Source organism: Pseudopipra pipra, chromosome 2 (genome assembly GCF_036250125.1).
Source record: "Pseudopipra pipra isolate bDixPip1 chromosome 2, bDixPip1.hap1, whole genome shotgun sequence".
NCBI classification, from domain to species: domain Eukaryota; kingdom Metazoa; phylum Chordata; class Aves; order Passeriformes; family Pipridae; genus Pseudopipra; species Pseudopipra pipra.
The window spans coordinates 106,954,297-107,026,385 of NC_087550.1; the positions used below are offsets into that span (position 1 = coordinate 106,954,297).

The window sequence follows — 72,089 nt, forward strand, 5'->3', positions numbered from 1 at the left end:
ATGGCTTCAGTATCTTCTTAGACAGTTATACCTTTAATATTGCTGGTTCCTAAGAGGCCATATGTTCTAGTAAGCACCTAGAGAATGAAAAGCTTGCTCAGGGATCTATTTGGGCTTAAAAACAAACTATTGAACACAGTTGTTTGGAAGTACAGTCATTGGGGCTGGGAAATAACCTAACTTCAATACACTTTTGAATAATATATTTGAGGATGCCAGTGCAGAGAGTGAGACTGTCTTCTGAACCCTCTGCACCCTCAACAGTAGTGGGAAACTCAGGCTTTATTGTCCTAAAAGCATGCATGATGCTGATTAACATTTGATTTATGTGTCTTCTGTGTTTATTTGTTTAGAAAAATGCCCTGCCTCTTCCCAGTAATCCAAATCCTATGTTGTAGCAGTTTCTATGGTAACTATGCATTTATTATTGAATAAAGAAAGAATTATGTAAACGAAAGCCATAAACCATACATAAATTATCAATGCATAAATTGTTACTATCCTGGTTTCTCAGTCCAATTCTCTGCAGTTTGTGTATCAGCAAGTCAGAAATGTAAGAAAAATGAGAAGTAGAAGGTTTCACTCAACCTTTTATTCAGGACCATTATTAAACCAGCTATCTGTCTAAAAATTCTGATAATATCTGACTTGAATCATTCAGTAATCATGAGTTATTCCCTTAAAGTCATGAGTCTGGTTTTTATAATCTTGAAATTAAAAAAAAAAACTACAAAAATTAAACCCCCCTACATTTTTATTTGATTTGATGGCAGAATTATGCTATCAATTTTGAAAGGTTTTTTTTTTAAAATTAGTTGAGCTACCAAGAATATATTTTAAGGATGGAAACTTAGATTCTGAAATAATTTTGTATTCTAATAATATGTTCTACCTGCTGATATACATCAGTTCCAACATCAGTTCTCCTAAAAACTGAAAGAAGTACTCTAAGATGGACACCTACTCCTCTTTAATTAGTTATCTCCGTTGATTTCCACTATTTGGCTCTACCAGTGTAAAACAACAGTCAAAATCTCATTTGCAGCTAAATGTATTTGAAATTTGGGAGCTCTAGCCAAGGTTTCAGCCTTTAATTTCTAGATGCCAACTGAAGAGCCAAAATCTTGGAATCTTTCACAGCATTTACAAAAAAAAAAAAAAAAAAAAAAAAAAAAAAAAAGCCCTCCAAATCCTACTGCAATACTTGAATTTTGAGAGTGAAAATGTTGAAATAAAACATTTTGACACTTTCTGGAATTAAATGTTTTGAAACTTCCATTTAAAAATATTTGAAATGTTGCTGCTGTGAATCAGAAGAAAATTGTTCTGTTAGGGAAATTTTTGGCCAAAATTGCAAATCCATTCATAACAGCTGCCAGACTTTCTGAGGCAGACAGGAAGATCTGAGCTCAGGAACTCTCATATCTGCTGAGCATAACTTGTCAATTTGACTTCCCATGTTCTTGCTTATTTAATCTTTGGCTTTGTCTGAGTAACCTCAAACAAAAGTAGATCTTTTCAAATAGTAACAACTTACTAAATGTGCTTAAAACCTATGCTGTTATTTTTGATATGAAACTAAAAGAATGGACATAGGACAACAAGGTTGTCTCCATAAGTTGATTATCTCCTGTGCATGTTGATTATCTACATGTGTAATTTTACTTCATAAAGTCATAAAATTACCTTCACTTATGAAAGCAAAGTAGTATGCAACACAACATTACATATAATTATAGTATTTTCTATGCAAGTCTTTGACTAAGAAACAGAATTTTTGTTTACCACCAGGTTTAATCTTATTTTCTCAGTGGGGTCTTTAACATGTATGTTTTTAAGTACTCTTGAAGCTTCCCAAAGACTGAAGATTGAACAAAAATCCAGACATGAGTCATATTTAAAGTACAAGATGCAATTAGAAATTTTATGGAGGAAAGACTGTATTAGAATCTATGTCATTATTTGTTTTCTCTATTCAGTAATTTACTTTGTCTATTCAAGAAGTTGATACAAACAGAAAATACTAAATCCACCTCCAAGTCTTCTTGGATTTTTGAGGGTTTAAATTATTCTTCAGTGTATTATAAATATACATTTGTTTGGCTTTTTGGTTTATAAAAATATTATGCAAATATTATGCAAGTACATACCTCTTTGGGATGACTTTGCAAGTCTTTACAAGTTGAGATATTAGTGAAATCTGAAGAAGTATTGCAAATATTTTACTCATATTATATTGTTAGAAAATAAGAAACACACCCAGTATTTCCAATAGATAAATAATTTCTATTCTATTTTTCACCCAACAAGCATTCTGAAAATATTTTTATGCCAAAACACTAAAGAAAAAGAAAAGTACTATTCTGTGTAGCTCAGTGAGTATGCTGGTTTGAGAATCCAGATGTAATATGGTATCTCTAAAAATATCCCTTTCTTTTTAATCTTGAAATATCGTGAGATAACAATACAAAATGTTCTAACTCCCTACGAAAGCAAAAGATCTTTTTAAGGAAAATGTGACAAATTATCTACTCAGATTTCAAGGAGTATTATGATACATTGTAGAATTTTTGTACATAAAATAGCCTTTAGAGCCTATTGTGGGCTTTGCTAAAAATGCATACCTTACTCTGCTGATAATATAGAGAATAATTATATTTTATTTAACATTTTTTAATAAACTCATTTTTCCTTTACAGTATGCCATATCCCTATGGACCACACCCACATATTCAATAAAATGCTATCCCTCAAATTCAGAGTATTTCTATTTGCAAACTCAAAAGAATGGTATTCATGTCATAGACAAAATAATCCCTTATCCCTTGTTCCTCATTAGACAGGAACATAAAGGCCTTGCTGCTTTTTCTGTAATTGATTAATGCTGAATGCCTTAAATATCTGTGCAATGCTAGTAATTTATTAATTGAAAAAGCAAGATGGGTAAGAGGTACATAGTGATCTAGGCATTTGACAGAGCATTTGGTCAATCAGAAGGTGAAAACAGAACTAAGAATACAAAAAATGCATCTCTCAGTTAACAATGTACCAAGGTCACAGTCTATTCAATGTCATTGAATAGATGTGATTCCAGTAAAAGAATAAGGGAAGGATTTCTTGCCTCCTTCTTCCAAACAGATTCTTCTCAGAGAGTCAGAAATGTAGTCTTTGACTACTGAAGATCAAGAATGACATTCCTGTTTAGATTCATGCATGCTACCTGTAGATGCATCAGTGTCCCAAAAATGGATCTTCATATCATGTGCCTTCTCTGACTTGCTATCAACAGTGGAAACTGGCAACTCAGAATAGGAACAGCTTCAGAGCTCAACCAAATTCACTACAAACCTTTTCTGCTCCTTCCAGTGTTTTCTCTCCCACTAAATCAAGTCATGTGCTACAGATTGATTACATACTGCTAGAAGAAAATTCAAGCTGCTCTTGCTTAAGCGGGAAGGAGAACGGATAAGGAAATCCATATAAAAGAGAATCATGGAATCATTAATGGTTTGAGTTGGAAGGGACCTTAAATATCACCCAGTTCCAACCCCTCCTGCCATGAGAAGGGACACCTTTCACTAGAACAGATTGCTCAAAGACCCATTCAGCATGGCCTTGAACACTTTCAGGGAGAGAGCTTCCACAGCTGGGCAGCTTGTTCCAGTGTCTCACCATCCTCACAGTAATAGCCAAGAGTATCTGCTGTGTAATTTTGCTTGCCACAGAGGTGAGACTGCCTGGCCCGTGGTTCTCCAGGTCTTCTTTTATTGTCTTTTATAAAATGAGGATTATGTTTCCCCTTGTCCAGTCATTAGGAACTTCACTGGACAGCCTCAGCTTTCCAGATATGATGGATAGCAACTTAGCAGATTCAGCTGCCAGTTCCCTCAGAACCTTGTAATGGGTTTGTAACCCCCCCTGAGAGGGAAAAGGAACTAGATAGATCACCTGATTCATATTGTGCCAATAAGGTATTCCATAGCATGTTACGTCAGCTCAGATATAAAAGAGATGAGAAGGAAGCAAGACCATCTTCTCTTCCGGGTAGCTGCACGGAATAGTCGGGCTGTTTATTTGGAGGAGGAGAGTGTTCTTGTGGGGAAGTAGTCTTTATTGTTAGTTCTTCTCTGTGGGTATATAGTGTTTATAGTTTTTTTCCTCTTTATGTAAATATTAAACCACCTTTCTTAGCAGGTTCGGTTTTGCAGGTTTTTTTTCCTTTCCACTCTTTCCTCCTCCCCTCTCCTCTGGGAGTAGGCTGGGTGCAGGCCCTGTGGATCCCTGGTGTTCAGCCAAGGTAAACAATAACAGATCTGCAGATGCGTCTCATCGGTTCCCATAGACTTGTATGTTTTCAGGTTCCTTAGATAGTCGTGAACCCAATCTTTTCTTACAGTGGGCAGTACTTTATTCTTCCAGTCCCTGCCTTTGGAATCTCTAAATTGGGCAGCATGGCTACAGCACTTGCCAGTGAAGACTGAAGCAAAAAGTTGTTGAGTACTTCAGCCTTCTCCACATCAGTTGTTGCCAGGTATCCTATTTTGCTCATCAGGAGGGGGTACAATTTCTTTCAAATTCCATTGTTGTCCTATGTACTTGAAGAAACACTTATTATTATTTTTTTACATGCCTAGCAAAGCGCTTTGGCTCTCCTGATTCCCTCACAGAACTCCCAGTTTTGTTGCAATTAAACAGTATAAGTCCTCCTCCCACCTGTATAGACCTGTATCTAAACTATCAGGAGTAAGTGTTCCTTTACTCAAGAGAGTGGGTATAATGGGGACACTCCATGAGCCACCCTATGGTTTACCTGGGGGACCATGGAGAGGGCATGAGGACATGGTATGGAAAATTTACCTTGACCCTAAAGGCACAGGTGCGTGAGTCACAAGGAAACATAATCACAAAATGGGGTCCTTCTGGAAAAACTGTTGCTCAACTTCCAGTGTGCAGTTCCCTAGACAAAGGGCTGATTTTAATTCTGATCCTAGTAAAGGGACTTCTGATTCATATTACAAGAAGTGAGTAATGAATAATATGACCAGGACTAGAGGGACCCTGCCTCCAGCCAGGTAGGGGAACAGGACAACTGGATTTATTGGACTGTGTCGATCTGATGGCCTGGCACATCAAACCCACAGGAGTGTAAGGCTGTAGGGGATGTCAGTGCACAGTATATCCTAATGCCATCAAGCTATAATGGGGAAGAACACATTTGTATTTCTAGAGTGACAAGGGGATCCCAACAACTAACTACTGGAGGCCAAAGTGAGCCTAATGGGGGTTGAGTGGAAAATGCACCCCATTGTGACTAGTCCAGAGGCTCTGTGCATCCCTGGCATAGACTAACTCAGGGGAGGGCATTTCAAAAATGAAAAAATGTACCAGTGGACTTTTGGTATAGCTGTCTTGGAGACAGAGGAAATTAAAACATTTGTCTATCTTTCTGAGTTTCTCAGAGCAACCTTCTGCTGTGGGGTTGCTGAGGGTCAAAGATCAGTGGGTACCAATTGCACGATGTCCTGGTTTTGGCTGAGATAGAGTTAATTTTCCTCCTAGTATTTGGTACAGTGCTGTGGTACAGAGTAATGTTGATAACACACTGTTGTTTTGGTTGTTGCAGAGCAATGTTTACAGTAAGTTAAGGGCTTTTCAGCTTCTCAGCACCCCACTAGCAAGGAAGGTAGGGGGCACAAGAATCTGAGAGAGGATACAGTCAGGACAGCTGAACCCAACTGGACAAAGGATATTCCATACTGTATGACACCATCCTGAAAAATAAAACTGGGTGGGTGAAGTCAAAGCTGGTGGGTCGTGGTCCACTGCTTGGGGAGTGGCCAGGCCTTGGTCAGAGGGCTGTAAACAGTTGCATTGTACATCATCTCTTTTTTATATCACTTTATTATTCTTATTGTTTTCCCTTCCTTTTCCATCCTATGAAAATTTCTATATTTCAACCTATGAGTTTTACCTTTTTTTCCAATTCTTCCCTCCATCCTACTGCAGAGGAGTGAGTGAATGGCTGTAGGGTGTTTAGTTGCTTGCCAGGTTACACTACAATATTATCCCTGCCTTCACTGCTGATGCATTTTTGTTGGATGTTTTAGTTTGGCTTTAGTTTTCACTTTGTCATGGTCGTTCCATGCATAAGAAGTGAATCTACACAATTGCTGCCAAAAGTTTTGTTCAAAAGAACCTATTGCCTAGCATTATCCAGTGGGGTTTTTTTCTATGTTTACTTATGTTTTTCACCTTGGAAGGAATGGAGTGCCTGAATACACGAATATCATCTGGGAGTAAAGCATTCAAATAACTCAGTGGTATGAAACAGTCTGTATTTTTTTCTGTGTGTTCACTGATTAGATTAAAGTAAATCATTCTATTCTGTGGATGGTTCCCTAGATGATGGTACTGTAAGTTTCAATTTTATTAACAATGTCTGTTTATCTTGATAACAATTCCATAGCTCAAACCTGGAGGAATAATAGTAACAGACATTTCGACTACTGACTACCCCTATCAGCATTTGTAGTATCAAGTTCTACTTTTTTTTTTCTTTTCATGATGTAAATTAGCCTCAAAATTGTTTGTGCAAACTCTAATCCAGTGACCATTTCCCTAACATGACTTAATAGATTGAGGTGTGCAGAAGATCAGGATGACCTTTATGTGCAGTTTTACAAGTATTTTCTGAATGCTTTCAAAACAACCATTGTTGCTGTGCATTGGTGACACTGGTTTAATTTTCCTTTTATGAAAAGCTGTTTGAAAGAAACAAAAGTACAGTAAAATTTAATAAGGGGCATATTACTATGTCACCATATTTTAAAAAAACACTAACAAAATCATCAGGAGCTAATCTTCTATATTTTCATAATCAGTCCTTACATCTGGTACAGTGGCTGGATGGCCAGGCCTGAAGCGTGGTGGTGACTGGTATTACATCCTGCTGGTGCCAGTCAGCAGGGGTGTTCCCCAGGGCTCAGTGTTGGGGAAAGTCCTGTTTAATATCCTTATCAAAGATTTGGACAAGGGGATCCAGGTCAGTCTCAGTCAGTTTGCAAATGGCCCCAAGTTGGACAGGAGTGCTGATCTGCTGGATGGTAGGAAGGCTCTGCAGATGGATATGTGCAGGCGGGATTGATGGGCTGAAGCAAATTGCATGAGGTTCAACAGTGCAAGTACTGGGTCCTGCCTTTGGGTCACAACAAACCTATGCATTGTACCAGATTTAGAGAAAAGTGGCTGGAAGGCTACCTGGCAGAAAAGAATCTGGAGATGTTGATTGACAGTCAGCCAATGTGCCCAGGTGGCCAAGAAGGGCAGTGGCATCCTGGCTTGTATCAGAAATTGTGTGGCCAGCAGGACCAGAGCAGTGACTGTCCCCTTGTACTGGGCATCAATGAGGCTGCACCTCAAATTCTGTGTTCAGTTTTGGGCCTCTCACTACAAGAAAGACATTGAGGTGTTGGAGCAAGTCCAGAGAAGGACAACAGAGCTGGTGAAGGGTCTAGAGCACAAGTCTTACGAGGAGCGGCTGAGAAAGCTGGGGTTGTTTAGCCTGGAGAGAGGAGAAGGCTCAGTGGAGACCTTATCACTCTCTATAACTACCTGAAAGGAGCTTGTGGGTGAGGTCAGTTTCAGTCTCAGAAAGTAACAAGCGATAGGACAAGTTGCACCAGCGAAGGTTTAGATTGGATATAAAGAAAAAATTCTTCATGTAAAGGGTTGTCAAACGTTGAAATAGATTGCACAGAGAATAGTTGAATAATCCTGGAGATGTTTAACAGACATGCAAATGTGGCACTTAGGGATGTGGTTTAGTGGTGGACTTGGCAGTGATGAGTTAATGGTTGTACTTGATCATCTTTTCCAACCTAAATGATTCTGTGATTCTATTCTATGATTTATTTTATGAAAATTGAAGGTAGGCATCTAAGTTAAGCACTCCATCTAACCAGGGCAGGTGTGTTTTGTTTCCTTCTTTAGGAGTCCGATTACCTTTTCGAACCTGAAACACTAGTGGCATCAGGTATGTTTATGCTTGAAAGGATTGTTTGATTTGTTCTTATGTACTGATGGCAACAGGTTACTCAAATGCTAGAGGTCTATAGCTCCACTTCACAAAAGAATACATAAACTTTTGGCAGAAAGTAATGAAATACACCTCATGCGCTCATGTGAATACCAGAAACAGAAATAGATCTGTATTTGAAGAGTATGGGTGTGTTGGGCAGCAACCAAGACTTTGAGTCCAAGGCTAATCTTATGGCACTCCGCAGTCATGGTGTTGACCCCCATAAGACCTGAGGATAATCTTTGTGTCTTTGTGTGCTGGATAAAAGTTGTCATTTCTTGTATTGTTTATGTAATTTGTCCTGGCCAGAGCTGTGTCTTCTGCAATAGTACAGTGGTTCCAGTTAGGCATGTAAGCAGTGCTGTAATAGAAAAATAAGATGAATATTCATAACAAAATAAATACTCATGTTGAAAATACGCTGAAATGTCTGGAGCATAGTCTTTACTGCAGTTTTTACTTTTACACAAATACATTTTTTTTTAAAAAAGAAAAATACCCTAGGAACATTTGTAAGTTTTCTACCATGTCAGATTTAAATCTATGACTAGATAGATTTGACTTTCAAGACTTAATTCTAACTACTACAATAAGAAGTACAAATCACAAAGCTTTTAATTTTATGTTTTATTTGTGTATAGAATCTGGACCTTGAGCATGCTACCCTAACGTAATTCCTTTGAGTTACTTTAATCAATGTAAAATTAAAGTTAATTATGGTAATTAAATCTTCTCAAAGTAAAAGGTGACTGGAGCAGTACTCAGCTGTAGCAAAAGCCAAAAAAAAATTAAAAAAGGAACTTCCTAACATCTTCTTCATTAGTTTGGTATTAATACAGCACTATCCTAATACCTCTGATGAAACCTGAATTTTAAATGAAAGGCAGAATTTGCTTTCATTGCCTGGTGTGCATTAGAGTTAAATGACAGACATGGTTTTATCCACACTGTCATTGTTGGTCTCTCTTATTCAATTTATGTAACTCTCACTCTATAAAACACTAAATAGCTACATTGTGAGACTTCATGTGTGCGTCCTTTGGTTTAATCTTCAAGTAGTTTCAGCTGAATCAGACATTGAGGGGATGGTCTTGTATCGATGATGTCGTGCTCTGATTTTGTTATTGCAGTAACCAGGATCTCAGCAGTCCTCACTGCAGCCTCTCCTGGTTGTCTGCTCTGTGTTATAAATTTTTAGTTACAAAATACTCCATTTAACTTTTCTCTGAGCAGATCTGTCTCTGCTGCTCTCTACTGCTCCAATACTGAGAGAAACACTAATAAATCTGATCTTCAGCACTCACTAAAACAGAGATCAATTCGGTAAGCACCAACATGGAAACAAATAGGTCCTTTATAGCTATTAATAAAGGAGGATAATTGCAGGCATTAGTCACAGCATTTAATTTCGTCAAAGCAGTAGCTGACTTTCCTCAAGGTGAGGATTTTCTGTGAGATATTTTTAAGCATCATGGCTCATGTTTTATAAACAGGCAAACTCTGCTTTCAAATGATAAATAAATCAATAAATACACATACCTCCCTCCGAAAACATATTGAAAGTACTTCTGGTTAAAAACAAACTGCATACATGTAAATAGAGGATTGGAAGATAACAAAGTCTAACAATTTGAAAGATGCACTGCAATGCTAGTCAATGACTCTGAATAGGTGTGTTTTTCCTCCTCTGAGAAGCATATGGGTTTTGGGTGGTTGTTTTTCTCTTCAAAAATAGTTTTTTAATCTGCTCAGAACATAGTGCTAATTGCAAGGAGCATAAAAATGAAAGCATGAGAATCTAACTAGACAAATGAAAAACAGCTTGATGAGTCAGTAGCCCATATTGTATGTCAAGAAGATAGACGTTTACCTTTATTCTCACTAAAGTTCACTGCTGTCATTGCAAAGATAACTGCTCCAGGCACTACTTCATTTCCTTACCAAAGACATAATCCTTGTTTCCAATTACTTCAACACATGGGAAGACTTGCTTTCTATACTGCCAAACTGTGTTAAATCAAACTGATCATGTGGATTTAGTAAGCTGCAGATATGACCAATACGTAATGGGAAACCATCAAAGAATTTTTGATTACTATACACACAAAGGACTCATAACCAAACTAATGGTGGTTACCATATCACCAAAATAGGAAGAACAGATGTGTTTGGGCCTTTTTTGCTGCTGAAAGTGAATTGATTGATTAGAGTGAAAAAAAAGTAAAAACCAAATATGCTCACAATTAAAGGGGCATGAAGAGATTAAAAATACCACAACTTCTGCCTCTATGGTAAATTTTAGAAATCAGTGGAAGCATGTCATTAGGTCATGCAGAAATAAAATTAGAAAGGAAAAAGCTCAAATAGAAGTTAATCTGGCCAGTTCTGTAAGGGATAATAAAAAGTGTTTTTATAAATACATTAATAACAGAAGGAGGGGCAAGGAAAACCTCCATTCTTTATTGGACATTGAGGGAAATATAGTTACCAAAGATGAGGAAAAGGCTGAGGTACTTAACACCTTCTTTGCCTCAGTTTTCAACAATAAGATAGGTCATCCTCAGGACAATTGGCCTCCTGAGTTAGTAAACAGGGACAGGAAGCAGAGCAGCCCCCCTGTAATAGAGGAGGAAGCAGTTAGTGACCTCCTGAGCCACTTATATACGTCTCAAGTCTATGGGACCGGATGGGATCCATCCTAGGGTGATGTGGAAGCTGGTGGAAGCGTTCTCCAAGCTTGTCTCCATGATTTATCAACAGTCTTAGATCACCATGGAGGTTCCAGATGACTTGAAGTTGGCCAGTGTGACACCCATCCATAAGAAGGGCTTAAAAAAGGATTTGGGAAACTACAGCCCTGTCAGCATGACCTTGGTGCCCAGATCATCTTGGGTGTGATCACACAGCACCTGCAGGATGGCCAGGGGATCAGACCCAGTCAGGAGTCTGGGATTTAGGAGGAGCAGGTCCTGCCTGACCAACCTGATCTCCTTTTATGATCAGGTGACCGACCTGGTGGATGTGGGGAAGGCTGTGAATGTGTCTACCTGGACTTCAACAAAGCCTTTGACACCATTTCCCATAGAAATCCCCGGAAAAGCTGACAGCCCATGGCTTGGACAGGTGTACCCTGTGCTGAGTTAAGAACTGGATGAATTCTTATCAAAGGGACCTTAATCTAATATTAGATTTTGCTTTCATAAAAATATGGTTCTATGTGGGCTTCATTCAAATCTGGTCAGAATCAAGCACTGTTTGCTTAGGTTTTTGAGTCTTCTAGGGAAATAAAAAACAACAAGGTCAAATATGACCAAGTCAAAGCTGATTCAGTCTTTTCAGCTTTTAGAGACACTATCATCAATTTGGGAGATATTGGCAGCTTAGAGTAATAAAGAAAAATTTGGACAGTACAGGTTTTTCTCTTGGCAAGAAGTGCTATGGTTCTACTAGCAAAATGACCATGTGTTTGAATTAATTAAAATGGCCATCACTTCAATAGAAATCTGAGAGAGTATATATTTCTTGGACCACTAAACACAGTCCTAGAGGTTTGATTTAATATATATAAAAGATACAAGGAGTTTCATTGATTGTAACAATACAATGATTTTTGTGCATAAAGTTATTAAAGCAGAAATCCAGATCAATTTGTGTGAAAATAAGCCTGCTCCCCAACAACCAAATGTAGTTAATTGGACTTTTTATAAATTTATGTATTTGTCAGAATTCCTTACCTAAAGTATCAGAGAATTTGTGAGGCAATACAATGTATTTACATTAAAAATCCCCATGCTGTGTCAATTTTATATAGAAGAAGCTCCCTTTGTATTCACAAATACATGATGCTCTATTTATGAATAAAAGATTTCAATTACTGGAAAAATTGAGTCATAAGTTTTCACTATTTGTTTTACTCAAATAATATGTTATTCAAGATGACCTGCAAAATCACAAATACTTTGTGTAAAACCTATCCAATTTATTTAATAGTTAAAAATAAAATTATTGTTCTGAATAATACCCATAAAAGCTGAATCAATTTTTATGTCTATGCCCAGTTTTTGATAGTCACATAATAGATGTTTACCTTATTATTATAACTGGAAAAATTTCATGCCATGAGAAAACCATTATCATTACTTCTGTACATCTGTACAGTATGTAACTGTATTTATATATACATGTATGCATGCATGTATATATATGCATATATATATATATGTATAAAAAGACAGTGCTGGAGTTATAGTTTGCTATGATGTGGCTCTAATACACTCACCTAATAGGAAACAAATAGATAAATCTTTATGCCTCTTTCTTCTACATTAACAGTAGGACTTATCACACGGAATATTGTGCTGTTATAGGGTACAATAATATATTGTTCCAAATATATTAATGAGAGAACTGTCGAATTACTTTCTAAGATCCCTACAGAAGAGTAAACACAGTTCATTTTTATTGTCACTTCTTTTCAGCTCTGATAAGAGTGAACAGTTCTTCCACAACTCCCTAGGATGTTGTAGCACCCCTATAAGAGCTCTAGCAATAAACTCCATAGAAAAACGCACTGATAGTGGATTTTAACTGAAATCCCTGTTTAGGGTGTCTGAGGTAGAAGGTCCTATCCTGGAAATAAGTGAGTCCAGCTGCTGACTTAGCTTAGCATGCAAAACAAGCTAAGCTTTACTTAGTGGGGGAAAGTAGCTATGCTGCTCTAGAGCTAAATTAAAGATTGCTGACTATGTGTAAATTAGGAGTTTATTAAAAAGAAAATATAGTAGGCACTGTGTTGAGTTTGAGGATTTTTTAAATGTAACACTATGCATTAACAGCTTTATATCGTCTACAAAAATGGTGATATAAAAAGGATCTTAAATAATTCTTCTGTCTCAAGCTCTTTTTAGTCAGATACAATGTCTTAAATACAAGACAGTAATTAGAAAACTGGAGCATTACCAAACACTGAAGGAAATTCACATTAGACAAGCTTAAGCTAACGCCAGATGTTTCTAGTGAAGGTGTTGTTTCATGTTGAAACTCAGTTTTTCCCCATATGGCTAGCTTTTGATGTTTGGTACATGATTTGGGGTCTTTTAACACAGTGAATGGCTGGGTGCCATTGTACATGGAGATTTGCTGCACTGCAGTTATGCTTCTTATTAGTACTTTGGAGTAAATTGGAAATGCTGCAAAGTGCGTAACAGCAGCAAGATGAAAGTTCTGAACTCTTGCTCAAGAAATAATAGATTGTCTGCTACAAAGGGTAAGCATGTATGGATCTACCCTTTCTGTTAGGGAAGGTTATATCTATTGAATCTTCACTGCTTTCTATTAGTGGATCCAGTAAAGACACTGTTTGCCAGGTTCTCCAAGGAAAGGCTGAGAGAGTCGGGCCTTTTCAACCTCAATAAGAGACGACTGAGAGAGGACCTCATAAATGTATAAATAATATTTGAAGGAGGGTCTTGAAGCCAGGCTCTTCTCGTTGGTGTCAGCCACTAGGACACAAGGCAATGGGCAGAAATTGATGCACAGAAAATTCCACCTGAATATAAGGAAGAATTTCTTTACCGTGCAGGTGACTCTGCACTGGAACAGATTGCCCAGAGAGGTTTTGGAGTCTCCCTCACCGGGGATGTTCAAAAGCCACCTGGACACAATCCTGCGTACTGTTCCCTAGGGAGGCTGGACTGTGATCCCTTCCAAGCTTACCCATTCTGCGATTCCATTACTTAGTAAAATACCTGGAAGAGATTTAAATAATATAGACCTATAGTCAGATGTCCATTTTTGCTCTCAGACATACTTTTCTTTTCACTCTATTTTATACTTGTACAAAATTGCCTTCCCTGTAACAAATCTGAACATTGCTGGAGCACCCCCAGACCCAGGATCTCAGAAGTACTTGTGATTTTCAGGCTGATCACGGTCACTGCTGTCACAGGATCTGAGTTGCCCCTGTGATGCTTTGCAGTAAGGCAAGCACTAGTGCCCAGCCTGGCCTCCTGCTTCTGCCCTTTGCAATGGAGCCCTATTCTGGGAATGTGGGGTAGGGGCACAGCCCCAGGCTCTAGGGGATGACAGGCTATGTCCTTTCTCTTTGAAATATCTAGCCCAAGTCTGGGAATAGCTGTATCTTGATAGAAAATATAACCAACAATTTTCTTAGAGCTCATGTATTTCTGATGATACTTTGTGATGCACCTTGCACAGCCTGCTGTAATATTTTACTATTGAAACAGTATTAAAAAAGTAAGTATATACTTTTTACACATGGAAGAAAACCCAATACCTACACCTGCACCAAGAGAGAAGCAGTCATAATTCAAGCTACAATAACTAACATTTTCTCTTATTATCATAAATGCACAGAAAATGGAAACTGCATAACAATAAATGTGCATGTCTATAGTTTTTGAGACTTCACTGATAAAGTAGGAAATGTCAATGTATAATGACTTCAGCGTATAATAACTTAATCCAAAACATAATTGAATGTTCACTGTCTTGGATATTTTCACCACATGCCTCTTATCTAACAGATAAACAAGTAATATCCTCAGTCAGTGAAGATGGCTGTTTATAGCATTCATGTAAATGATGAATTCAAATAGCAAGTTATGAGCTACAGAAGGAGAAATTCAATTGCTGTGACTAGGCAGTTATATAACTTGACCTGCAGGTGGAGGAACATTTGAATGTATTGAGACAAATTAGAAAGTCTGTTCTGTAATCCAATATAAAGCATTCACAGTTATTTTTAAAGCAAGAGGACTGAAAGAAAATCTGAAGTAGATTTAAAAGAAATGTTTTAAAGTAGTATTAACAATTTAAATGAAGGAAATAGTTTGAAGAAAGTCATAAATGGTGGAAGTAAATAAAACATTTAGCACATCTATTTTAATAGACATAGATATGAAAATAAAATATTTAGATACATATTTTTTCCTCTATTTAGTCTTTACAGTTGATTACCACAACTGAATTCTTATAATACATCAGCATTGGATGTAATTGGAAACAGTTTAGTGGTAGAAAAGCATTCTTCAGTAGTGCTTCCTTTTGGTTTATTATTTTTTCTGTTTTCTGCTTCAATTATCAATATACACAATATACACACTAACCTAAAATATTAAATATTTAAATACTTCAAAAGTTCCTAATATAAAACTTTCATGATTTAGCCAATATTTTCATAATCTTAGAATTTCACCTAGTAGTTCTTCATCATGGAAGAAACTGTCCCTTTTTATATTTGTAGGATCAACAACTGTGCTGGAGTTGAATCATGTCCTTTAGAAAAATATTTCTCATTTCAATGTGTTGAATTATGAGAGAGTTTCATAGCTCTTTGTTTATTATTTTTGCAGTTAAAAAACACTCTCCAAATCAAATATTGATCTGTCTTCCAACTTATTCTTTACTTAGGTGAAGTTTCATCAAATCGAAGTTAGGTATTCCTTTGCTCGATTAAAGCCTTGTCTATGGTTACGTGTTCTGTCCCTCTGTAGATGACTAAAATTATAATCAAATCCCCTTTTAATCTTCTATTAAAATTATTCTAATCTTGAGTTGCTATTGTAGCTTTTCTCTGAACCCTCCACTGCACTTTGGCATCCTTTCGAAGGGTATAAGTTAAGTTCTATTTCAGTAATCATGTCATCAGAGTCACTTCTATATTCACATTCATCACTGCAATCTGCAAAATGCAGCATGAGTGGGATTCCATACCTAGTTGCATGCAGAGATTTGTAACCATCTTTAAATAAAACTATTTTCCAAAACAATAAAAATATAATTATAAATATTATGTAGGATATGTTCTACGTTCCTTGTCTGTATCTATAAGGCTCTGCAATCGGGTGAATTAAACCTTAGCCTTCAGTCAGTCAAATATTAGCAAGTCAAGAGAGAATCGTATCTCAGTGTTTTGTTCAGCACTGTTGCTTTTATGTCTTGAAGATTCTGGGTGAAAGCAACACATGCACCTAAAACTATTTCTACAGAAATAATCAAGATATCTGAATAAGAACACAGTTATCAAATTGACTTATAACTTCTTGATGTAAATTAAAAAGTGGTTCCTTGTAATCTCAACATAGTTGGCATAGGCATATATTTATTATTTCAGAATAAAGTAGAACGAATGTTTTTGTTTGACTTCTGTAGCACACTTGTGAAATCAAAACATAAGTTTCTATACATCTTATATTAGCATAAATAGTAAGCATGTCTGCATAGTTTTAAACAATCAAACAGTACTAGAAATATTTATGTGTCATGTTTCTTGGCAAAGTCCATGTCAGGTACATTTGAAGTCTCTCAAAATTAATTTCAGAAGCTGTCTCAAATACAATTGGAAAACAATAGAAGCCATTTTGTGGTTGGATCACGTACATTTCAGAGGCTCTTCTGTTGCTTTTTACTTTGAAAGAGTAAGTCTATTTTTTAACTCATATGACAATTATAATCGTTATTCAAATGCCATTCTTAAAATGTCATTTAAAAGAGAAAACAAAGGATCAGAGAGAAACTAAAGGGTGATTAGATTACTAGTCTGTGTAAGCAGAAAGGACGTCTTTAATAATGTTGATGTGTATGGCTCCATTTGTTTTCAAGAGTATGGAAAGAACGGAGCTATAATAAAAGGTTTAAAGAGGCTAATCTCCAGTACACAAGAGGAGGATAGTTAGGTTTCTCTAGAGCACAATTCATAGCAGTTGAGTTATAGGCTTGGTCTGAATCTAGTCATCTAGTGGAGGTTCTCTTTCTCTCTACTGATAGCAAAGAATACATACATCTAACTGGCATAGGTACACACATAGTATAAACTTTGTGAATGTTACATATTTTTCACCATATTATGCAAACTTTAAGTGCCATCCAATTAAATAACACTCAAGGAATCCAAATCTTCCTTGATAATCTTCATCGCTCTGCTGTATCCTTAGATGCCCCTATCATAGCATATAGGAATTTATTCCTACCCTGTTGTCCTAAAAAGTATTCATTTGTTGAAATTATTTTTAACATCGGCATCTGGTTTATAGAGAGTTATATTGTTGGTACTGTTTTATAACTATGAGTTATTTTGGAAAACCCATGTTGATCTCAGACCAATTAAGGGGTATGATAAGACACATCAGTGCTTAAATTACTATAATTAAGTCAAAGGATGAACAATGGAGAAAAATAAAATATTAAGACTGATGATATCTGGAGTCAGGCAAAGGATACTTCTCATGAAAAGAACAGCATGAACTTAAATTTGTCTAATTTAAATCTTAAAATGAAGCACCTTATTGGCAGTAACCAATCCTTGGGGTTTTGAGAACGTATGGTACATACAAGTATGCCGTTCAGTAGAAGTTATTGTTATATATAATACATATAAATAAATAAACACATATAAATTAAAAACAAACAAGCAAAACTCATAAAAAAATACCCTAAAAAACCCCCAAAACACATCAAAATAAAAAGCTGAGTTCACTAATTTTGCTGGTTTTATACTTAAAGGGATTCTGGAGGCATGGTAGTCTAGATGCTTTTCTTTGGCCTATATTTAGGTGCCCATACCTTTTAACCAGATTATATTAGTGGAAGTAGCTATAGCCTAGGATGTGGTCTATTTTACCCTCTTCTAAGGATGTTGTAATAGCTACCATATAATGCCAGTTGATTTTGATATTCCTGCCAGATAACCATAATACCCTACCACTGTTGGCACACTGGCCTGTAGAAATTACTCTGAGGGGTTAATTTGTAAAAAAGATTTATTGTAAATGCTCCCACACAAAGTGCAAACTTTTAAAAAATCTGTTTAAATGGATACACAATGAAGAAAAATAACAGGTAATTTAAAAATCTGCTGATTTTACCAAATGACACCTCCCTTGCCACACTTTTAATTGAAGAAGTGAAAGACCTCAAGGTTTTCTCTCTGCTTCATTTCCTTCTCATTTTTTTCTGCACAGGAAAAAAAAATAGAAAGAGAACATACTTCATAGATCTCAGCATAGATATTATAGAATACATAAAAGAGATTCTCAAGGGCAAGTTTTTGCCAAATATCATCCTTTGCAAAATCAACAGTATTTTATCTTTTCTGAACTTACAATGTTAATTTGACCCCAGACTTCCCTTTCTAACTCTTTCAAACAGAATTTTGTAGCCACAAGACAGAAGAGTCACAGGGTTCTTAGTGGTGTAATAGAAAATGTGGAACGATAATGAGAAATACAAATGAATTAATTTTAAGAGTGGGACAATTTCTATTCACAGTAGAAAGAACTCTTCCATTTTTCTGAGGCAAAGACAATTAAAGTCCACATCATTTGTCTCTTCATTTGAATTTAATGACAATGCATCTGGTTTAAACCTTTCTGGAGGACAAATGTTGGGTATAAATGGTATCCTGAGTATAGGAGTCCTGCTAGAGAGCAGTCAGAATATTTGAGGGTGGCTGAACACGAAAATGGGCAAATTTCTTGAAAGTGAAAAATAACCTTGAGAACACATGGAGTACAACTGGTAAACAATCAGAATGCAGTGCATTTCTGTGTGTGCTGCAGAATAAGCCCAATTGCAAACACATTCTTTCGATATACAAGGTCAAATAATGAAGTAGCTTGTCCAAAATATTGATACAGTATGAAAGGCTTCCTTTTGACATTTGGGTGATTCTGGTCTCATCTATTCTACACTGGTATTTTCTTTGCCAAATCCAGATTATTTATAAACCTATTCAAGCGTAACAAAAAGCAAAAAGCTTTGAATGTGTCACAAATGATACAAGCATTCAAAATGAAGTGTAAACTTTATAATCTCCTAAAGGTTTGTAGGTTTGTTTGTTTGTGTTTTTTTAATAAATAGAAAATTATGGTTATGTTTTTTAAATAATCCTTCTATTTGATACATTCCAACTCAACCCAAACAAATAAACACTGATTCCTGCTGCATATTGCTGCATGATGAATCCTCATATACTATCAGATGCAATATCAGGAGATGTTACAAATGGTAAGATAATACTTCCTTTTCCTATTTTCTAGATAAAGGATATATAGTAAAAGCTTTATTAGTTAAAAATTAATAATAAAAAATGTGTTTCCTTTGCAGAGAAGTATTAATCATGAATCTAATCCAAGGCCATTGAGAAGACTGGATAGCATGGATAGATTAAACTTTGGGAGAATTCATTGCATTTAATGAGTGCAACCTTACATTCATCATCACATAAACAGTGAGAAGTACAAATACATGCTCACTTCGCTCCAGTGAGATGGGGAGAGAACTAGAAGGGTAAGTCTTGTGGATTGAGATAAAGATAGTTTAATAGGTAAGGCAAAAGCTATACACCCAAACAAAGCAAAACAAGGAATTAATTCAGCACTTCCCATGGGCAGGCAGGTGTTCCGCCATCTTCGGGAAAGCAGGGCTCCATCACACACAGCAGGGACTTGGGAAGCAAGAAGGCCAAACATCATCACTCCAAATGCCCCTTGCTTCCAACTTCTTTCCTGTTTGTCTGCTGAGCATGACACCATATGGTGTGGAATAGCCCTGTGGTCAGCTGGGCTCAGCTGTCCCAGCTGTATTCCCTCCTAACTTCTTGTGCCCCCCAGAGAGCTGGGTGGTGTGAGGACCAGGAAAGGCTTGTGCCAGCACTGCTCAGCAAAAACTAAAACATCCCTGTGTTATCAACACCCTTTTGGTCACAAATCCAAAATGTAGCACCATACGGGCTGATATAAAGCAAATAACTCAGTCAAAACAAGCACATAAGGAAACATAGCAGTTTCTGCATGGAATAGGAAACACTGGAACAAACGTGCTCCCAGAGGAATTGATTAGGGTACAGTTGTGTTCTGTGACTAAAAATTGTAATGGTTTAGTGAGAGATCATGAAGTGATATAGTCTTTTAATTAGCAGTTTTGCCAGTAGGAAAGAGTCTTAGCAAATACAAAATGAAAGATAGACCTGTCCTATTTAAAAATATAAATTTCTACCAGTATCTTTTTCTCTAACAATAAATTATTTATAGTTCTATAGCAGAACATATTTTTTTCTAGGAAATATAGTAGATATTTTCAGAAGCTATAAGAAGTTAGTTTTCCATTTCTGGAATATTTTTTTAGTGTAAATATCTGACAACTAGTTGCCACCTCAGGGTTAATAAATCTGAGAGCATGTTTGTAAGTATACTTTCATTAAACATTTAATATATTGGCTTCTAACAAATTTATAAAGTAAGTTACTTACATTCCCAACTACTTAATGAGGAAATATATCTCCATATTTCAGTAGATAAGTTTTAAAGACATAATACTAATTTCCAGCAGAAGTTAAATGGGATAAATATGAGAATTTATGTCCTTGTCACTTAGAACCAGGACTTTACAATATCTGTAAAAAAACACCTAAATTCAAACAAAGAATGGATATTTTAATAGGAAAATAAAAGATAGAAAGTAAATTAGGCTAAACTGCTTTGTAAATACGTAATGAAAGACACATTTTGAAGCTATGAAGTGATGGAGCTTCCACCCTATTTTTCACTATTATGTAGTGTAATTTTGGTTATTTACTGTTGAAGTTTTCACTTCAGAATTCAGTCAGAACATCCATTTCTTGAGTTTATTCATTATTTTTAGGAATGTGGCTCTAAGATGAGCAATTAGAGTTGCTAAACCCTCACCAGCTGCTCATGTAAAAATAGTATCTTTTTAAAAGTGGTCATTGTTTTATGTTAGAGAGCAAGATATTAAAAAAACAAATGACCAGTCTCTTCCCAGAACTTCTATAAATCAAGATCATAAATCAAGATCTAACTAAATCACCATTTTGCAGTCCTAGTTACAGAAAATAATTAATTATTTGCATATATAACACTTAAAAACATGTGAAAAATGATACTAATTCTTAAATTCATATGGTTTCAGTAAGGGCAAAAAGATGTTATAAAGCATTCATGCAGTAGAAATTCTGTTTAGAACAGGTTTTCTAAGTTGATTCCTTCTGCTTCATCTCCTGTCTTAGTGTAACTTCTATTAGTTTCACTCTGTATAATCTTCATTAAATCAGTCTATATTAATAACATTAGTATAATTATTAATAAAATTATGAATAATAGTAATTATAGTATTATTATCTAAAATTAAAATGCCTCCACCCCATGGTATTCTTATATTTTTCGAGAGCTCTTCATTTTTTCAATCTTAAACTGATTCTGAAATCTAAAAGGCCTGCTGCAGTTGGGTTTGCATATAGAACGTTGTTACACTCAGTTCTGTTACAAAATTTTCTTGCATAGCTGGAGATATGACAGATGCTAATTTTAATATGACATGAAGAGCTATAACATTCTTTCTTTAGTAATTTATTGCATGCATCTGTAAGAGTTACGACAAGCTTTGCCAAATTGTGTTTCCATTTTCATTGTAATGAACAATTCTTTTCTAAGAGGTAGCAGAAGATGTTAATGAGCTTTTACCTTGTGTTTTCTGAGACAAAATAATTGGCAGAAATCAGCAGCTCATTTTCTTAAATACAAGGATAAAGCATGCTTTTTACTTTGAGCCTAAGATTATGCCATGTATCAAAAGAAAAACTAAGACTATTACATTTCCATGAGTAGCAGAGCCAGTGATTTACTATCTAATATTCTGCTTTGGAATACGACTTCTACTTAAAGAAATTAATAGTTTAAAATACTTTTTCAGTACAGGTTTCTTAGAGTATGCCCTGCACATACACTCAAACATACACATATACTCATAGTGTGTGTCTGAAATATAAAACCCATATGTATTTGAAAATAAGGTACTTTATGTTAATATAGAGGTATTATATAACGTCCATTGCATATGTAGGAATTTTAGATATATATATAAATACAAAATTATTATTTTATATATTATCACTATTCAATTTTCAAAATTATTCTCCAGCATAAAGTGATTGAAAATTTAAGTGACTGACCTAAATAAGTTGGCTCCTGACACTATTATCTCTATATAATAAAACAAACAAAAGAGTTATAAATAATATAGATTTTATTTTGCTCAAAATAAGTCTTATTAATTAGGATATTAAAGCAGAATAATCCATATTTGGCAATAGGAAAACCCCCAATTACCCAAATCTCTTTTAACACTTCTAGAAGGTTTCATAGACCAGAATTGCTAGAGATTATTATTTTTTTAATTATCTTTTGCATCTTAAAAGTAGTTGAAATCCCCACTGACTGCAACATCGTACAGAAAAGAAGTCATCCTGACCTTACATTAGTAGGAAGTTGAATATACTTGTGCCAAATTTTCCAGCGTATAACTAGAAAGTGACTGATCTGAGTCAGTTGCTGAGTGATTTATCTCATTGAAGCAAGGTTGGTCTAGACAGCACCTGCTTAACTGTAATGCTGTCACTGAAAGTGGCATGAAAGTGTCAGCCTTTTTTGTGCTAAACTTATTCTGGAATATTTCACTAATAAACTCCTAATAATATGGAAAGACCTCATCATCTACTTTAGATAGTCATGGCCACTCTTACATATTCATTCACTGCATAATGAAAAAATAAACTAAACTGACTGCTTGTGATTAATTTCAGCCTTAATCTTAAAGATTAACCCTACCAGGCATTTAAGTTTATTCACTTCATCAACTCTTGATGGACTAGCTTTTCAGTCTAATGAAGACATCCTGATATACACTAAATGAAAAGAAAAATATAACTTAGGATAGAAAATATATTGGTAACATTGTTACAATGGTGATTAACCCATCACAGGGAAAAAAATCATTTCTCATAGACATGCAGATAAGTCAATTAAAGGAATTTTTATATCAGTCAATCTAAGGGATATTCACTAAATAAATACTTTTCCTTTTTGATGAATTGCAAATGCCTCAGCCCGAAGGAATCCTAATTATTTAAGGACAGGGTAGTTGCACAAAATATTAAATAAAAAACATCATAGACCTAAATTTATTAACGGTTATGTTTCTGTGAAAAAGTTGTATTGTACATGAAGGGGAAATACTGGTGACATTGTCTCATAAAAGGGTCTGTAAAAAAAGCCAGATCGTTCAGCATTTTCCTTGACTTTTCTTGATGCTAAAATCCAAAATGGAGTCCAGAGAGAAGTTACAGAGTTGAAATTAACTTACACCGTTGGGACCAGTATGCTTTCACCAAATGCAATTATTCTTCAGTGTTCATTTACCTGAGTGATTGAACTTGCCTGCAGCAAGGAAGGAAGGAACACAAGGCTAGACCTCAAGCAGTCATACAAACTAATTTTAAAATTAAGTTAGAATTACTGCTCTTCAATAAGTAGAAAAGCTAAGACTCGAAATGAAAACTTCTAAAAAAGGGAAGAAAAACTCCACTGAAATATATGGAAATATCCTAAATTTCTAAGCTAATTTTTGATCATGAATCCACAAGAGTTATGGAGAAATCAGCTAAGTTAATTAGACCCTCTGGAAAAGAGAGGAAAATATTTTTTTTCTATTGTCTGAAAGTGTTGAGACAGAACTTATTTAAGTTATTTCTGATTAAGTGCATTGAAGTCCAAATGACAATAACTATAATTAAATAAAATGATTATAAATAAATCCATAAATATACTTTCTGCTTGTTTTTAAATATTAATTGTCTATTTTTTTTAATTTTACATGCAGAAAAGTTTAACTTATACATTCTTAATCTATTTGGTTTTTTCCTATTCCACATCACTCTTTTGCTCACTAGCACTGATATTTTGTCTCCCAGAACACTGTTTTATGTGCAAAATTCATGCTTGTACTCATATTATATATGATGACTGACCCAAGCTTCATGTATTTCTTTACCTCTAATATGAAGCTTTCTTGAGTGTAGATCTGAAAAAAATTTAATTTAGTTTGTCTAAAAGCCTGCAAGACTTTTCTTACTTTCTATCTGGTACTTTCCTGCTCTAATATACATTATTCTTTTCCCTACCCACCTGCTCGGAAGTTCCATAAACACTTTAAAAATTCTAAGAATAAACCAGAAAAGTGTGGAGCATTGGATTATTTTTTTTCCTAGATTAAATATTTTCATTTCAAAATATAATTTTGTTCCAGTTTGGATCACAAATCAGAATACCACCATCTCTCACAAAACCAAATTCTTCTATAGAAGCTACTAAAAATCATGTAAATTATATCTGTTGATATGGAATAATTTCAATTTTATGTTCAAATATTATCTCAAAAATCAGAATAAATAAGATTGTTACTGAAACAAATTACTAGAGCATTTTCCAGTGGAAAATGTAGCTGAACACAAAACATTCAAAGTAAATGCTTAGCTCTGTGATAAATGAGGGTTTTTTTGAAGTATATATATTTCCTCGACTATAATTTGCTAAATTCTCTTTGTAACTAGTTTTTAGACAGCTTAATATTCACCATTTAGATGGTTTGAGCTGCCTCTTCAGATGTTTTGTTAACAGCAAGGGCCAAACTGCAATTGTAGCATTCTGCCTTTTTTTTCACCTAATAGTAGGCATCAGTGGCTAGAAATGGACTATTAGAAATTAGAATACTCATCTTTTGTCCCTAAATTCTCTCTTTTCTTTCCCCCTCATTTTTATTCCCGACAGATATCAGAGCTTACATTCACTAATTTTCTTTTCTGTTCTTACCTTTCCCCAAAAATATTATGTTTCCTACCTTCTCTAATTTTTTTTAGGAAATATAGGAAAAATCATACCTATGTTTCTGAGTTGTCCATTACATCATTTTGTAAGTTAAATAGAGTACTTGTAAGCAAAGGTGAAATGAGGGGTTCCTCGCCATATTTAATTTTTTTTGGTTTTATCTTGTTCGCTTTTGTGCTCTAGCAAAAGCATTTGAACAATGTGCTGCAATACTGGGGTGAAGCCTTCTCACAAGACAACCTTGTTTCTCAATACAAGTCTCCCCTGGCATCCTTGGGCTTTCCTGTTTCATGCATTTATGTGCAGGTTTTCTACTCATTCAGTATAACCTCAGGCACACTGAAAATGATCTTCCAGCTGAAGCTGTGCTGCTTAGGCAAATTTAAGAAGCCTCAAACTGTGAATATTCTGGCCCTCTGCTGTCTGTCATAATTTGCATCCTCAAACCCCCTCTTCAGCTAACAATTTTCCTGAGGAATACTTATTCATACAGTAGTTATTTTCCTCCTCTTTTCTATAACAGAATAAAGGTGTCTTTGTTTGCAACAGTCTCCTCTGTCTGAGCACTTAACAAATGACCATTCTGTCATCTGCTCTGCTCGGTTTCTAATTATTGATATACAAATCATAACACATCCATTTTGTAGCTTTCCACCTGAGCTTTCCTAATTTCCTTTTCTCTCATTTCTCCTGAAATGAAACAATTGAATTGTCAGGAACCTCTGTGTGTGAAAGCAAAAGTATGAAGACTTCTCTATTCCTACTTTGTTTTGAAAAGATGTACAGAAAACAGATTTGAGAACACTTGCCTAGGAAAGGAGAACACTAGTTTTAAGTCACCTTGATTCAAAGTGATAGATTGCAGATGAAAACATTTGCAGTGGTATGAGAAAAGAGATAATACAAACATGCATCTTAACCTAGTTCCCTCCCCTGCCCACCTCCACTTTCTTTCAAAGAAAAAAGATGCATCAACAAACACATTACTACGACTGCCAAAATACCCTAATCACAAAACTATGAAGAATGTTTAGCTTTCCCTCAACCGAAAAGGAAAACTAGCAAGGTTTTAGGATCTGAGGGCTCTAACTAAGCTGGTCTCAGATCAACTCCCCCCTGGGTCTAGTCCTGGCACTTCACCCCCTCACCCTACAGCCCGGGACCCCACATCATTCCCCATCCCAGTCATGCCGCAGCAGGCACAGTCTCCATCCCTGCCCCTGAGATGATGCTTGGATCCTCTGGACTGTGTGTGGACTCAGATACTGCCCGATGCTGCAAGTGTAGTGGGTGCCTGGTCAACACTGGAGTCACCTGCAACTCCTGCTCCTAAGCATGAGATTTTCAGCTATTTTAAAACAGCAGGTAAAAAACTGGTGGTTAGGGTCTTCTGCTAAGTACTCTTTGGGGATGTCACTCTGAAAAGCGCCAGCCATCAGTGGAGAAGCATGCACAGGTAAAAGCAAAAACATCTTCAGCCATTAGATTTTAATTCACAACTCTAGGTGAATCAGAGCCCTGGAAAAAAATTGTATTGAGTCAGTATATTTAGGATGAATATATTTCAGATAAATAATTTCAATATTTATATTAGAACTTCTCACATAGTTAAAGGTGAACTGACTGCATCAGCTAGTGTTTTTTTTGTACTTGTATCACTATCATTCTCTGAAATTGTCTATAGAAAAATCAAGTGCGTTTTCTTTAGTAATAACCTTCTCAGACTTTTGTGGGTTTTATAGAATGTAATTTCCCTTTCTATTGCCTTGGACAAAGACTGAAATGCTTTCTAATGGCTGGAGAACTCCTACATCTCCAATTCCTCTTTGCAATGCTATGTGTGTGTGTTGTGTGTTCATCTATGCATAAAGGAAAGTTTATACATAAATTTATGTATGTGAGAAAGACTTCTAAGCTTGTTTAATTGTGGATAAATCCACAGGGCTCAATCCTTAGGAGGAAAAAAGTAAAACAGAAGAATGAAAGGAAGCAGGATGTGGGAAGTCTTTAATTTTGGCACAATTCAAAGCAGGAACAGGAATTCATGAGCTGGAGTTTGAATTCCTACCAGATAATTTCTATTACAAGTATTGTATTTTTTGGTAAGTGTAAAGGAATTTTGAAGGAGAGAAGAGCATGAACAACACAGTATGGTCAAAGTGGAAAAAAATCCTAAAAAGCAAAGAAGAATAAATACATTTATTTATTTGCTGATTTTAATTGTATAATTATAATTAATTATTACATATGTATTGTATATGTAATTATATATGTATTCTATATGTATCTATATATGCAAGTATATATATATTATATACTACATATTTAATTATATAATACATAAATACTGCTTAATGTAATGTCTAATTCTCAAATCTCTACAGGCCTTTAAACATTATCTCCAGGTTTTACATACGATGATGCTTAAACCTGACTTCTCCAAACAAACAAAAAGATTATCCAGTCTTAATAAGAGCTTCTCTGTCTTGGGCAATGAGGACACTGGAACTCGTGCCTACTTTGGCATTCACCATAATGGGATTCCCAGTCCATAGCTTGTTTTATTTATGCTACAAAACTAAATATGCCTGGGGCTGTTCCCTGGCATTGTTGTTTAGTGTCAAGGAGTGCCTCATGTTTATATTATTCATTTCCTTCTTCTCCAAAACACAGCATGCACATCCAAACTGCCCACCAGAAACCAGTTCTGACCTGTGCTGCTGCCCCCATCACGCCCCGTAATTTTTGGGGGCAGTGATAGTTGTCTTTGCTGTAAATTATTTTGGGGATCATTCTTAAAATTTTCAGAAGTAATTGGCTATTAAAAAGAAAGGTGTAGTTCTGGAAACATTCCCCAATGCTCATTAACTTACAGATATAGAAATACCTGTGCAACTTCCTATTCACAAGAACTGTTGTATCTCTATGGAGGATCTTTTATCTTTTTAAGAGGAACATTCACACAATGTTTCACTACCTGTAGCATGTAATATCAATTTCAGTTTCGAATAAAAAACATTATTGTTTGTAAAATAATAAACCATGTAGGAGATTTGAAAACAAATCATACAACCAGTGTGTGAAAGTGGTTTGAGAATGAATAATATACAGTCAACTTCTGAAACCTTTGTGCATAATGAATAAGACCCAATTTTTTTATTCACCAAATAATGTAACTAATTTATTGGAGGTCTTTTAATGCATAATACTACTTGAAGTGAATGCAAAATGAAGATTTGTATGATAAATTATAAAAACATAGGTTTAGTAGTTTCTACCTTTAAAATTTCAATATTTGCAGATGCTACAAAATTAGGATTAGTTGATGCACCAGATGGTTGTCTTCCTGTTCAGGGGAACCTTGACAGTCTGGAAAAACGGGCCAGGAGGAACATCCTGAACTTCAGCAGAGACATATACCAAGTCCTGTACCTGGGAAGGAATAAAGCCAGGTACCACTGCACACTGGCTGAAAAGCAGCTTTGCAGAGAAGGACTTGGGAGGCATGGTGGACACCATGTTGACCATGAACCAGCAACAAAGGCCGAAAGCATCCTGTGTCATATTAGGCAGAGGGTTACTAGCAGGTTGAGAGAGATCATCCTTTCTCTCTACTGTGCCCTGGTGAGCCATATCTGTTTCCAGTGCTGGACAAGACAGACAAGGACATAGTGGAGTAAGACCAGAGAGTGGCTATGAAGATGATTGTAACAAGATATGTGTTACCTTCCTAATCACACTTCCCTTCTTTTCCATTTATTTAAAGATATAATTTGCTATTCAACCAAAAACAACCAAAAACAAAACAAAACAAAACAAACCAAACCCAAAACCATCAAAACTTAAATTTTTTTTTCAGGCTAATGTAATTAGTTAAAAAAAATGTATGCGGACACATATATCTCTGTGTGTGCATATAAATTAACATTGTGCCCTAGAAAATACAAAATAAATTCAGCATAATGTTTTTGATAGAGTATGCCTTTTAATATGATAATTATAATGAAGATACTTAAGAAGTGTCATCACAATTTCCTTCTAACACTGAACAAGTAACTTTGGAAGCAAATAGAATTATTCTTAAATCTATGCCTTTTGATATGTCTCTCTACACATATTCGGAATCATTAATTTCTTTAACCAGCATTTTTCAGTAAGAAGCTTTATGTATATTATCAGTAAAAGAGCTGCATTTCCTGTTGGAAAGGATTTATGTGAAAACTCAGTCCAATTATACTGCTCTTCTTCCACCTAGAAATCACTTAAGTAGCCATGTTCTGTAAGGTTAAAAGTACATGCTGATTATTCTGTATCTTTCAGGCCTTTTCTGATGATACAGAGAATGTATATAGCCAGAACAATATACCTAAAAGTAAAGAGCTACTTTTGTAGCTACACATTTGTAGTTGTATATACTCTGCATGGTACTTGGATGCAAGGATGGTCAATCACATTGTCCCCTCACTGTAATGCACCCAAGAATTATTTTAAGAAAGACAGCGAGCAATTCCTGTAGAAAAAAAATAGATACAAATTACCTTTTTGCCTCTGTGATTCTCTGATTAAACTTTTAAAAACTCATGCAAATAAGTACTAGCTGTGGCTCCGTCAGTAAACTGTCCTCACCTTCTGCAAGGTACTACTGGGAAATGAATGTGTCTGTTTTATTTTACTGAAGTCCTGTAACCCAATTTCCTCAGTTCATCTCTCCAAAGAAATTTGCTAGTCCTATTGTTGTCCACTGCAAAAAATAAGATTCGACAGTGAATTTCTCTGGCTTTCATCAGCCCATTAAGTAGTTTCACTTACAAATTTCACAAGCCATCCATAACTACTAAAACTCCTTTCACTGTTTCACTGTAAACCTAATAATAAGAGAATCAGAGGTTAAGTGTCCTTCTGTACACTTACACGAGAGTGGAAAGAACATCCATTATCCAGGAGGACAGTGCAATATAATATACTCCCTAATGCAGCCCACAAAACAATCGTTTCATTGATTATTGTAAATGACAGCTTAAAAAACGTGTTCAGTTCTGCTGCTAATGTATTATCTGACTTCCTCAGATCTCTGGGTGAAGGGTGTATTGAACATTTCTCATCAGAGAGATCCAGCCTGTAGTGAAAAATGTCTATGACAGCAATTGAATACAAATAGAACTTCAGGGCCTATGCAAATAGGTGAAATTTATTGAACTTGACATGTCTAATAGCAGGAACACTCAACAGTCTTTGTTGGCCTTACAGTTATTGCAATCCTTAAAACATAAGCTTTCCATTGGCTGCTCTTGTTTTATCTTTATAGTTTAAATACAAATTGTAGAAACAGGGACAACCTGCAAGGATTCTTTTATTAAAGAGGCTGAATGAATCAAGTCAAGAGCATGGGGGAAAAAATGGATGTCCTCTGCATTAGGGTTGGTTTACAAGAGACTTTATAAGGACATGAGGAATATTAACTTACAAAGTGCTTTGTGCACTTTCTGCACATATACACTTTTGGTGCATGCTAGGGCACAGAAAACTATCTGAAGAGAAAAGCAGGTGTCTAAAAATTTCTGTTCTTTATAATTTAATCTATATTCAAATACAGTGTGTTTTATGTCTCCCAATAGCATCACTTTTAAAGAAAACACAAAAACATGAACCTGTGGAGATCAGAAGATACCTCAGAACTTTGCTCTTGCAAATGTGAACCCAGGCTTAAAATTACCCACTTTTTATCTTCAGCCCCTTTGACTAAAATCTCTAAGGCTAGATTTTCAGGCATTACCCATAACATAGCTCTTTCTTCAGACCTTTCTTCGACATAACTCAATTCTACTACATAAAAATGTGAGGATATGTTGTATCTATGTAACATTTATTTTTCTTTTACGAGAAACTGAACAAGTGGACACTCGAACTGGCCCTTCTTTTGCCAGCTACAGTTCACCAGATTTTCTTGTGATGCTTTAGTTGTATAAGGATAACCAGGAAAAACAGACCTAGCAATGATGTGGTTCAAGTCTGAGCTGTTTTCTGTTTTATTTTTTTGGTTTTCTGTGATATTAGGCAATATCTACATACTTAGAAGAGTTTTGGATTTTAAAACATTTATAACTCTGCGACTATCCAAAAAATAAAGAAGAGGTGGCAATGACCATGATTTCTTCCTTTCCAGAGACTTTGACACAGTTGGTGGCATTACCATGGTACTCTGGTTTCTGATCTCCAGCTTTGAGACATCACTAAATAGTTGAAATCAAAACCTCAACAAAATATGTTTGTGTCTATCACTTCAGTGAAGACATAATTTCAACTGATCATCATGCCAGTTGGACAGGGGACAAACGGACAGTTTTTCATTTAATGAAAAATTTCAGAATATATACTGGGTAAATTTGATCTTTTCAAATCAATGTAGCAATCATGGCTTCTCCTCTGGGAAGCCAGAAGGGAATGTTCTGGAAGGATGTTGGCAGGAAAAATTAAATTACATTAAATTATGCTACTAAAATATTTAATGAGGCATACTCATGATTCATGAAATGTTGAGTATTTATGCTGCCGTATCTATGGTTAAACCAAGGAAACTCTTTCTAGAATTATGTTCATCTTGCAGTGGGAATAAGGAGATAATATCTTATTATATCATAAGAAAAAACCCAAAATGAGTACTTTTTTCAAGCAGATAATTGTATGTAGTTCACCAAAGGTTATAGTGATGTTGCTAGTGGCAATATATTTCTGTTAGCATTTTGTCATAAGAAGTATTCTCTCCATGTGATAAGGTGTGTATCTCACCAATGGCAAAAGGAATCAGACTAACATTGGGCTCTTTGAAACTTTCATTTCACGGGACTACCAGTGTGTTCCTTCATGGTGTATTGTAATAACCCCAGTAATAAATATTATTTTTATAGACACCTACATGCACACACACACACAAATTAAGTAAAACAGAAAGAGTGCTGTTTAATGTCAATAACTGAAAAGAAACTATGCTTCCCCAAATTGCCTCTCCTAAATGCAGTTTCCAAAGAACATATCCTGCTTCACGAATATGATTATTAGCAGCTTCCAAGACCATCAAAATGGTAATAACTTTTCTCTTAGTGAAGAACATTTCTTGAGAACAGAATAGATCAGACTATCATATCCACATTACCATTCTGAAAACAACTGCTTACTGATGACACATCTATAAGCCTTGAGAAGAGAGATAATGAAGACATAAACTTCAAAGGCTCCCTTATAAAAATGTTTTCACATCTTTGTGATACATTCACTGAGATAAGCTATGGAAGCATGCATTTGTTTGATTTTTTAAAATTTTTTAAAGAATTTATGTTTATTTTTAGTACTGTGGGATTTATTTGTTTGTTTCTAGGAAAGATCTTCAGGGCAAGATCTTTTAAGTTACCTGAAGTGAAAATGGTATAACAAAGGCATATAAATAATCATGGCCTTTCAGAGATACAGGTGATGTGTATTCTTGGGTTTTGGGGTAAGTTTTCAGTTTTCACACTGAATCATGAAAGTACCCTAAAAAGATCAATATTTTGTAACTATGGCTTCAGTAAATTTCCATCCCAGATGATTGACGTATTCCTCATTTTTGCCTTTTTAAATCTCCTATTCCTAAATACGCTTGTCATGTCAGGTATTCAAGACAGAGTGGACAAATGAAGTATATGTCAACTTTTCTATTTCTTTTATCTTGAACATGTACAAAAAATCTGGTAGGTTTCCAAACTCTAGTCCTCATAAATGTCATGGCTGAGATAAATTTGAAACTGATACCACTCTAATTCCTAGTTTCAAATTATTTTTCATACATGTTCATTTTACAGATGTGTCTGATGGAAAGGAATCTACAGGAATTTGGTGGAGAGTTCAGCTACTTTTATTGTCTTCTTTCCTCCCTATTTTTTTTCCTCTCAGTATTTAACTATAATTTATCTAAATCACAGTCATAGGGTCCTTACACATGCTGCAATTGTTTCTAGGATTACACGAGGTAATCTTCGTTTTCCAGATCATCTTTGATTTTTCTGTGTATAAATTTTCCTCCTATCACATTTTGCTAAAGTATTTTAGCAGAATTGATTTGCACTTTGATTTGTGACAGAAAGCTATTTTATTTTTTCCTGTGTATATTTTACACTCTCCTATTTTAAGTAGTCTGCCAGTAAGATTCAGTCTTATAGCACCCTACATGAGCTGTTTAATTACCATTAGTGAGACACGTTTAGAATCTGACGAACACTGTTACCATAGTGTCTCATATTTCAGTTTGGGTCTGCCTATTTTAAATTTGGAAAGTCTTCGTTTATAAACAGTGGGCTATAAAAAACAGTCGTGAAATTCCCTAGTAGAAGATTCATCATATTGTATTAGTCATATGTATTACATATACTAGATAATCATCTGCATATAGGAGTAAAGTTACACTATCTGATTTGAAAGATATTACAATTATTCTTAGTCCAACTTTGGGATTTTTTTTAAAGAATAATAATGTAGAAGGAATAGCTTAAGGACACTTGCCAATTATGGGAATAAGGATTGTCTTTGTTTCATAAAAGGATTGTATTCTGTTTCATAATTATTTTCACAGACAAACAAACCAGCATCTAAAATCTGCATAAAGATATTTTATTTCTCTGAGGGTTTATAACCTTAAACAATTATAATATTTTTCTTTAATATATAATGGTTTTATGCCTTTATTTAAAATGTAAATTTTCACCTTTTTTCTAAAACAGTAAACTGATTTAAGCACTTTAGTAAATACTGAATATTGTAATATCAACTTGTAGATAGTTTTCCATCTAACAAATTCCCAAATCAAAATTCTAGTCATCAAAGCAAGCTTTGCAATGCATGAATGAGTAGAAGTTATATCCTGTATTCTTTCAAAAACATATTATGATGCTAAAATAGCCTAGATAGAATGAAGAGACCAGTAGAAAGCTGTTCTTTTCTCTCTAGAATTTAGGAGTGTTATTCTGGTTGATGAGGATTTTTTGCCATTTAGATAATTACCTTAAACAGCATTTAATGAAATGCATGAGTTTACTATGATGATATGTTTCGTTATTGAAAAACTGAGTTCCCTAAACGCACATTATTTACCTCATTTAGATTCCTTGCACTGAAATATCTTTGAATGGTATTTTTCAAGTTCCTTTTGACGTCTTCCAGTCTGCAAGATCTTTTTTCTTTAGTTAAGTAGTGCTATTCTGTTCTATTTACAGGTGCTATTAAGACCTATTAATCATTTTATGCTTCTTTCTGTATCAAATACTTCAATCAGCATTTTTCATCAACTACACCAGAGACAGATGAAACCAAATAATTTTTATGTGTGACTTCTATCTCTGCCAAACAGTGTTCATTTTGTTGTATAAAACATGGGACAACTACAGTGGAAAAAACTGAGTCCTGTCACAGGAAATATAATACCAAGCATTTGTCTGTTAGGCAATAAGAGTTTAAATTCCCTCCATCACTGGAGAGACTGTAACCTTATCTCCTACATCCTAGCTGGGGCACTAAAATCCTTATTAAGAAGAAGACCTACAGTTTTATCTGACAGTGTAGTTGTCTTTTTTTTTTTTTTAACTCCCAAGACCAATTTTGTGATTCATATGGTAAAAATGCCTCCCGGTCTGATATTGGAGGAGATTTGGGAGATGTCTTGCTGAAGGATCTTAAGGAAATCGTGTGCTAAATATTCAGCCTATAGAGAGCTGTAATCATGTAAAAGTAAATATTTTCAGGTGCTGAAGAAACATTTATGAGTGAAAAGTCAATTGCCTACATACTGTAGTTTCCTGAAACACCAGATGGATCGTGGTTTTTGAACGTCCTAATATATGGGAAGCTAGGCAAAATGAGGGGGCATAAATCCTCTTTCAGATTTAGCAGTGGTCTTCTTTCATAGAACATGCATAATTGGATTTTGATATTGATTTTGATAAAACAAAGAAGAAAAGAAAACATGGAAGTGTTTCTGTTTCTGATAGATTTTTTTACCTTGAAATTTATATCAAAGAATGCCAACCTGGCGTAGCTTTATTCTTGTATCTGCAAGTTATCTAAAGAAAAAAAAAAGAAAAAAAAAAGAAAAACAGCTCCCCAAACCTGTTCAGAATTGGCCGTTGCTATTTTGGAGCTTGTTTCCTTTCATGGGATCTGAGAACAGAAGATATTTTTAAGAGCTGCTGCAGAGAAAGAAAATAGCTTAGAATAATATTATACATTGGACCACAGTTAAAAATATGTGTGACTATCATACATACAGATACATTTTCTTGTTCAGAAATGCCAGCCTACATAAATGGCATTGCATTATATCAATTTTCTTTGGCTGAATGTTTTCTGAACAAGTTTTAATAACTGCCATATTTGAGACATGCACCCTTCCAAAGGAGCACAATCCCTTTAACCAGGTGTATCTCTACTTAAATGTTCTCCATCCACTCTGAATTCTTACATAAGGCATTCATTGCAGGAAAGGCATGTGCTATAAAAATATAATAAGTATAACTTGCTTTAGAATGCTTTCTTACTTGACTAGAGACGGGTGTGGATAGAAAAAGCAAGGCCTCTCAAGGATATTCAGGCCAAAAAAAATAGTAAGCTGTACCTTTAACAAGGTATACATATCAAGATATATATAACTTTATTTGTAACTATCAATCACAATGGAATAACAATTTAACCCTTCTAAAATAAACATCTAAGCTATCATAGTGCCAGGGTGATTTTTTTTCCTAAAAAAATTGTATTTAGCAAAAACAGAGTGTCACAAAAAATTAGTGGAATAACTGAAAGAAAAAATCTATTGTTCCTCTAACTTATTTCAAGTATATTTTAGTGGTTATAAAATTTTAATTACATGTCAACAGTGTTTGAATTCCTTACCAACGAAGAGTATTTGCCTTAATTGTAGGCAGCACATTAAATCTTTTATTTCAGAAAATCTGATCTCTTAAACAAAGGTCATCGTTTGATTCCTAGCTGACATCTCTTCTTGTATAAATTTAATTTTCCACAATGAATGAAGCAAGAATCATATTTAATTTTTGTTTTATTGCACATAATTTTCTTCTATGGAAGACAAAATCCATAAACAAAAAAAGAAAATTAATTTCATCAAATTCTGATTGAAGCAGAGATCTACTCCTTGACAAAGACCTTGATCTAAGAATAATGCTTAGTATGTTCCTAACCTGAATTATATGAGTCATTTCCACTGGCAAAGTTCAGTTTTGCTAAAGTGCAGTGTTGATTCAGATCCACTGTTTTTAAGACCTTAGTCCTTTAAGGCACAATGAATATCCAACGTTACCTGCACATTTGGGTGTGGAGTAAATATAGACTGACTTATCAACATAAAGCTGGAACCCTATTATACATGTCCTTTTAGGATAGTAGAAATATAATTCATAAGCAAGCAAATTAAGTAGGACAATATTACCACCCTCTTGGACAGGCTGATTTTAAGTATCCTTTGGTGACTCATTCTATCCTATTTTATAATAAACTTCTTTTATATAATCCTTTCCTTGAATATGCCATTAAAGGAGGATGACAGAACGTAGGAGGTGAGAATGACTAGATGAGTATTCAGCACCAGATTGGTATTCCATTAATATGATCTACCATTTCCTTATCATCAAAGAAAGATATTTGCTTGGATATCTGTAACCATAAAGTTTTATTTTTACTAGAGTCTCAAATTAAAATAACTCTACATCTTAGTATTTTATTTCTTTAAACCATTAAATTATTTATTTATTTGGTGTTGGCAGAGATTCAAACAGAAATATTATGTTTTCTCACCATAGGTGCTGTAAAAAGTATGCTCCTGTGTCACAAAGTATCCTGTATCCTGCCTTCTTTTTCCTCCAAACATCCAACCAGGAAAAAAAGACCACCAAGCATATTCTTCTTACAGTTTCATTAAATTTTATTACAGAAATAAAAGTGATGTTTTTTGCTACAACAAAAAAAAAAAACCAGACAGAATTCTGACAGAAAAAAAAGTCAGAATTGCCGCTAATTATAAATCCTTGATGAGAATACGCTGGTAGTGGGTTTTTTTCCCTGTAGTCTGTTTCTGATAAGTGATCTCTTATCTGACCATTCAATCACACAAAAAAATCCTTAAAAGAGTATTTTTCCAGACAAACTTAGTGAGTATACTGGCTACAGTGAGATTAGGATTTCACACAGAGGTGTTTTTTTCTTTCCAGATTAAATTACATAGATTGATGTAACAAGGTTTGCTGTTTTTAAAATATTGCATATTTGAATGAATTTTCCAGGAAAATTTGTAGAATTGCGTATACAGTCAAAAATATTGCTGAGTTGTAACTGATTTATCAATACCTTGTACAAGATAGGCAAGAAGTTTTGTTGGTTTGGGCTGGAGTAGAGTAAATGTTCTTCAAAGTGGCTAGTATTGAACTACGTTTTGGATTTGTGCTGGAAACAGTGTTGGTAATAGAAAGGCGGCTTTGGGTGCATGGGAAGGTGGGAGGAGACACAGCCAGGACAGCTGACCCCAACTGACACAAGGGATATTCCACAACCCTATCATGCTCAGTATATGAAGAGAGGGGAAGAAGGAGGAGCTGGGGAGTGTTCAGAGTTATGGTGTTTGTCACCCCAAGTCACCACTGAGCTTCATGGGGCCCTGCTTTCTTGGAGATATCTGAACATCTGCCTGCCCACGGGAAGTGATTAATGAATTCGTTGTTTTGTTTTGCTTGTGCATGCAGCTTTTGCTTTACCTATTAAACTTTATCTCACCCCACGAGTTTTCTGACTGTTCCCCTCCCAATTGTCTCCCCCATCCCGCTGGTGGGGGAGTGAGTGAGCAGCTTCGTGATGCTTAGTTGCCATCTGGGCTTAAACCATGACAGACATTCATACATTTTGGTTTTAAAATTTGTCACGTAATTTTAGATCAATTAATTAACAGATTAATTAGTTGCACCAGCCATTGCTATCTGCAAGGTGGACTCCAATCTCCAACATTTCAATTTTCCAAGATTTGTGTCTATACCAAAATGATCTTTCTATTGCTGTCTTTTTTACTCTCCACTCTTCCCTGCTTTCCTATGCCTCTGAAGAGAGTATGTAAGTAACTTTCATTCCTGTACTGTGTCTATATTTAGTATGCTTTCAACACACTTTATATGTGGCACACTTTGAGGACAATCCAATTGCTATCTTGAAGGCACTTGCAGTAGCTTGGTTGTATTTATGTTCCTGGAAGGGAGAACAAAGCAATGAGCAGTGCAGGAGAAAGTTTTATGGTATTTCTTCTGTTTTGGATGCCACAGGTGTTCAGAGGGAAGGAAAGGGAAAGAAGAAGGGAAAAGGAGAAGGACGAAAGGAGGGCAGGAAGCAGAGAAAGAAGGAAGGAAGGAGGAAAGAGATGGAGGGAGGCAAGATGTTTTCCTTTCGTGGTCTGAAAAACAGCATGGATATTGCTCGTGGAAAACCAATTTTGGATTTGGATAGATTTTTGAGTTGAAATGTCTTTGAAAATCTTGTTCAAAATACAGGCATCCACTGAGTTATGCCATTCTAACACTTTGACTAATAATAATTTAAATTTTAAAAGATGGATGTAGAAAAAAACCCCTTATAACCCCTAGCTGTTTTTCAGGAGAAGATGTTGAGCAGCACTGCTTCTCTTTCTTCAGTAATTAAAGTGTATGGCAGAACTTGGAATGCATTTGTAGCAACAAGAGGCTCAGTTCTTGTTGCTTACAAGTAACATTACAAGTTACTAGCTTATATTCTCTTTTGGAATATACTGAATATATGTCAGTTGCAATGGTAAAGGCACCAATGTCTGCATTGTAAATTCCTCCTCCCATGAGACTCCCATGAGTCTGTTGGATGCAGCTCTTGTGCAATTGCTGGCATTTTCAAATCCATCCCCATTTGGTCACAATCTTGTAATCGTCTATGTCCAGACTAAGCTGTTGATTTGCTGTTAAGTCAGCAAATAAGTGCTTCACATTCTGCATACTACAGTAAGAAGTTCCTTATACACTGGTTCTTATAATTCAATCTATTACAATCAAAAGAATAGAAGGAAAAGTTCTTATGCGCATCAGAGGCAGGAAAAAACAGACAGGCTCAAAATATTCTCAAGGAAAAGATATATCCTGTTGTGAATAGACCTAAATGTTTAAAACAACAAACAAAAACCACCATGGGGCAGGATGATGTTTAAGCAGGGCAGAATTCATAGAGGATCCATCACTTGTTTCTTTAAAAAGAAAAATCCTATGTATTCCTATTTATAGTCTGTCATTGTCAACTATCAAATTAAAATGAATGGAAATATAAATTTTCCTCTCCCCGGTTCATTTCTCACTTCTTGTCTATACTTTCTCTGTAATGGTGCAAGTCTTTAAAAAAAACATTTTCTGTTACTTTCCTCTTATATATTTACCTCATATATTTCCTCTGTATATTTTCCTCTTTGTTTTCTGCCTTTTACCAGTCTTACCCTCAGGTATACTTGAAACATAAAGGACAAAACCTGAGGGAGAGTTTTAAGGCAATTAATGATAGCAGCAGCTGAGGCTTTAGGAAACTGAAACATCCTGAAGCTGAAATACTCAATAAAAAAATAATAAAAAAAGGAATATTTAAAATTGAAGTATTCACCTTGCTTACAATAGATTCCCTTGCTTATCTTCTTCTGTACTAATGGTAGGAGCAGTGACATGGAAATTGTGTCAGCCTTTGTTTCCTTGCTTAATTTATAGAAGGTTCACCAGTTGTGAGTACAGACCAGGTATTTACAGTGAAATCTCCACTTCACTGAGACTTCAACTCAGTAGAAAAATGAGTCTCGTATTCCCTTTATTAGCGTTCTGTGCACAGCTTTTTGTGACAGGTGGAAATCAGGTCAAATGCAAGGTCTCATTACCAAAGAGATACAGCTTTGGTTTTATGATAGTCTTATTCTGTGTTTGATGCAAACTTGCTGAGCAAATAATGGTTCCAAACCGTCTAAGCTTATCTGCATTCCTTTTTTTTTTTAATAATTCAATGGTGACATTAAACTTCAAGAAGCTATCACCTGAAAGCTGACAGTTGCATTTATAAAGATGTGTATCAAGCATCAAAAGAGCTGATGCAGCATCTTTCACTGTAAGCTTTGGCATTCTGATTATGAAATAATTTGAAAAGTAAACTTTTATTAAAATATAATGTGGTAGTATAAAAACAAAATTACTGTATAAACATTTGGGAAGGTGCATACATAGAAAATGGCATTTGCAGCGGGGGTTCATAGCAATTTTGGAAGTGCAGGAGGGGCATAGACAATTTAAAAGCAATGCTTTGACAAGTCTTCTATCTGAAGTCAATGAAAATTTGTCCTTTTTCACTAGAGTTTTTTGTTTATAACGTATATTTCATATAAGTCTGAAACAGCTATTTTATTGTAAATAAGGAAGTCAAATTCCAGATTTGTCATTATTTTCATGCCAACACAGTCCTTATGACCTGAGAAAAAATTATCTTGGTTTTAAATTCCTTGTTTAAAATAAACTTTTATTTTCCAAATAAATTTTTTAAAAAAGTAATTCTTTCTGATTTGAAATACACAGTGTTCACAGCATTTCCAAATGCTTATTGGTTAAGACAATTCTCTGACTATTACTTCATCACTCATTATGATAATCTCAATTAATATATATTTAATTTCCCCAGTGTAATCAACAAAAGAAAGACAACATATTCCCATGCATTTTAAAATTAAATAATTTTGTGCAAAGAAAGAATTATTTCTTTATCCATAAATCTTAATAATTAAAATCATAATAACTCTGCCTATCTTAATAATAGGCAGAGTTCAGTACCAGTGAATTTGCCTAACTGTGCTATTTTAAAGTCTTCGCTGTACATTTTTATAACTGGGGGCACAGGGTTGCATATGGAGTCTCAGTTCTTCCCTTTTGAATGAAGGATTTAACATAAATGCATCATTCACATATTTGAGTGTATGTTGGTATTGGTGAAATTCTGACTCATTGAAATCACTAGCAAAATACAGATTGATTTAAATGAAGCTATTATTTCAGCTTTTAAAATAATTTAAAAAAACCAAAGTGGATTTCTTCAAATCAGTTGCATAGACAGAATAGAAGGTGATGAAGGTGGAGCTGCCATTCTGTCCACTTCTTTTACGTACCAGAGATACATACAGCACAGCTGTACAGCTAGAGGTACACAGGAAAATTGCTGAAAGAGGAAAGTACATGATCTCACTAACTCCTGTGGATTTCATGAACACATAAGGTATTACCAATTTTTGAAGCTCTTGAAATTATTCAAGGCCTTATTGCTTAATTAATTTATTTTTAAAATAAGTCTGATGCTCATCTTACATAAGTTAATGTCGAAACCATTTGATGGTACAAACTTATGGAATTGCCAACGTTTATAATAAAAATCCACACCTTGCATACTTCCAAGGCCTGGTATATGGAAAAAAGTGCTGTGAGGAGATACTGATACTTTGAGTATCCATTTTCTCATCCATTCTTTTGGTCATGGCATTTCAGTAGAACATTCTTTTTTTTTGGTGTATATGCATATGCTCAAATAATTTCACACATCTTGGATTTAGATATATTACATGTGCTGATTTGAAGATAATTGGATTAAATTCATTGAATACATGAATTTTAAAAGTTAACTATTGTTGCCATTCAATTCAGAATTTATTATTAGACTGTGCTGATATATTTTAGTTTTATAAAACATTCTGTTTATCCCTCTGATCAGGTGAACAAACAAGGCTTGCCTAGAAAATTGACTTGCAGCCTATAAAATTCCCTTCACCTATGATAACTTGTAAGGGTGGTTTCTGTGTTTCAAATTATCCTTTGTATTCTTGCTCCTGAAGAATGTCACTGAAGCAAACCTGTTGGTTTGCCCTGGAGTGGTGTCCCCACCCTCTATTGTATTTTTTTTACTCTGTTGAAAGTAGAATGTATGAAAGCAAGGCTGAAATCTGATCAGATTAATAATAAATAAATGTTGCTGCTTTTAGCCACAACTTAGTCTTACCCAGAAGATCACCCAGCACCTTGTTCATCATTGCTTCCAGCAAGTATCAGGTTCTGTTATTCCTTCCAAGTTTTTACAAAAAAGGGAAAAAAAGGGATGGTGCTGAATCATTTTGAGCAAGCAAATCTGTTCTATGGAGTGACTTGTGACAAGCTGTGAAGAAGTTGTGGCAGTACTGAAGTTTAAAACCCAGGATCTTAGATAGTTACCTTGAACACAGGGTTGAGTGACAGAGAATCAAGGTGAAAGGAGATAATTTAGGCACTCCTAAAAATTATAGAAAAAAATCCCCTTTTACCTAATCTGAAATGCTCCCTCTTGGATTACTCCACAACTCATGTGACCTGATTTCTAGGTCAGGCTTGGACTTAGTAACTGCATTTTGCTGCTCAATTCTGGCAATAAGTACAGGAACAAACAGAGAGGCAGATAGAAACACAAAAGATGAAACGCCATTATAATTACTTTGTACAACATGACTACCAAGGTTACAATTTTAAAGTAATTCTCTCCTACAGCAGTATTAGAGAGCCATGTCTTCTATCTCTTTTTCCTGTAAAACATAAAGTTACGTTTTATTAGTAATAAACTATCGTCCAAATGTATACACAGTTAAATTACATTAATATATATGAAACTAATTTGTATGGATTATATGAATTGAGCAAATACAGAAAATTATTGCCTATGATTTTTTCAAGGTTTCTTAAAAAATGTACAGGAGAGATCATAAATTACCTTCTGTAAAGCATGAGTATGAATATTAGATTTGCAGCTAAAAATAATAAAATTGCATACAATATAAGAGATAAGACACACTCGAAGTGTCTTAGTGTATTTTTTTCCAAAATATTCCCATTATTTAAATCTTTTCACACCAGTCCCATCTCAGCAATACATCATATCTATTTTCAAACTTGCATAGTTATTTGAATCATTGAGAGAAAATACTGAAAACTCACAGTCCTGGTCATCTGGGAGTTTACTGTTCTGCTTTTGACTGTGGATTTTTTCAAACTTTTATTTTTAGATACATGAATAAATTCTGATTCAGACACAAAATTCCCTGTAAAGAACATTGTTCCTTCTGCTCTCAGTCTTTCAGTGTCCCTGATGCCTTTATACTCTGCAGTATATAAAAAAATGTTCTGGAAATATGACTTTTGACCAGGAATCTGGACTCTCATCAGAATTTTACAAGCATAATTTAATGTAACTCAGAACTGAATGATCAGAAGCTGATTAATAATCAGACCTGCTGGCTTAGATAAAGACATGTAGTACTACTAATCAGTACTACCAATCAGTGTGCTTTGACAGTTCACATATATTTGCAGTCAGTTAAGATGCTTCTGAACAAGAATTACCATTGATTTTGATACAAATGAAAATTATTTTTGATATCACTTACCTTACATGTAGTCAGACAGAGTATGGATGATCACTGCTGTTATAAGCCAACAGATGCTGTTGCTTACAGCTTAGAGCCCATTCTTTGTCATGGAAACAACTTCTGCTTTTCACATTAGGGTTCTCTGCTTTAATGACTTCTCACTTATCTGCTAAAGGTTTGAGGATGTTTCACTTCACACTCTGATTAATTCTCACAGCAGTTTTCTACTGAAACTTTTGTTTCTGTGCTTGGTACTTTTCAAATATTTTTATTATTACAGGCAAGAAAGCTTCCAGCAAACCTTTTTAAGATCTTAATGGTGACTGCTTTTCAGGAGTGACTCAGAGAGCAAGCATCTCAAACATTTATTCCCACATTGAATGAAGTGCACTAATCATAACCCTTGAAATGCTAAGTAGGAATGCAGTAACACCGCTAGTACAAGCAGATCCAAGACCAGCCTGTGACTGAAAGGGACACTTCTATCCTTTCATCCCTGTCACATGTTTTTAGTCTCTGTTCTCCAAAGCAAGATTCAAGATGTAGGATCAGTTCTATGAAATAGCTTTGGAACAAAAACAAAAAAAAATATTTACTTTTGAATTTGCAATCTGTGAGATTAATTTATCTGATTTCTTGCTGATAACTCATATAGGTGCTGTAGAGTCAGTGACTAAAAGGGGAAGGTCCACTGCTTTTGGTCAGAGCTGGCAGCAAATTCAAGAGCAGTGTAAGCCAGAGAAGACTATACTCACACCATCCTAAAAACGTGGTTTTCCACTCAGTCCACAAACCATTGCACCTACACAGCAGTGGAGTAATGTGGGGCACTGCAAGGTGAGGAGTCTCTGCTGGGGTGGGGATCTTCCTAAACCAAGTGCATCAGAGAGGAAGGGTACGCAGTACATGGGTAAAAAAGGGTACCTTTTACTTCTGCCACTTCCCATATACCCCAGGAAGACATCCTGCTACAGTCACAGCCCTGCAGCAGAGAGATATCTCCCTGAATCTGCAGTATGGGGGCTGAAGAGTTGCTGTCTGACACCCTTCAGGTCTGACACTCTCCTCTGGGTTCAGTGCCCTTTCTGCACTTCCTACCTTGCTTCAGCTGTGATGAAGATGATTAAAGAGGAAGAGGAAGGGTAGACACTGATCTTTTCTCTGTGGTGACCAGTGACAGAACCCGAGGGAATGGCCTGAAATTGTGTCAGGGAAGGTTTAGGTTGGATTTGAGAAAAAAGTTCTTCACCCAGAGGGTGGTTGGGCACTGGAACAGGCTCCCCAGGGAAGTGGTCACCGCATCACGCCTGACAGAGTTCAAGAAGCATTTGGACAACACTCTCAGGCACATGGTGTGACTCTTGGGAATGGTTCTTTACAAGGCCAGGAGCTGGACTTGATGATCCTTGTAGGTTCCTTCCAACTTGGTATATTCTGTGATTCTGTGAAGTATTTAAACACCCTTCCCAGCCAGTTTTGGCGGAAATGGAGAAGGGGATGATTGGAAAAGCTCATCTGGCCGATGGTAAGGGAGGGGCTGGTTACTTCCAGCAGGGAGGCGGGAAAGATCAGATGGGTGTGAGGTGACATCTCTCCTCTAAGCATCAGTCAGCACAGCTGCAGCTGGGAGAGGATGTCTTTCTCCACCCTTTGTACTGAGGAAGACTAATTCCAAATCTAATAAGCAGCTTCAGTAGTTTCAAAGGATGAATTTGGGTCTTGATGAAGCATGAGTCATATCCCATGAAGGAGGTCAGAAATACTTCAATTGATGCTTACTTCGTGGAAATTATATAGGAGAGACAAGTTCAGGGGACTTGGTTAAAAAGCTTTTGCATGTCAGTTTTCTCCTTGTTACATACCTCCTTTGAGTGAAGAAGGCAAAGTCATTTCTTTGTGTGGAATTCTGTACTGCCAAAAACAATTAATAATTTCTGATAGGAAATAAAAAGTGCACAGCATGCTTTATTCTATTATCTCTGTTATTAACAAATGGTTTCAAAAAGAGATAGAGAAAATATACACAGAAGACTTTTATTACAACTCAATTTCCCTATTCCTCTAATTTTCTCTTCTACATAGGGAGGTTAGCATGTGAAATTAGATCTTCTTTAGCTTTACGCATCAACTAGTTGAATTTAAAATAGAAAAAGTTAATATTCCATTTAGTGTTAAGGAGAACAATTAGTGTTATCACCCCAAATAAGTATAAAAAGATACTTTTAATGATTTTTCTGGTAACACACTGCGCAGGTTTAAAGAAATATTTCTGGGTTATATTTAATTCCATTAACCTCTGGCAAAATATGATTTATTTTCCTTTTTTCTCTTATTCATTTTCCTGTCATCATTAAGCACTGTATTGCTTTCCTTAATGCTGGCATAAGGAACACATACTATGGGAAGGAACAACACTTAAGCCAGATCAGGTACAGGCATCCTAACACATCTGATTGTGCCTTCAGCATAGATGGCATTCAGTGTTCTCAGCTGGTCAGCCATCTAACAAAATGTTAATTTTCACCATCAGACAAGAGTGGGTATACCCTGCCTGGCACAACCTTAGGCAGAAGGTTAGCTATCAGGGACAGGGTGTGGGAATTGTGCCTCTTCTCTCTATACTGATCAGGAATATTTTGGAATATTTTTTAAGTGCTTGGTAATGCCATGTTATGTTTGGTGTTGGATTTTATTCAGATACTGGTTGTTCTCTCCACATGCATCATCCTCTAACAGGAAAATAGGAACAAAAAGAAAGCCAGGGAAACTAATCTGCAGTAGTATATTTCACATTGTGAGACACAAAGGAGTTGAACTACAATAAATTTATCTTGCCCTAAATGTATTAGCCATAAATCACTACCAGACCTTCAGAAAACCTGATATACTCCAAAAAGATTGAAAAACTTTAACTCTTCTTCTTTCCTTAATTACAACTTCTTTTTTCAACAACAATAATCACACTGTTTCACACGGTTAGGAAATATATAATAAAGAAAAAAACCAGAGAGATTGCTGATATTCCATTTTGTCATTGTCCTAACAGAAGTAAATGTTTATGTCAACATAGACAATTTTGGAGGAAGGGTTGGTTCAAAGAGTAAGGAATAATCTGTATAGTACACAGATAGAAAATACAGGGATGTAGAGTGGGATGGGGATGCTTTTCTGATAGATGCACTGAAAATGCATCTAGTTGCACTCTAAAGACATACAGAAACAATGACTTAGGATATTTCGATACAATTTTATTCTACAAGTTATAAATGCAATTCATATCTGACTGATCATTAGGTAAACATGACAAAGGATAAGAGGAAAACCTTTAAACAAAGTAAAACATTCCATGTGATGTTCTAGCAAAAAATACAGTTACCTTTGCATACAGACTCTTCTGATGACTCTTTATTCAGGTTTGGCATCATTTTTCACCTGGAGCTATACAGCAAAGGATCCAGAGGCAACAATCACACAGCATGGTCTCAAGTGGACAGCTGAACTTCATTTTCTTGGGAATGGAACATCATCCAAGTGTTTAAAAAAGCAATTAAGTATGCCATTTCAGACACGTAGGAGTTAAGGTTGTTTTATCACTCCCATAAAAGTTTCTTTGGAGACTGGATTTCCAAAGGAGTTTTGGGGAGAGCGATATTTTTAAATAAGTCAGGTCCTGCCTAAGAAACCATGTTTTCCAATGGGACTTCACATTCTTATGCTTTTCACACACCTACTCTTACTAGATGTGCTTTTGGAGAGTGGATTGTTTTTATTAGTGCGTGTTGGGTTTGATCTAGCGATATGTTGAATAATATGCTAAACAATATTTAACAACAGGATTTTTCTTAAGTTCTCGTGCCTTTATGGAAATGCCAGGTAATTTGGAAGTCCTACTAAAAGTTTGCCATTGGCATCTGTCCATTTTGCACAGGCCCATATGGAAATGATTTGTGTAGGATACATCTCCTTTTTCAGACCATGACTTGGCATTTCCAAGTGAAGCCAGTACTTCACATTTATACTGATCAGAGTAAGAGCAAAAAAATATTACATTTAGGCAAAGTTCACTGTTACCTGGCTGCTTCTTAACATGAAATAAATTTCTCCCACTGTTTCCCAGATTTCCTTCATGTACTTGGTCAAATCTAAATAAAATCTAAACCTAAATAAGTTAGCCTTATTTTCAAATGCACATGATCTAAGCCTAACCAAATCAGAAGTGTTTCCTTTATCTTGACAGAGCTAAAATTGTAATCTCAACAATGTATCTGAACACTATCTCAACAATGTTATTCCTTTAGCTATTGGGAATTAGCACACCGTTTAACAAACATGATAATTTGTACTTTCAGAAAATAATTTCAGCTAAAGATATGATTTTCAGTTCTTGGTAATTGTTCATTATTCCTTTTAATCACTGAAATATTGTTCCTTATACCATGAAAAAGTCTTGAATAACAATAATAATAGATATTTTAAATACAGCTAAACTGGAAATATTTTTTTCTTGTATTTACATGGAAATACTCAGAAAGTGGTTCTAAGAAGAAAGGAAAATAAAAGAAACCAACTTCTTTCTAGGATTTATTTTTGTGCTCCAATCTGCTCCCAAATCAAAAAGAATTTCTGATGTCAGGTGGGTCAATTCTCCTGTGAATTAACTGCATTTTCTGCTACAGAATTCATCTCACAAGAGATTTCAGGCCATCATTATCATGTAAAAATATTACTATACCCTATTTACTTAAACCTTTCAAGAGCATATGTAAGGGCAGGTAAGAGGGTGATGACAGAAAGGCACAAAAAGAGTTAATGATGGCTCAGTTGGTATACCTTGCCCTGTTGAGCCAGGAGAAGGTAATTGCCTAATGTTTGCTCTGCCTATGTTGCTAGAAGAACATTTTAGGAGCACTGGTTAATATCGTTCTGTTCTGCTCACTGGACCAAAGTTTCATTATAGAAAGAATGCTAGGGAATAGTATACAATAGACCACAAGGTAATAAATCAGGTAAACTAGATGTTTGAATTAGATATAGGGGCCGAGAGCCAGGGTGTAACCATGTATCTAAAGTGTATAAAATGGCTTGCTTTTGCACTTTCGAGTCCAGCAAGTTTGCCCAACACGAGCTGGCTTGCTCCCGATGTTGAATAAACAAATACCTTGCTGCTTAAAGATGCAAAGTCTCTGAGCAGTTCTTTCATTCCAAGGCTTTTCGGCATCAAGAGGAAGTGGGGGCATAAGAGGGGAAAAACCAGCATGGAAAAGGAGTAGATAACTTACTACCCTTTGGAGATTATTGTAGGACAGGAGTGCAACAATGCAAACCTGGGGTATACTTTGGTGTTCACAAGAAGTGAAATGTTTCTTGGTCCAGAGTCCTGGATGTACAAGGCTTTATCTTCTCTTCTTCCTGAATTTTGGCTCAGTAGTGTTTCTAGAACAGATCTGTGGGGTGAAACAATAAATATGTTAAACTGAGTTCCTGTGATTCACTTATAAATAGTGGCAGAAATAGTTTTGGTACACTACGTAGAAATTAAGCTGCACGTGTCATTTTTTTTTTAATCTTCTCAAGATACACAGCATATTTGAGTTTATGAAACAAGCAGAAATAGTCTTAATTTTAAATATTTCAGAATTTGCTTCCTGCACATTTGCTTTCTATGTTGTAGGGTTTTTTTGTTTGGTTTCCTTAAAACAAGGAACTGCAAATGAAACCCTTAATAATTATAATGACTGCAACAACAGCTAGTCTTATATTGCTTCTCACCAGGCTCTTGAGGTACATTAAGAGGAGCTGTGCCAAAAAAAAATATTGCAATCCAGAAATGTGAGGTGAACACACTGCTGCCACATTCATTAAGCACAATTTTGTTCTCAAACAGCAAATGCAGAAACACGGCAACAAAAGGAGAAAATTATGAGGATGTGGCCATCAGCTGAGAAAACAACTTGACTGGGGAATTAGTTCTGAAAAAGAACTTGCTGTGGTATTGACAAAGGCAACCCATCTTTAATCACACAGTGATGTCTCTGCTGCAAGTACAGGCAGGCAGTGACACTGCTACAGGATGTGAAACGGCTCTGAATGCACAGGCAGGGTGGAAGTGACTGGGCAGGGTGCCTCTTCTCTTTCAGTCAGCCTTCATACCTGCGTGCTGTGCTACAGCAATGTTTTGAAGCAAGGAAAAAAAAGGGAGCAGGGGGAGGGAGAATATCCAGTAGTTGGGAGGAGAAGAGAAACAGTAGGTGATTATTAGGGATGACATTTATCATAAGAAGCAGTATAGAGACAAAGCTTCATCCAGATTGCTCTGATTTCCTCAATTTACAATTAAGTGAGTGATATGTGATATATGGAAAAGATGCCTTCATTACAAAGATATTGTAATTCACTATCATTTTGCTAATTACCTCAATTGTGGCTTTCAGTGCTCTTCAAGTCCTGGTTGTAATGTTGACTGCAAACAGAATAAAGTTATACAGCTTGCATAAGGATTCCCAGAGAGCAAAATATTTGCTTTGTGTCATAGATCCAGGCTGGAATTACCTGTTTTCCTGTACCATTGTTTGTCTTACAGTATAAGAAAGAATGGAATGTCTTAATGCAGCAATGATATGAGAAAAGAACTGTTTTTACTATGTTATGCAGTTATATATTCACTTCCCTAGTGTTTTCTGTGAAAACACCTTCAAATTCATCAGATTTTTAATGTGTTATTTGTTTATTTTTTAATATTAAGGCAAAATTATCATCTTAGAGACAGTTGTTTGCTACTTAAATTCCATTAAAATTCTGGCTTTCTGTATTAGAAATGTCTTCATTTTTTGATATTACAGGTTTCATTTTTTAAGTATCTGCCACTGGAAAGAGCTGAATTGGAGAATTCTTCCCGTATTTGAAACAGCAGTTGTTTTCTTGATAACGTCTGGAAAACACAACATGGTTGCAAGTGTAACTTGTTCAGCATTATTTGTAGGCACAGTTGGAGAGCCTGGGGTCACAGTCTGGGTAGAGGTCCTTAATACAACAGCACTACACTGCTATATATAGATTTCCTCATAACCATGTTTCTGAGGGCTTTTCAAGGACTGAATAAAGCCACAGTACTTTTTCATTTTTGGTCTATCATTTTTTCTTGGACTTATCATCATGGAAATGGGCTTTATTGCCCCGTTTAAAGGCACAGGTCGCACATATCAACACACATACAGACACACAGACACACATACACACACACTGTGAACAGCAGTGAAACTTTTTATAGCACCTTCCTAATGACAAATCTGAATTTACAGTTTTTCTTCTAAGGATATATGACAGCTGAAAAAAACTGGATCTATTTACTTTCCAAAGTTGCTAACATGAGTTCCTGAAGATGATAAAAGAAGTAGAACAGAATAAAACAAGTATTTTTGTTTGTATCCATGTCCTGCTTTATCTCCCTCTTTTGAGAAATATTTGAGACCCCTACTACATCACAAGGACTCTCTCCTCTTTCTAATTAATTTCCATCTTCTGTGGTTCTCCAGACTCCTAATATAGTAATGAAAGAATGAAGCATCATTTTTCTACCCTGCTCAGCTCTCTCCAACATTCCCTTGTCCTCCAAGTCTTAAAGTTCTGTCGTTTTGGAAAAATATAGACTTACTCTGCTTGTTCATATTCAGGAAAAATCCAGCTCCCACATAGCCAGCACACTTACCTGGACAGTCTTTAAAAATTCAACAAGAACACGATCTAGAGCTGTTCTTCTTTCTAATGATGCAGGTCCTGCACATCTCAGACACTGCACATAGGTGAAGGCTTATTCCTCTTTAAAGAATAGGCTTAAAGTTGTTTAAAAATTAAAAAAAAAAAAAAAACAAACCACAAAACCAAAACCAAACCCAAAAAAGTTCCTTTATGTATTCTGCAAAGTATCTTAAAATCCTTTAAGACACTCTTACAGAAATATTCTTTTCCTTCTTTTTCTTCACAATCTAAAAGCATAAACCAGAGAAACAGCAAGAATAGACTAAAAATAAAGTCTCTCTCTTTTTTTTCTCATAGAGGTATTTCTATTCCCCTTTAGAAACCTGATATACATTCTGATGACAGAGCATTATGTTCATCACTTATAAATGTAAGATTTTCTTCGAGATTCTTTTTCTGAGCTCCCTTTCTCTATAATTATTCAACTAACATAATTCATCAGAAAGAGAGAACAGATGGATTAAATAGCAAGCTGATTGAAAGAAATGGATTATATAATAACCTACAAATGCATATTGGACTTAAATAATGAGAATAATTTGCTTTCAAATTGCAGTGCTTTTTTCCATCAAAGGCAAAATAAAGTCTTTAACATTTCATTTCTGAATCTTGTAGATGAAAAAATCTACAACTCTTCTCCACAGGACATCAGATCAAAACAATACATATTAACCATAAGGCTAATTTTCAGTTAACAGATAAAACTGTGGAGTTATAGACCATTTAAACAAACACATATTCTAATATACACAGTAGATACTTTAAAGTGGTAAAGCACAGCTTGTGTACTGTTTGCCTCATTATAAAATAATTACTGAAACATGAAGTTCTACTAAATCTTTTCAAAATCTTCTAGTAGAATTCAATTTTATTAAACATGTTGGTTTGATGATCTCAGCAAAGTGTTACTGAAGAATGAAGAGGATGGCATCTGTTAGGGTTATGGCACGAATAAGGGATAATTATCCCTTGAGCCCATTTGGTAATCTACAAGATTTATTGGAAGGCAATTTAGTAGATTAAGGCTATTTGAATCAGAAATACAGAATGAAGAAGCATCAGCAACCCCCCGCCATTGTAATAGATAAACATTTATTAATTTGTTGTTCCAAAGTAGAACTCCTTTGTGTGTAAAGTTATAACCAAGCATTCACTGTCACATGTCAATGGCAGTCATCTGAAATGCAATGACCTGTTTTCATTTGCCATAACATTGGAGATATTGTAGATTATCCTTGGGGCTGATACTTCTGTCCCTTGTTCTTTTCCCATACCAAACGTAGCAAGTGTGTGTGTGTAAAAGTCAGCTATTGAAGCATAAGCCTTTAAAATTGTTTCAAAGCAGGAATAACTTCATAAAAGGGTAGAAAAAGCTCTCAAAGAAGATTAAAATAATGAAGAAAACTCTTTTCAAGCAGGCTTTTAGTGGGCTTCAGTAACAAAGTCCATGCTTACTAGTCCCCTATATTTAGAAACTAAGGTCTCATCTTTTGTTACTTGAAGGTCCACTAGATGTCTAACTTTCTGCCCATTAATGTCTTTGCTAAATCCTTCCTAGACCACGTTTAGATCCAGCAAGTGAGTGTTCTGACAAGTCATACAAGTAAATATCCCTTACAGTCACCTTTCTGATAGAGGACTCTTCTATATAGAAGGGTTCCTTCTTGCTCTCAATGAACCTTCTCAAGATGACTGCTGAGCTCTGGATCTGGAGCAAAGGAATGAAAATGCCATCTGGGAACCTACCAGGCATGCAGACAGACAGGCTCAGATACAGCTGCTTTTCATTTTGGTAGGTGCTTGTAACTCTTCACTCATCATGTCACTTTTTCCAGGCAGTAGATTACCTAAAATAAAAGTGAGTTTTATTTTCTTCTTCATGAACGTGTTGAAGTCCGTATTGGCAAAGAGCTCTTAGTTTTGCTTTTATATAATTTTCAAACTTATAAAAGCACTTAATTTTGAAATATCACACAGTTTAGGTTGTGGTCTCTTATTAGGTACTGTTATCAGATATAACCAATTTCCAAATACAGATTGATCAGCTTTATTAAATAGATTAGACTAGTTTAATAAAAATGGTTATTCTCCATAAAGTGATATACTTTTCCTAGAAATTTCTCAGTTAAATTAAATTATATAGTATTCCAGGCTCACACACACGAAAAGAAAAAGTCTATTCATAGTTGTTGACTTGTTAACAAATAATTTTAAAATAAATAATTTCTAAATAGTCCAGACTTTGAGGAACTAAGGGACACTTCCAAGTCAACTGTCCTTGTCCTTATGGGAGAATTGAATTTGTTGGAAATCAACTGGGACCAAAAAACTCAACTCTGGACATGAGGAGAGCAGACTTCAGGCTGCTCAGGGAACTGGTAAGGTGCCCTGGGAAAATGATTTTGCAGGTGCTGGTGTCCATCAGTGCTGGTCACTTTTCAAACATCACCTTCTAAGGGCATAGGAGCAGGCAATTCGCAAATGTGGGAAGTCAAACAGGAGATCTTCTCTTGGAGATAAAGCAAACAAGGAGGGTGTATGCCCAGTGGAAGCAAGGTCAGGTGACATGGGAAGAACTGAGAGATGCTCCTTTCTGCTGCAGGGAGAAAATTTGTATGACCAAAGCTCAGCTGGAGTTGAAGATAGCCAGAAATGTGGGGGACAATTAAAAGAGGTTTTTAAAACATATTAACAGCAAAAGCCAGTGTAGAAATAACATCAGATGTAGAAATGACATCATCCTGTAGAAATAACAGGATGAATCTTGTCACCTCACAAACAGGGACAGAGACAAGGCAGTGTTTAATGTATTCTTTGCCTGTCTTCAACAGTTCTGTGCAGGGCTAAAAGTTGGACTTGGTGATCCTTGTGGGTCCCTTCCAAGTCAGGATATTCTATGAATCTATGACTTTTTTGATAAATTACTCCTACTTCCATAAATTTATATTGCATTATCTACTAACAAAAAACAAAATAAAGCAAAACAAAACAAAAAACACCCAACAAAACAGACAAGCAAACACTTGCTTCTTCTATTTCACATTTAGAACGAAACAACACACTTACATGTACTCTTACTTTCATTCTCTTCTATAGCACTAGACTTTATTGCAATCAAAATTTAATGCAAAATGTTATATAGTCCTCAGAGCTGCTGTTTGTGTTTCACATCTGTATGTTTCACATTACTTCCAAAGTCTCAAATTCATCTTATATGTGCAAAACATTCCACTGAATATTGTGCCTGGAAATTTTTGTACATTATATGAAAAACAATAACATTATTCCACTATATATCTATTTTATTTTATTTTACTAGAGGTAATTCAAAACATTTTACAAGAAACTAGAGGTCAGTAAACTTAAGTGTCAAACTATCAGTCATATCTCATAATTGTTAAAATTGTAATGAACTTAGTGTGAAATAATAATTTCACCATTTTGGACACGAATTAGTTATACATTCAAAGTAAGCTAATTCCTTTAGGGATATCAATGTATTATTCATCTCAATTTTTAATTTATATGCACATTCAGCAATTTTTTTAAACAGCCATTAATACCTTGGGAAAAACATTTTTATGAAAAGATTTTTTTAAGAAATTCCTTAATTGCTAGGTATTATTTTGCCTGAAATAACTGTTTAGCATATGCTGTACTATCCTAGCTCTCAATTATATTAGAAGTGGGATGATGAAGTGGTAAATAAATACTTTTTAATACTGTTTTAAAACAATTTTCATCTTCCTGTTATTGACAGATATTTATTCTGATATCTTGCTATGCACATTCTGTATAATGTGCTACAGAAATTATATGTTTCTGTTGCTGAAGGAAAGCATGTAGATAGAAAGAGGTGTGTGGGAAGCGATTTTTTATTTCACATTACGATACTTATATATTATCAATATTAGTATTTGTTTAATCCTGGTATCGACTTTACCATTACATGACTATAGAAAGACTTCTTTCTCCTTCTCTGAAAATATTAGTGATTTCTTATTTCATTTTTAAATAATAATACAATTTATAAAAACCATAACAATGCTTTTGTTAGTTGAATTCAGGTGATAATAGAAACAACAATCAGAGAAGCGTATTCCCTAATTGCTGTCCTTAATACAATATGTAAATGCAAGTTTTTCACTGAGATGAATCAGAAATGTGACAAAAGTCTTTACTTTTCATGTAGATTCTTAATACTTGTTCAAGTACCATTAAAATGTTCTTACTAACAACGGTGAAGCCTCAGCAAAAACCTCAAGAAAATGTACCTAAAACATTTAAAAGAAGCTTTTAAATTATACAAACCCAATCTGTGGATTAATATTTTTTATTACTTCGTAATTCTCAAGTTATATTTGGGAGATAAGGTCTGCATTAACAGCATTCCCCTCAAAGTAAAAAATTATTTAAATCCTTTATTTTCAATATACCAGGTTATAATCTGCCACGGAATCATTTGTGCAATACTCATTTAAATCCCAATGTCAAACAATTTAATTTTGTGAGTTCTGGTGACCTGACTGACGCTTGCATCCACTGTGCTCACAAAAACCTTGCAAAACATCAGACCACACCTATATCATGTGTGCAGTATTAGAACGTAGAAACCTCAGTCCAGGCAGTGGCCCTGTTTCTGATTGCTGACTAAACTCACAAAAAATGACAATTATCATCTAAGAGAGCAGCAAACATCAGTCCTGTGCAACACATGGGATATGGTTTCCTGAAGTTCTTCTAACAAACCTCCAGATGTTTCACCGATCATCAGTGGCATTTCATTTTCTAGCCATCAGTGGGATTCCACAGGTGTTGCACTCCATAGTGACCCTGATCTCTTTCCAGTTTTGTGCCAAAAGCTGCCCTAGACATGGATCTGCAGGGAGGAGGATGAAGGAAAAAGTGAAATTTAACTATTCCTGTTGGCCCCTTACTCTTTCTAGATATGATTTCCATTCCCAGTGCAGCACTGCAGCTGCTCTGTAGTGGGAAAAATTTCCTACCAGGGCAGACACAGGGGGCTAACAGACAAATTATAATACTAATAGTAAGGTCTCCTCACACATCAGTGGAATAGATGAGAAGTTTTTCTTCTGCCCCTTTTTGTTTGGGACAGTTCATTCAGACAGCTTTTACTGCTTGCAGACAGTTCGAAAGCAAGTCACTGAGCTTCAAAGTATGAAGAATTATTTAATGGGTGATGCAGGCTATAAATGTTAAGGAGAATGAGCTACCAGGTTGAACATGTCTCCCTAAATCCATTACAGCACACAAAATGTATTTTCTCTCTAGGAAGTTGTCTCAGGTATGGACAGGTCAGCATCAACACGTCCTCAGTGTTGCTGAGTTGCAGTTTTGAGATCCCTGTTTTATTTCTTTAGTGCTATGAATATTTTCTGATAGCATTTTTCCTGTTGAATCCTTGGCTTGAGAACTGTCCCTTTTTCAATATTCAGACCCCTGTCTACCACTCTCACTGTCTTTTTTTAAACCTTCCTTGCTCCATTCTGCAGACTTTCTTGCAGTGTTTTATCAAAACCTATCAGCCTTCTCAGAAATTTAAGCCCTGGCTGCACAGATATGCTTCATGGAAATCAGGTCTTGGGCTCAGAGACCCAGACCCCCAGGGATGAGGGGAACAGGGATGTGGCAGCTTGTGGTCGGGGAACCAGGAGAGTCAGAAGAGTATTCATGTTCCTGGGGAACATCTCTCACAGGGCTTAAAGCCTTCAGGAAGTTACCCTCCTCCTTTTCTTCCACCATTCTACAAGAAAGTGTCTGATAGAAAGTCAGACAAAGTGTCAGACAAAAAAAGTGACAAAATTAGTCACAGATATATTGTTGGACTGCAGTGTCAGGAAAATCTTGGGCCTTTTTCAAAACAAACCCAGGAAATACTAAATATTGTTTTGTGGGGGTTTTTTTGTTTGTTTGTTCTTAGTTTTGTTTTTTTTTTCTTTTAAATGAGAGATGTTGTAAAATGTGAAACAAATTACATTTTTTTCTTATTTTTTGTAAGCAGTGTCCTCCACTCACTTTTTCTCTGTATCTACCTTTTCTGTTGTACAATAAAACCCATTTAATAAATTCTTCTCTCTATTCAAATTGGAACAGGAGTATATCTTTTAAAAATATTGCATTTCTTAATGTATCATATACTGATTTCTTTATAAGCTCATAGATTCCTAGAAGAATGTCTTCAAGAAGTATATATAGAGATATTGTAACCTTAAAAATAAAAATAATAAAAAAAGAAAAATTCTATTAAACTATTTTGTTAATGCCCAGTAAATTCAGGAGAATTTCACTGAAAAAGACCTCTGAATACTCTTCTTAATATTAAATAATTCGGGCACAATAGGCTTCTCATTGCTTGCTTTAGTAAGCTTGTCTAACATCACCACTACAAATTTCTTTACCTGCATAAGCACTAGTTCTTTTATGACTGATATTTCATCATGCCAGCTTCCTCTTCAGGATTACTATTTGTCTCAGTCTATGTTTTTGGCACCCCCCTTTTTGAATTTAATAATGCAGCTGTAGTCTGTGACCGCTGGTACAAGGAGGCTGTGTTGTCCAGCAGGTATCCTTGCTCAGGAGGATCTTTCTCAGCTCTTCCACTGCCTTGCTTCAAGACTTCGAGCAAGTCACTTTCTCTCTTTTTCCTGGTCCCACTTTGATCTTATTTCTCAGCTGTATTTCCTTCAGGAAAGGTATTTGTTTGTTATAGAGTGTGATGTAAAGGTATGAATTGCAAGTGGATTTTCTGATGCTGCAATTCCAGTATCAAAAAACCCACCAACACTATTCAGAATGAAATGCTGAAGTGTCACATTCCTTTAGTGAGTCTTTGGCTTCTTATCATCTTGCTTTGTGCTCCTGGAGCCAGAAAGATATTTGCTATTAGCTTCAATGAGAATGGGTTTGAATGAGTACCTATCCCTGTTAATCACAGTTCAAAAGACAAAATACAATATTAAGAGGGAAAATGTTACCTTAACTTCATTTTTTTTAATATGCATATTTTATTGTGACCTGTTTTTTCTTTTTATATCTATTTATATGTTAACTAGGTTTAGTCCCACTGAGTTGTTTCACAATCAAAACAGAAACAATTCCATACAGGTTGAAAAAATCAAATCTTGTACTGCAAGAATCTTGCTCATAAAGCAGCTGCACTGTGGTATATCAAGGGATGAATATTGGTGTGGGTTTTTTTCAAATTCTCTGAGTCACTATAAAATAAAACTTTGCAATTTTTTTCTCCTTAGTTTAAAGTTTTTCCCTCCCCTCTCTACCTCACCTTTTGATTGTTGTGTTTGAGCAGTCTAATTCTGCTGGGAGAGTATTCCTTATTAGCATTTGGAAACTTTCCTGTAAGAGTAATAGAGCTCCACTATTTTGAAGTTTCACATTGAATTTAAGTCTTTAAAGAAAGGTGACCCGGAATATGTTCGTAAGTCTATTCCTTTTGTTTTATTTATTTATTTTACTTCTGAGGACTTCAACTCTCTGCTAAAACTTCACAAAACTCTCTTTAAAGAGCTAGAAGTCCCTGCAACATATTTCACATTTGAAAATAATTTGATGGAGTATTTAAGGGTGTCTAGCAATACTAGTCAATTGACAGCTGACAAACTACCTTGGAATCCCCTGTTTCAGTCTGTATTTGTTCATACTTACTGGTAAATTTCAAGTTTCAGTATACAATGTGAAGAAAACACTTTTTAAACAGCTCAATCGAATATTTATTTATGAAAATATGTTAAAAGGTTTGGGGTTTTTTTTGCTTTTCAGTACAGAGGTCAGCTGTTAATTCTTAAGAGCTATTGCTGTTATCAGGACAATAGTTCAAGTTGTTTAATTGTCAGTATGCACGTAAAATTAAATACCTGTGTACTTGCAAGTGAGGTTACGAGTCAGGAAGCTAAGCCTCTCAGAATGATCTACGTAATGCTGTTCCAAAACATTGATTAGCTAAGGAGACACCACTGCATTCCTTTTTACACAGTCATCGGGAGAACTATGGATTTTGTTTGCTCTAATAACTCATGGGGCGATATCTAATCAGACTCCTGTGGTGTCTTTAACAAGTGTGAGGTAACCTAGTAACAATGCATGTTGAAATGGAGTGTAGGATACAAACCATCCCTGCCAAAAATTGTGGGGAGGAATGCAACGCCTCTAAGATCTTAAATAATTATCAGAACTCCTCCAATGGTGATCTTCCATACACAAAAAAATGACCATTTATGGTTGGTTACCCAATAGAAGAGAGATTCAAATTAAAATAGATTTCAGAATGAGAATATAGCACATCACCAATAAAAATTTGTTATTTATCTTTCTTTTTATCTTGTCTTTACTTGCGAGTCAACAGATGTGTTTGAAGGGAAAGAAGAGCATGACTACTTAATAGCTGTTCTGAAACACAGATGGGTCCTGAAGGTTTTTATTTTTACCAAGCCAAAGAAGGAAAACATATCAGGTATACTTCATATGCAATCTCTGCTGCAATGAACCCATAATGGATCATAACTATAAACTCTGAATATGCCTAATGGAAGTAGGAGTTTGAATCTTAAATAATAAAACAAAGAGTTCTTCACTGCTCTTTAATCCCCTCTGGGAAGCCCAGTTAATTAAAGCTGTTTATTACAACTTGATCAAAAAGCCTAAATTCTATGTGTCCTACATCTAGCTACTACAATATTCTCTGTCATTGAACCCTCATGAGGCCCTGAAGACTTTGACTTGGTAATACAGCCATCAAAGAGATAGACTAACTTACTCTTTAGTCAGAGCTGTTTGTTTCAAGGTGCAGTACAAAACATGCTCTAGGCTTCCCAAGGCTGCAGTCTATTTCCTCCTTAACTTTATTCCAAAAACCTCCTTGCCATACTTAATATAGCATTTGAATCAAATTAATTATTTTATAACAAGACTGGTGTGGAGAATGTAAATTTCTTATTTAGCACGGAACATTAATTGATGCAGTGGAATGCTCTCCTTCAGCAGCTGCTGTTATCATTTATACGTTCCAAAGAAATGGAAGGTAAATAAATGTAGCTCACACAGACACATGCACACATGTGCACACACACACACTCATGAAACATCAAGATGAAGCAGGTAATAAGTAGAGGAATGCGCAAGTCCAATAGAAAAGGAAAAAATGAGCATTTACAGCTACATTTTTCTCTTTAACATAAGGAGAAAAAAATTACACAGTAGCTTAACTATCACTACCTTATTTAATGAGAAGTGTGATTACTGATGAATATTTTCTTACCTGTACTTGTTAGGTATTAACCAAAACCATGATCATTATGAGATTAAGCTTACAATAAAGCAAACACAAAACTCATTTGCATAGATTTTTCTTTGGCCCAACTGACAGCTCATGCTGGAAACAGTAATGATTTAAATCTAATTATATAAAGTAAAATAAAATAAAATCATTTATCTGTGAGTAATTTTAAAACCTTTCACTACAAGTTTTCTACACTGTTAAAAAATTCTGTATTGAATAATAATTACTCTTACCCTGTGATCAACTCCCTTTTCTCTCAAAAAACACAATCAAAAAATATAAAATATCTAACCTTTTTGCAATTCTGTTTTTTGAATTCAAGCTGAGAGAATGCATGCATTTCTTATACCAAACCTTTTTAGTTCTGGACAGCTGAAAGAAATAAGTTTTCATTCCACCTAAGAGATTCTTGTGGCTTCTGCTTGTATCATACAGGGTATTGTACCAGACAGCTTTAAATATCAATTGCTGCCATTTTACATTAAAGATAAAGCTTGCAAATGAAGTCTTAAATGCCTTTGTTGATGACAGCCACTGAAAAAGCCAGATGATTTAAGCCATCTTAAATATCTCCCATAGTAGCTTCCCTTTGCAAAGGGTAAGTGGATTTAATTTTCCATTTTCAAATTTCAAAAGCATAAACCTCCCCTGTGACACAGAAAGTCCTGTACACACGTTGAAGGCTCTGTAACTGATTTTTTTTTTTTTAATTAAATTCCTCCAAAATACAAATAAGTAACTGGTATAATTGCATGAAATCACATGCAAACAACTTGACTTTGAAAATAAAGTAACCCCCGAAATTGAGGACAGACAATAAAATAGTTGTTTCATGTTCTTACAGAAGAGATCTGTTTTCTCCCTAACAACGATGTGATCAGATACCTCCCCTAAAAAGCTGAATGTGCTGCAGGTGTGCAGTAAAATCACCAGCCCTGATTCATATCTCACTGTCAGCTTTCTGCCACCTGGCCACAAGTGCATCACCACCAGAGGTAAAGCCCTGCTTGTCCTCATTCTCTCACTGTAGTGTTTTGAAACTTCCACTGTACAGTCAGACAAGCAATGTAAATCCATCTGTATCTGTCACTCAGAGAGACCAGTGCAAAGGGCTCAATAATACACCAGGACTTCCCAAGAGCATCCCCTACCCTTCTGCTTCACTGGAATTACTGTTATCCCTCTGAGGCTTTTTAGGTAATCCAGATCATGTCCTCGCTTTACCTGCTTCATCCAAGAACACCTGAGGCTCTCTTGGTGCAGCTGTTGTGCCTCCTTTGGAAATAAGATGCTGTTCAATTTTCTCCACAGTTTGATACTTTCATTCTGTAACTGCTAGTGGCAGGTTGTGAAGAAGAGTCATTCACTTCATCACTGGAGCTCAGCCTTGTGTTTCAACACACAGGGAAACTGGTGTTCGTGGACCAAAACAAACAGATCATCCTCTTAGGGCAAGCAATCAGAAAGGTCGGGTTTATATTCCCTTTATTTTTAACATTTTCAAGTGTGTTTTTCACATTTGCAATAGAGCTTGGGGGTTTTTTGGCACATATTTGTAATATGATCTGTTAAAGCCAATCTTATTATATTGCTATGGTTGCAATGATTTTTTTCCTGTGTTTTAATTTATTTTTGTCCCCTCATTTTAATCATATTTACATACATAGTGGTAGACTATTTAGTGAATTCATATAATCCCTAGGAGAGCATAAGTGTCTTGTTCTGTCCCTGAAAGACATGCAGTAGATATACTGATTTTCTAATATGTCCCCTGACAAAAGGGTATTTTAGTTTCAGCAATGTCTTTGTAACTGAATACTTCTTTTCCAGTTTAATTCCCTTGACATTGCTTACATGCCACAGTTAAACAACAAAGCTTTAATCTTTATCAAACTACTTAATCACAGGGAAAAAAACCCAATAACATAAGAGAATCTACACATTAAATTACAGTGAACACAATGAAGAATGTTGCAATGCATGATTTTACTTTTATTAAAATACACTCCAGGCTGAGCCAACCAGCAAACATTTTGACAGTTGCCATCCTGACATAGGATATTCATGCTGGAATGACAGTAGACAGATAAGAAAGTGAGGATCTTCACCAAAGCCCTGAAAGAGAGAAAAAAATCATTGGACAGCTTGCTGTGGATGATCTATGAATACATACTCTGACTGATCTAGAAAACACATTGGAATTTGTGCTGCATTCAGAGGGTAGAAATTTATGGATTTAAATCAAGAGAATGAGTTATTAATTCTCAATGAAGATTGTTTTTTTTTTTTTTTTATGAACTGGAGAAGCAGAACATAAATTAAAAAAAAAATATGTTTGCTAGAACGAAATGAACTTCATGAAAAAATTACTCAAGATGGCACTTCTGGTTTTCTGCTTTTGAGTTCACATATGTCTTCTCAGAATTAATAATGTAATCAAAGTTAAGGATCAAATGGCATCTGCAGTTAGCAATGACTTGAATACCTCAGAAAAACTTGTCAAAATACATTCTGATCCTCTTTCTCCTTTTATCTCCCAGCTCTTTCCTTTTCCTGTTCCCCATCTACTCCTTTATTTTTTCTCCACCTTCTCTTGCTTATGGATAGGAGCTCATGATAAATGTAGCTAATTCTTCTCTGCTCTATGACAGCATAAAAAAAGAACACACTGTAATCTCTTCTTAAACAAAGCAACAATGTAGTAATCTATTCTGAAAATTATTTGTCTCCACTTCTGTAAATCTTTACCATAGACCCTAATAGTCTCATTATAGTAGTAGCAACAGTACTGTTACTTGTTATTTATCCTGCAAAAATGTTGACGGCATTAGGAATAGTAGTGCAGATATTTTCCAAAAAATCAAGAGCGTAAGGATTAATTTACAATTTCAGTGTGAAGGGAAGGGCAACAGTTGGCTATGGCACAGAAATAATAATATAGAAAAGTATAGTAAATTAAATTGTCAGAGAAGGATCTTATTATACTCTCTGTCTGTGATTGTAAGTGTGGAACAGGCTATTTAGATATAGCAAGAGACAGAACTGAGACAAAATATAAGTCAGTGAAGTGATTCTCTGAGTATTTAAAAGTAAAATCTCACTAATATATTTGTTTAAACATCTGAAAAGCAAAAAAATAGCTGGACATTGATTGACTGCTAATAATTGATCTGTTGCTCTAGACACAGTTAAACCTTTTCGGACAACAGCAGAGAGAGTAGAAATTGAAATGTGAGATAATAAATGCCTAAGAAGATGAGAGAGATGACAATGAAAATGCACATTTTATTAAACATATGCAGAAAAATTGCAGTCTCTGAAGAAATCATGCATAACATCTAAGCAGTAATTTTGGATTGACAAGACGTTGATGGTGTTCACAGTATATGTGAAATGAGGGAGAAGAGATATCTTCAAATGAAATTTAGGAATTTTGACGTGACCTACATATGAATTTTAGCTCAGACACAGGAAGTCAGGCCCAGAGAAGGAGAGGAACTGGATGAATTTGTTCAAGTGAAAATGAGGATGGAAAGAAATCCAGGATTCCAGTAGAAAATCTTGGTGATCTACTGCAGAAATTTTGAGGGTACCTTGAGTAGAATTAGAAGAGGCATTTGAAATGGTAGCAGAATTAGGACAGGACAAAAACATGGAACCTAAGTGATAGACAAAATTAACAATAAAATGTTAGCTTGTGCACTCAAGGTCATCCAATAAGACTAAGAAATGCAAGGGTAGAATATTGATTCTGAACTTTGCCCAAGAGAAAGTTATGAAAGATGTTGAAGACAGACACAGGTTTTGTAATAGGATAGGTTAGCCTATGAAATTTTTTTCCCTGACATGAGAGAAAAAAAGAGCTTACGAGTTTTCAAATTTACCCACAGGCAGCCAGAAAGTATGATTTGAGTCAAAGAAAGAAGGAAACATGATGAGAAAAAAATAATACCATTATATATAATCTATTTCCACTGTAATAAAATTTCTACACATTTTTCCTCCTGTTCCTAACCTTAGCTCACTATGAGTGCTATTCGATAGATACACTCCATGCTCTATCATTTGCTGAAAATTTTCATGTCCTCTGCAGGAGAATCTTTTTATAAAGCGACTAGAGCAGTTTATAAATTCCGAATCTCAAAAAATTTATTGCTTGGAGTAAAAGATATTTTATTTCTGTGAGTTTGAATTCTCAAACTAAAATTACATGTCCAAAAAATGCTCTCAAAAGCTGAATGTTTATTCAACTTAAAAGAGGAATCTGTGAACTTTTGTTTGTAAAATCAGGTGGTATATCTGTATGTCTTCATCTTCCAGGTTTTTCATTATCTTAAACTCTGAGAGTCTGAAAATAGCTTTACTGGTGTTTCTCGATGCCAAGCTCTACTATGACTATGACTGCTGAATACCTGATCATGCAATACATCCCTGAGTATTTTTGTTAAGTTACCAAGGTATAAATGACCTACAAGCGCTCCAGCTCTGTCAGTGTCATGGGTTTACTCTGGCCCAATTTTTCAAACCCCCACAAAATTGCTACAAGTTGAGAGAGGTTTCACAACAGGCAAGAGAGGCTCGACGTGAGGAATAATATTAAAATTTATTGCTAAGAGAATAGAAACTAAAAAGTAATAAAATACACAGTATTAAACACACTTTTACCACCCCTCAGCCCCCTGGCCAATGCAGGAGGAGAAACTCAGGGCAATAGCTAAAGTCTCTCTTCCAATTGGGGTGCAGGGGGTTTCTGCACCCTCCCAAGGTCGTTTCATGGGCTGCGAGGGGACAACTCACGTCACCATGATCATCATCACATGTCACAGGGAGTTAAAGCTCTGAGTCTTTTCCCTGCTCCATGGGGGTCCCTCCCAGGGGAGTAAACTCTCGGGGAACCCCTCCAAGTCAGGTCCATAACCTCCCCCAGGTCACAGGTTTCTGGAGTTCAGCTCATTCTCGCTATACCCCAATAATTTTCACCAGAGTTCCACCCAGAATAAACCCGCTCAGCGTGTGGCTTCTCTCCCTCTCTCTGTTGCAAACTCAAGCAGCGGTGGTAGCAGTGCTGGCTGTTCTTCTCTGCTCTGCTCTGCTCCTGGGCACACTTCGTGCTGTGTGCTGCTGCCACTTTGCAGAGGCCTCTCTGCTCCGGGCCAGCAGCTGCCGCTGACCCAGGGTCATGGCCGCTGCCCCTTTGCAGGGGTCTCTCCCAGGCAGTTCTCTCGCTCTCTGGAATTTCTTCGCTGCTCTGCTGCACTCCTTGGCCAGGGGCCTGGCTCGGCCTCAGTGCCACGCCTGCCCCCTGAGCCGGAAGGGGGGAGAGGGGGAACAAGGGCCTGGCCCTGCAGAGCCCAGCGGCCCCTCTGCCACCCCTGTAGCTCTAATTTCTTCTGCGCCACAAGCCTTCACTTTTGGCTACTTAAATATGTAATTCACAGAGGCATTACTACAGCTTTCGATTGGCTGTCTGCATCGGAAGTCCACCCTGGAATTAACCACTTCAGCCCCAGGGGGAAGAGACGAGTAAACCCATGACAATCAACCTCTGTGATCTCCTAAGAACTCACCCTGGTTTCAATGCCTTTCTTGTATCCAGGGAACTAAAACCAGGTGCAGTACCCAAATGTGGTCTCAAGATTGCTGAGTAGCGGGTACAATCAATTTGTTTGATCTGCTGGCTGCACTGCTGTTACTGCTGTTGGTCATCTTAACCTGCTGGTCCAGGGCCTTTTCTGCAGATCATCTTCCCAGTCCCTCAGTGCCCAACCTGCAGCACTGTCAGACAATCTCTGAATTGTCTTTGTTGAGTTGCTTATGGTTCCTTTTGGCCCATCCCCATGTCCTGTCTAGGTCTTCCTTAATGGCAGACTTCCTTTCAACTTGAAGTTTTCTGTAAAACTGATGAATAAGGTCTCATTGCTGCCATGTCTTTGTTAAAAATGTTTGAAACAGGACAGGCCCCAGGACAGAGCATGATAGTACTCCACTTGCTATGGGACAAAGTATGTCCCATTAACTGCTACCCTCTAAGCTTGATCATTCAGTTTCCTCCACTAACGAGCATTTATGCCTTTTTTGATTTAAATTAAGTTGTTCAAGAGCATTAGGCACGCAAATATCTAAATGGTGGGTGTCAGAAGGATTGTGTCAGACTCTTTTCAGTGGTGCCCAGTGACAGGGCAAGGGGTGGTGGACAGAAACAAACACAGGAAGTTCCATTTGAATATGAGGTGAATATGGCATAAAAATTCTTTTCTTTGAGGGTGACAGAGCACTGGATTAGGTTGCCCAGATGGGTTGTGAAATCTTCTTCTCTGGAGCTCTTCAAAGCCCACCTGGATGCAACCCTTTGCAAGCTGCTCCAGGTGAAACTGCTTAAACTGGGGATTGAACTAGATGACCTCCAGAAATCCCAACTCCAACTGTTCTGTGATTCTGCATTACACCTGTTGGCCCTTTCTTTTGTCTTCACCTACGTTTTGCTCCAGTTCCCTTTCGTTATAGACACACCAATGAATCTATTGTCTTTCCTTTGCATTCTTTTGTCTTCCCTTCTATTCCCATAGCATGTCTTTTGGAAGACTACACTTTCTGTGTCCTTTGAACAACTTCCCAAATATGCAGTGCCAGCAACAAGCTTTCAAGTATCTGTGGCTGAAAAAATAACTGAGTCTTATAGGGGCATGATTACTTCACTCTTTCGCTACTCTTCAACCTTATCTGATGCAATTTTTTTTCTATTTCAGTTCAAGCCAAATTCTATGAATGTCTTTAAGCTTGTAGAAGTCCCTACAATTTTTTTTATTCAACAGGAATAATTTTCGGTGATGTGAAAGTAACTCCCCACACAGTTTCCATACCTAGTACAAAATGGCCTTAAGCAATGCTTTAACACTGCTCCCCTGAATGCTGTGCTCCAGCACAGTACTAACAGCGCTGACATTTGACTCATCTGGCTTCAACTCTCAGCTTGAGTGACAGTTTCCAGCCATTTACCAGGCCCACTGGGACCTTAGACATGGGTGTGCTACTGAATCTTCTTTTAAGTACATCACTGATACACTGACATTTCCTTAAAGCTATCAGCCTTCCCTCTTTGATATGGAGATTCAGGATTTCCTTACACAGCAATTCTAATTCTTTATTGTAAGCAGACAGTATTAAAGGTGCTCTCATGCTCCACACCACTGACCTAAAAAGGCAGAAAGAAGGGAGGATGGAAGGGAGAGAAGGAAATAATGAATTTTATACTTTTACGGCATGCTATGAAAATACATCCTGGAAATTTTAATAAGATGGAAATCAGAAACACCAAATCCCACTTTGGTTGAGGTTTGTGTCTTTGCAGTGCTGCAGACTAAGCCTATTCCAGCTGAAAAAAAATATTCCTTTGTAAATTCCACTACTTGCAAAATTTCTAACATTTCGCATTCAGAGACACATTTTTTTGTTAAGGGAAACAAATATATTTTTAAGGAACTGTACTTTGAAGCCTGAGAGTGTTTTTCAGGGCGTTTAAGGAAGAGAAATTGCAGCACTAGCAGCAGCTCATGAGAATCACAACAGGCAGTAATGCAAGGATAGCTAAAGCTCTGTCTTGTTGCTAAGTAGAGACTGACCATCTTTGTGAAATTATAAGGAACACTGCTTTTAGTTTGTGTTATTCCGGGCTGCATTTTTCTTCAGGCAATTATATTTTAAGAGGAGAAAAATGTCTTAAATTTAATTGGTTACAGAATTGCTACGGTAAATCTTCTACATAAAATCCAATATTATATTCAACAAGGAAAGAATGGTAAACATGAAGAAAACCCTGATATATCAATTATTCCACATATTTATTTAGACATCATACTTTCATTTAAAGTGTGCATGGCACAGAGTATATAAACCTTTCTAATTCCTAAAAAACTATTTCTATCAATCTTATGTACAGGGTAAATGAGGACTGGAAAGATAACCAATTTTAGAACAGAAACATTAAAGCCTTAAAACTTTATTCATTGCATAAAAACAATGTAGAAGCAGTATTCAATATATTTAGTTTGTTTTTTGGTTCTTTTTTTTCTTTCAGGCTTTTCTGATTTAAAATATAATAAGACCAATCAATACATTTCCCTTTATAAACCATTGAGAGCTCAGTATGTTTTCACCAGTGCTATGTTTGCATGGAAAACAGGGAACACACATAGAAGACACTGCATTTTTAGATTAGACTGTAATTATTTTTCCATAAGGAAAGAGGTTTTCTGACAGAAATGCATACATGTGGCTGTAGGTGGCATAGCAGTATAATTCAATGCATTACCTCACGTTACATACTTTGACATATATTGTCTTCTATTTAGAGACAATGGGTGCAACATTTAAAAATGCATGAGAAATAAATTTCTGGAGTTACTTCCTGTAAGCCCTGTCCCAGCTAGGAGAGAACTGGGGCAATATAAAGGGCAGTGCAAGGGCAGTAGAAGCAGCACATTTTATAGCATAATCATTGCCTTATTACAAATGATCAATTTCAACATATTTACTTGCAAAAATTAAACTCAATAAAAGATGGAACAATTAAATAAGCTGCCTGGACGGAACAATTTATATATATATACATTTAAAGTAATATCCTATAAAATTACCTAATATTTCCAGGAAATTTTAAAATTATTATAGCAAGTAAGAATATTATTGAATTCTGTGTTACTTAAAATTAATAAAATTAATCTGGAATTTTCAGTAATGAGCTAAACAAAGACAGATCTAATGTTAATGAGGTATTTATCCAGGACGATATTCACAAATACTTCTATAGTCAAACAAATACATTTGAGGCATGCTGTTCTGCTGTTGCCTTTAATACTATCAGATTCCCAAGGTTTTCAAAAGTAAGTAATGAATATCAGACAAACAGTTCAATAAGGGAATCTGCTTTTTAAAGCTGTATGTATGTTCCACCACTTCAACTACAATCAAACTTTCAGTATCACCAACAGTCTGCTTCTTCTGAGGGTATTTGAATTAAAAAAGGGGTTTGGATCTTGTATTAGGTGCATCAAACAAGGTGTGAGTAACACAGGGCTGTAGAGGTGGCCTCTGAGAGAAGAGGCCATGAACTGCCCTTCGCTGGACACAAATGGTTCCAGCTGGCTTCAAAATGAATCCACCACAGGACACAACTGAGTCCATCAGCCAAGCTGATGCCAACTGAGAAAACATATTTAAGGGCAAAAGTATCACAGTGAGAGAATAAAAAAACAAAACCAAAAACAAAACAAAAAAACCCCACCCAACCAAACCAAACCAAAAATACCACAAAAAAAGTGAAAAAAAACCAGCAGAGGGAACACGAAGGTCAGAGGAGGAGGAGAAGGAGGTTCTCCATGATGGAGCATGTGTTCCTTGCAACCCATAGGGGACTAGCATCAGGACAGATGGATATTCCTGAAGAAACTGCCACCCATGGAAAGCCAGAGCAGAAAAAAAGTGTGAGGAGTGGAAGAGAGAAACCATTATGCTCTGATCACAACATCCTCCTGTCCCACGCAGTTCCTTGCCTCACTGAAAGGACTGAGTGTAGCCTGCTACAATAGCAAGGGGAAAGGAGAAGATTCTGGAGTGAAGTTGAGCATGGGAAAGGGGGACAAAAGGTGTCTCCTGCAATTTATTGTTTGTATTTTTTTTCCAATAAATTTGATTAATTTCCAAAAATTGGGTAATTGATGTCCTATTTCACTTCTTTATACTTGGACTTTCTTTTTTCTGCTCTTTCTACTTTGTACCCCAACCCTTCTGAGGTCAGACAGAGAGTAGCTAGGTGGGAGTTTGGCTGCCATTTGGGGCCAACCCACTACAGAGGAGAAGACCAGCTGGTGCAAAGCCAGCAACTCCAGAATCATCAGCGAGTGGATGGGAAAATGACAGCTTCCTGCAGTTCTTGATAGGGTCATAAGTTTTGCCATGCTGTGTCAATGTGTCAATGATGGTAAAATTTCCTTATAGTAATCCTTTTTCCTTAAAAATTATGTAACCCTTAGGGCTTAAGTCTCTCCTGTAATTAATATTGATGATCTAGCAGCCTATTTTGGCATAAATAGTTTTGGTTCCAGTTGTCAGTTTTAACTCAGCCTATTAGGTACACTTCAGATTTTCAAATCCTGGACAGAGGCATAGAAAAAGTGACACTTCAGAAGTAAAGTTTTTTGTAGCAGTAAGTATGAAGCTGAATAAAATACATATAGAGGCCTTGACAATCGTTATTTGTTGTATCAGATGGCCTTGATGTTCTGTGTGCAGGCACTACTAGGTGGGATTTGACTAGATGACTTTTAAAGGTCCCTTCCAACCCAACACATTCAATGATTCTATGATGTTAATAGTAGGATGTGACTAACAACATTACTAGTAGTGGGAACCAACTAACAACTGCGTTAGGTGTGTGGAGGGAAATCACATCCTTTATGTATTAGTGGAATTCATTTTCAGTGGTCTATTAAAATTATTTTGATCCAGTAGAAGAAAAATATACACATTTTGAGAAGGACATTTTAAACTATAAGTAATTTTCATTTACATTTATTTTCAAATAATTTTTAAAAAATGGTTACACACACGCAGGTAAAATAAAACCAAACCAAAATACAAACCAAACAACCACAATGCAAACTACATGTAAGTACAAGTCAAATTATATTGGTGACCAGACTTTTAATTCAAGAAGAAATTTAGAGGAAATAAAAAATATTACTAGAAAAATAACTGAGTAAAATCAGCATGAATACTCTTGCAAAAAACAGTAACAGAGTCACAGTTAAAAGAGGAAATGGAAACCAGCTGTCTGATGTGATTATTCTAGAATATCTAGAGCAAAACCTTTATGTGAACATATTACTGAAAAATATATAGAGTGAGACCTGATAAACTGTTCTTCAAATGATATAAACTCTCAGCAATCCATAACTATTTCTATGTCTGTGGTGGGGGGAAACAGTTTTCCCCCCTGAAGTTATAAAATGGTAAAACCCCAGGGGGTGGTGACCCTTCCCTTGAAGTTTGAACCAATGAGCACTTCTGCAAAATATAAACATATCACAAGCAGAACGGAAGAGAAGGTAGTTGTGGTTGTTGTCGGAGAGGTGGTCGTGTTCTGAGGCCACGAGGAGAAGGGGCAGGAGCCCCTCTGGGGGGCCACGGTCACCCAGCCCCCGGCAGGGGGGCTGCAGGGACTTGGAACAGTGTAAAACTGGGCTAAGTACCTGTAGCTAGAAAGCTAAAGAAGTTTTCTCCACTGTAAGAAGCAGCAGGAGCAGCATCCAAAGAGCGGTGGCAGTGAGCCAGAAGAGATAAGGAGCAGCAAACAGCATGCAGCCAAGGAAGACACAGAGTTGTTCGAGAGAGAAAGAGAGCCAGCAGCAGAGAGAGAACAAGACTAAGCTCTCCAGACAGAGACAGAGTTCTGGGGTAAGAACTGAATCAAAAACCCCCAAACTCCTTTTGTGACCTTTCCTAAGTGGAGAGGATGGATTCCTACTGAATAGAAGTCCTAAGACTGCAACAGCACTGCAGAAAAGAGCTGAAAAGCTCAGAAGGAATGCAGAGGGGGTGACCTTGGCCCTGCTTGAGACAGAGCACAGAGCTCTGCAAAGGGGCTTGAATCCCCTGAAGATACGGACCGTCATGAAGACCCCTGAGCTTGGTTGATATGACCGTGGTGAGACGACCTTGTCCTGGTGAACATAGCTCACGGAAGAGAAGACC

At 36.0% G+C, this 72,089-nt stretch overlaps 1 long non-coding RNA gene across 1 annotated transcript; it reads right to left on the reverse strand.

The window, feature by feature from the left end:
* Positions 1-28,638: 28,638 nt before the first annotated feature.
* On the reverse strand, positions 28,639-43,504 carry LOC135407113 (uncharacterized). Its single transcript, XR_010426706.1, has 3 exons — positions 43,289-43,504; positions 29,401-29,515; positions 28,639-29,284 (listed from the first exon to the last, which is right to left on the reverse strand). It is a non-coding gene; the product is annotated as an uncharacterized LOC135407113 (long non-coding RNA).
* Between the last annotated feature and the right edge of the window lie 28,585 nt (positions 43,505-72,089).